General features: G+C 40.7%; 1 protein-coding gene across 3 annotated transcripts; it reads left to right on the plus strand.

Annotated features, from left to right (window-relative positions):
- The first annotated feature begins 15,761 nt into the window (after positions 1 to 15,761).
- TESPA1 (thymocyte expressed, positive selection associated 1) lies at positions 15,762 to 57,225 on the plus strand. 3 transcript variants are annotated; one of them, XM_070407709.1, is made up of 11 exons: positions 15,762 to 15,909; positions 30,325 to 30,532; positions 31,433 to 31,475; positions 42,253 to 42,302; positions 42,641 to 42,694; positions 43,439 to 43,475; positions 43,718 to 43,816; positions 45,820 to 46,028; positions 47,500 to 48,305; positions 49,410 to 49,506; positions 56,664 to 57,225. In XM_070407709.1, the coding sequence occupies exons 2-11, from the start codon at positions 30,370 to 30,372 to the stop codon at positions 56,867 to 56,869; spliced, it is 1,764 nt and encodes a 587-aa protein (XP_070263810.1). In that variant the 5' UTR covers positions 15,762 to 15,909; positions 30,325 to 30,369; the 3' UTR covers positions 56,870 to 57,225. The 3 variants fall into 3 exon arrangements, with proteins under 3 accessions (XP_070263810.1, XP_070263812.1, XP_070263813.1); XM_070407711.1 differs by lacking the exon at positions 56,664 to 57,225 and adding an exon at positions 51,370 to 51,737; XM_070407712.1 differs by lacking the exons at positions 15,762 to 15,909; positions 30,325 to 30,532; positions 31,433 to 31,475; ... (2 more) ...; positions 43,439 to 43,475; positions 43,718 to 43,816 and having other exon boundaries at positions 45,944 to 46,028; positions 47,504 to 48,305.
- The last annotated feature ends 14,864 nt before the right edge of the window (positions 57,226 to 72,089 follow it).

The raw sequence follows: 72,089 nt of genomic DNA on the forward strand, positions 1-72,089 counted from the left end.
TCAGGTTTCTTGAGATGCATTCACACCATTAGGGTACAGAGAATATAAAATCATTTTGAAAGCAATCCAACAGGGTGGTTCAGAGAACAGATTTTGAAATCCTAATGTTTTATAGACTCCTTCTATAATGTACTTTCTGAGTTTGTACTAACTCTTCTAATACTAACCTTCTCGTCTAACGTTATATGATTACACTCTAAAGCAATCTTTGCAGAAAGTGATGATACCTAAATATGTACTTATTGTCGTAGGGTGCATTATCAAAATCCATGCTGTTTGTTCCTTTCTCCTATAGAATGCATGCACTCCTCACGCTGAAAACTTGTCTTACTTTTCAATGTATTCGCTGCAGCACAAAACATAGTACATTTATTACATTTGTTGAACACAACTGGAGGAGGTTATCTCAAGAATCACACATATGGGAGGGACAACCTGACAGCTTCGCATAAATTTTTATTGAGCACCTATGACTGCCAGAGCCTAGTTGATTCAGACACTAGGGATCTAGTGGAGAATTGGAGTGACAAAGTTTTTTTTCCATTTATATGATAGTGTTTATGTTTAAATACAAACTAGAAAATTTAATTTCACAAGTATTTTCAGAAATAATCTCCTGATGTTTAAAGTCAGGATGCTCTACCTTGGTTTCAACAGTCCTTGAGTCAGTCCTCCAGCTATAACAGAAATCCTATTTCACTTTTCCAAAGAGAAGTTCTTGCTGAAAATTCTCTACTGAAAACAAATATCTTGTTTCAGGCCTCAAGGACCTTATGACTATAAAATGTTGAAAACGTTGTTCAAGTAATTGGATTAAATGTGTTATAACCTGTATATGTGCGTGGGTGCACAGAAGGACTTTGACCTGAAAGAACTCCTATTCCTATTCATTGGGGTTATAGTGATTGGAATACCTTAGATAAATTTATATTTAAAAACATATACACACACAGAACTTCAGTAAAATAAACTTATTCACCAGTATGTATCTGGCTCAAGTCCTGGCTTAATTATTGTCAGTACCTCCTTTTCATTTTCTAAAGTGTCTCAATTTGAACAATACATATATAACTACCCTACCTTTATCAGGAGCACTTGAAGAGTATCAGGAGGAGAACAGAGAGAGGCAATATTTGTTTTCAAAGGGTTTTAATAGGAGAAAGAACCAAGCAAACATAAGTAAAACAACATCAACAAAGTTCAATTCTTTTTTAAATGTACTAACTGGAAACCAGAGGACCTGGCTTTCAGGACTTATCAATAATCACCCTGTGACCTCTCTGAGCCTCATCTATGAATTAGGGGTCATAAACTAGATGATGACTATTCTCCCATATCTAATTTAACTTTCTAAAATCACATTAAGACGATGCTAAATTAAGACATTTTAATGTATGAGCTGCGTTATGAAAGGCAGCCTTCATGGAAGAGGTAATGCAACAGGTATAACAGGAAGGTGGCGTGGAACCAGGATGGACCAGGCCAGGATGAGATTAACCTTCTATATGGCTGCTCCTCTCCACACCTTGCTCTTGGATGATTCATCCTTCAGCCTGGGCGGGTATGTGAGTGGCTGGAAACAGCAGCAGAGAGATACAAAGGACCACTGACAAAGGAGCATGCCTAGTAAACCTCAGCGGTCCGCAGCATTTTCAACGTTAGAAATAAACAAATTCTGTGTTCCACTCCCCTGTTCTGAAGGCAATACCATTAACTGAAAACTTAATAAATTATATAGTTTTGCAATTTTTTCTCAGTGTTGCTTTAAGTAGCTGTAATATTCATTAGCACTTTGTAAGATATTTTCTTGTGGCAATATATTTAAACTGCTTTTAGCCTATCTATAAGCAAACTGTTGTTTGCCTGATATGATGACTCGGGTCCTAGGAATAAATTTACAAAAAACTCTTATGCATCATCTTTGCTCTAAAGGACATGAGAAAGAAAACTGGCGTGTTCTTAAGCAATTTCACACCATTTTCTGATTTAATATTTGTCTTGGGTAATTTTATGTGTCATCCTGACGAGGCTAAGGGATGCCCCAGATAGCCTGTAAAACGTTATTTTGGGCTGTAACTGTGAGGATGTTTCTGGAAGAGATTAGCATTAGCAGTAGACTGAGTGAGGAAGACAGCCCTCACCAGTGCAGCTGGGCATCATCCAGTCTGGTGGGCAACTGAATAGAGCAAACAGGTGTAGGAAAGACAAATTTTCTGTCTCTACTTGAGCTGAGATATCCATCTTCTTCTGCCCTCAGATGTCAGTGTGCCTGGGTCTTGGGTCTTTGGAATTGGACTCAGACCTTATCTCATCAGCTCGCCTTGTTTTCAGGCCTTCAGACTTGGACTGAATTACAATATTGGTTTTCCTGGTTCTACAGCTTGCAGACATCAGATGATGGAACTTTTTGACCTCCATCATGTTTTCTAATTCCTATGATAGATGATAGATAGATAGATAGATGATAGATAGATAGATAGATAGTAGGGCCATTTCAGCCACTCATGAAGAGCCATCTACAACTTTCCTTTTCCCATATCACACTTAATAACAACTCAGGCCTCATTTTCTGTGGTCAGAGGAGTAAGTCACAAGTCTAAAAGTTAGACACAGCATTTCGTGACAGCAGGATAAAGTATACACATCTTGGCGCCTGTCACCATCTGATCCAAGCACACTTCTCATGCCCACCATTCACTTCTTTGCTTCTGACTATTCTATTCTACAGCTACAGGAAATTCTTCACATGTTCCCTTTCTATACCTTCATGCCTCTTTCGATGTTTTTTCTTCCATAAGAACATCTTTCCCCAAATCACTCTTTTGGCCCATCTTATTTGATTCTCTGGAATCAAATATTAGGAAGAATTAGGTATCTGATACAAGATGAATTGTGTTCCCTCCAAATAAGATGCACTTTTAACCCCTAGTGCCTTTGAATAAGATCCTAATAGGCAATAGGGTCATTGAAGATGGAATTAGCTAAGTTAAAATAAGGTCAAACGGGAAGGGGTGGGCCCCTATCCAATATGACGGGTGTCCTTATAAGAAGACAATCATGTGAAGACAGACACACAGGGAGGATGCCATGTGAATAGAGAGGATTGGAGTGATGCATACACAGGCCAATGAATGCCAAAGATTGCCAGCAAACTACTGCAAGGTAAGAGACAAGGAAGGATTCCCCTGTTGGCTTCAGGAGAGCATGACCTGGCTGACATCTTGATTTTGGGCTTCTAGCTTCCAGAACTGTGAGACAATAAATTTCTGTTGTATTAAGCTGCCTAGTTTTCTGTAGTTTGCTACAGTTGCCCTAGGGACAAATACAGGGCTCCTCTGTGCTCTCATGTACCTTCTTTTTAATTATCTGTATATTAGTCTATTCTCCTCTAGACTGAATTCCTCAAAGGGAAGACTCTCTTAATCATTTATACAGGATTATCTATAAATAGTGTTTGATATAGAAAAGGGCCTGAAAAAATATGTGTTGAATTAACAAATGAATAAAGAGGTAGAGGAGATTGGTTACTAGATGGGAAAACATTTGAAATCCAATCATAAGTTTTTGTTTTGCTTTGTTTTTGTTTAATTTTATTTTTAGCAACTCTACTGCCAGAATGTTTCCCTTCAGTTCTTAAAAAATATTAGTTTCTTGCTTAAATGCACCTCCAAAGGAAATAGTCACTTAAGAAAAAGGCAGTTATTTGTGAGAGGGATTATTGCAAGCAAATTTGAAGAGGAACGTTGACAGAAAAAAAAAAGAGCCCTAAGTGGAGTAGCTCAGGTCTTTGAGAAGTGGAGTTGTTCTCCCTGAGCTAAAAAGACAAGAATTTGGGGCCCAAAAAATCCAAAAACAAAATACTTCCTTTTTTAAATTTTTGTTAATCCTCACCTGAAGATATCTTTTCCATTGACTTTTTTAGAGAGAGTAGAGGGGAGGGAGAAAGACAAAGAGAGAGAGAAACATCGATGTGAGGGAGACACAGGTACATGCCCTTGACCGAGAATCAAACCTACAATCCTTCAGTCCACAGGCCAATGCTCTAGCCACTAAGCCAAATACTCCTTTAATATCAAGATTCATCCTCCTGGCTACTTCTTTTGTCTTATCCCTAGTGGTTTCAGGTCATGAAATTGTTATGCCTTTCTTGCCTTTCTATCTCTGATCTCTCTTCCCAGAATTCCTGTCCTAACTCTAGTGGTTTTCTAAACAAATTTTCAAAACTTCACCCAAGGGTCACCTCTTCAATAATGCCTTTTCTGAGTCCTACCCCAAGCCTCATGTGCCAGCACTGTATCCTGAACAGATTTCTTGAAGGACCTATCCGCACAGCTCTACCAATTTAGATGTTCACAAGGCCATCATCTTCCTGAAAGCAGGACTTACACCTTTACATTCTTTAACATCCATCTCACTATGAGGTGTGTGGTAAATGCACAATAAATGTTAGTGAAATAAAGAAATTAAGGACTGGCAAAGTTTGTCTCTAGACAAATTGAAACATTTACTGTGTTTCAGCTATAAATAAGACAAACATGGGAATAGAATCTATGAAACAGTAAGGGGAGTGGCATTCTTTTTCACATGAGACAGAAGTAAAAAAATTCCACAACAATCACTGCAGGACAAGTGGCAATCAATATGTGGAGGAAAAACTTTGGAGTGAACAGACTTACAAAGGTAGCAGTAGAATCCCATTCTTAAGAAAGAGCTCAATGCCATTCTTTATTCCTTGGCCTGATGATGGTGGCCAGGCACAGCTGAGCTAGCCAGCAGGAGAATGGGTGGGATTTGGGAAGGTCCTTTGAGCAAAACTCTCTTCCCTCATTCTGGTCTAATCTAATTCAAGAGGCCCAGATTGGTTGGGGAGGACAAAACCACCAGGCAAAAACAGTCAAATATTCTTGGCAAATATTGGCCGTGCTCATTTACTCTTCATTGGCCCAGGACCCCAAAGGTGGGGGAAGAGAATTCCAGGCCAGAAAATATAATTAGTCAGCCTGCTGGTTTAGGCTCTAATTTAATCTGGGCAGCTGTGCCAGGAGCTGTATTAGCATGACACTGGGAGGCGGAGAATATAATTACTGAGCAATGAAGAAGGGGAGGAGAAGTGGGATGGTGACCCGTTTGTGCCTGTGTTGGAGGATGGGGTAGAGGGGAGGCTGATGTCAATGGAGAGGGAGGATTCCCCTGGGAGAAGAGAATAGGAAAAGGGCTTCTGTCAGTGGATGGAAGGTGACTTTAATTTGGCTTTTGAGAAATTATGTGTGTGGTGTGCAGAAGGAGTGTGTGTGTGTGTGTGTGTGTTGGTGTGTTTGGGGAGAGGGGGCTTTGTGGCTAGGGGCTAGTCCACTCTGCATGACAAAGGTGAGATTGAGAGTTGATGGATGGGCCTTGTCCTTTACTGGAGGGAAGGGTGAGGGGGTGTGAGAGCAGGTTATAGCTGAATTCTGAACAAATATTCTTAGATACTTTTTCAGTGATCCTGTCTAAAAGGGGAAAGCAGGAAAAGGTTTTTAAATGTGCACACTCATTATCTACTTTTTGTTATAGACAAAGGCATATGATTAAAAGGATAGTTTTTAGGTGATTGTATTTACACCCAAAAGCTACCAGGTACTAATTTTACTTCCAGGATGCCTACTCTGTGCTGGCTCTGTGTTAAGCAGCTTATACTTCATTGTTTTAAGTAGTCCTTATGGATATTTCAACAAGGTGTGTGGTATCATAATCCCTACTTAACAATTGAGGAAACTGAGGCTCACAGAGGTTAAATATGGTGTCCACAGCCGTATAACTATTAAGTGTTGAAAGTATGATTCAAATCTGGCCTGTCTGACTCGAAACACTATGTTACTGACCAGCAACCCCAAATAGGTATAATCCTCTCCGTTTATATATGGGGGAAACTGAGGCTCTGAATAGTGACATATTTTCATTAGCTCAAAATTTGAGTTAATATCACAACTGGAAATAGAACTTGGATCTCAAACACGCCTGCCTTTCTGCATAGAGAGCATGTAGGGGAAAGAAGAAAATTTATTTGCCGGGATAAAAACTGGATATCTTGAAAGAAACGGAAATAAAAACCAGTTTTTCTCTCACTCAACCCAATGCTCTTTTCTCTATAAGTAAGAAGCATGATAATAACAGCTAAATGTTTTGCTCACTATGTACGAGGTAACATACCCACATTCCATGACAACACTCTGAGATGGGCACCGTGACTGTAGTCTGTTATGTCAGAAGACGAAGGCACCAAGGCTACGTAGCTTGCCCCAACTCAACTAACAGGTTAACTACAGAGCAAATCTGGGCAGCCAATCTCTTGATCACTGTCTCCCTGTAAAGCACACTGCTCCTTCAGGTATCATCTCATCCTTCTCGCTGTGTCCAAGATGAATCTATGAGGTTATCCACCCCATGAAGTGACATAAAACTTCAAAGAGTCACAGAAATCGTTCTTTATTTCATGCCTAAGCCCACCCCACTCAAATTTCAGCCTGTCACTTTGGGCAATGGGAAGAAGTATAACGATATGTTGGGGATCACTTCGTTTACTCTTGGAGTCAACTTTCTCTGTGGCTTTTTAAAATTATATCTTTTCATTGATTTCAGAAAGGAAGAGAGAGGGAGAAAGAGATATAAACTCAATGGTGAGAGAGAATCATTGATCGGTTGCCTACTGCACACCCCACACTGGGGATCAAGCTGCAACCTGGGCATGTGCCCTGACCAGGAATCGAACCTTGACCTCCTGGTTCATAGGTCAACCACTAAGCCACGCTGGCTAGGCTCCCTGTGGCTTTTAACCTTCTCATCTCCTGCAAAATTATGTGTTTTCTGTCCTCTCCTAGGGGCTCTTGTCTTAGAAGACACAGAGGAGAAGCCTGGTTCTTCCTCTTCTTTTGTACTTTGAGATTTGTTACTCTTTCACCTCTCTTATTCCCAAGCAAAGACCTCCCTCTGGGACCCTGAGGGCCACTGGGAAAAGGAAAGGAGGGAAGCCAGCTTTCCGCTCCTAAAGGAGGAAGAGAGGGACACTGTGCTCACAGGGCCTCTGGAAAACCGAGTTAGCAGGAGGAGCTGGCCCTCCCGGCAGCCTAGCCCTGCTTGCTCAGCTGGTCAGCAGATGCCTACACTCAAGAGCGGCTCTTCTCTGGGGTCCCTGCCAATCTCCTGGGCCTTGGCAAAAGGAGCCAAAAGGAGCACAGATGTGTCCTGAAGCCCGCAGGCACCGTGATTTCACAGGTCCCCTATCCCTGACCTCCCCCGGCCCTATAGCCCTTATTCCTATGTCTTCTCCCTCACTCCCAAATCCTCCCCAACCTCCTCAGAAGAGCACATGTGCTATAATTAAAAAGAACTTCTGATTGAAAATCCAAAACTTGATTTTGCCATTAGTTGTGTGAGCAACATCTTCATCTATAAAATGAGACAAATAATATCTGCTCTACATTTTCAACAAAGCTGTGAGCACGAGAGGAAAATGTATATTAAGGGGCTGGTTACATCAATGACAGGGTTGCTCTCAGTGCCATCGTCACAGTGAATGGACTTATAAAGCAGCAGACATGACACAGGTTTCAGAATCAGAGTCGGACAGATGAGGGATGAAACCCTGGCCTTCTTCTGAGACTGCTGGGACTTTTCCTCCTCCTCTGCTCACTGGGAATCTACCTACCGCCTGCCTGGAAGGTTGCTGTAGATGTGAGTGAGGGGCGTACAGTGGAACACTTAAAGAGAGGTAAGTGGGCAATGAGAGCTTAATACATATGTTTCCTCTCCCAGATTCTACTGCTCCCCAAATCCAATCCAGAGCTATAGGCCCCTGGGCTCATGGCTGTGTTGGTTGCCTGCCCAAGGGAGCAAATACAACTGGGGTGTGCACTCTGAGACCAGGCTCCATTGGCCTGGAAGAAGGGTGCTTGTTTTACCCTCCAATCTACCAAGATGGTTATGTGCTAGACTCAAGGGCAACGATTTCCTGATGCAGGTTAGGACTGTAGTACCAGAGTTCCGAGCAGGAGTAGAGTGTATAGGAGTTAGAGGTAGAACCATCACACACACACACACACACACAGCTTCCAGAGCGGTATTGCTAAATGTGTCTCTGAATACATCCTGCCCTACTCGAGTTTTGATGTGTTTGATCTCCACCAGTAAGCAAATAAAATATTAAAACTAGTCGGTGAAAGTGGATAATAGGGAATAGACTATTTACATAGTTGCAAAAGATTTAATAGCACTTATTTTAAAAAGAAAATAAGTTTACAGTAAATAAGAACAAAATAAGAATGCCTCCTGTGTAACTAATTACTGGGAAACGGACACCCTGTGCGGCCTGACGTGGTGCCCTGAGAGGGATACAGCATCTCATTTACAATCCGGAAACCATCGCCTAACCCGAATTTCATCACACGGAACTGCAAACAAACCAAATGGAGGGACACTTAGAGCAGAGAAGGACCATGCACTTCAAACACGCCAACGTCGTGGAGATCATGGAAAGCTGAGGAGCGGTTCCAGATAAAGGAGGCGAGACAGACAGGAAATCCACGTGCCCGGTGTGAGGCTGCACATTGCTGGGAAAATAATGAAATTTGAATAAACTCTGCAGGTTAGATAATAATATTGCATCAATGTTACGTTTCCTGATTTTTCTAATTGTACTGTAACAGTGACGACGGTTGTCCTTAGTTTTAGGTAAAGGATAAAGAGGCATGCGATATGCAAATTATTCTCAAAGGTTCTGAAAAAAAGAGACAGTGTTATTCTAATAAAGCAAAATATTAACCATTGTAAATCAGAGTAACAGGTGTAGCAGAGTTCTCTTTACTCTTCTTACAGTTCTTCCATAAGTTTGGAATTATTTCAAAACAAGAATTTACAGAATAAAGTTCAAACCCTGAAATATGACATTCAAGGATTTCTTAGTTATAACCTCAAACTGTCTTAACAATCTTATGTTCCACTTATTCTTGGTCATAAAACTCACATTATAGCCACATTGAGCTACTTGATTTTTCCCAACTATCCAAGCATCCCCTCTATTTTCCACCGTGGTGTTTGTGCTCACTCAGATCTCCCCTGCCAGGGCAGCCTTCTTTTTACTTCTCAACCTTTTGAAATCCTCTTCAACGCTGGACAGCCTTACTAAAAAATCACCCAACGTAAGGAAGAAGCCCTCATCTACTCAGCCCCTAAATCCTGGGTTACTTCATCAATTTGGGTTAGGTCAACCTTCAGAGCTGTGGGCTAGTCCCAGACTCCACCTAACCACAAGCAGAACTCAGAGAATGGGGATAGACTGCCACCTGGTGGTCTTTAGGAATATATTCGTCTGAAGAGCATCTGTGAGCACACAGGTTTGCAGAATGAAAAAAGTCAGGACACAGACATTCTGCTCAAAGTCTCATTCAGTTTCTCTGTAGGTTATAATATTGACTTTGCTACATGTTTTGAGGACTCGTGTTAAACTGTATTATTGTTTTCACAGAATACTCACTCAGTAGAGGGTAGCTAGTATTTTAGAAACATAAACTACTATACTGGAAAGAACCTACAAAACCATTTATTTGCATTTCATCATTTTGTAGTTAAGGAACCTGATATCCAGGAGAAATGCAGGGCAAGACCTAAAGGACAGGCTTTTTGACTCCTCACTCCTTTCCCAAATGTAGGTCAGAAGAAACAAGTGCATTATAACAAAAACGATAGTATGTAATTGTAGAATCTCACCCATCCCCACCCTCATGTTTACTCCTGCTTTCTAAGGGAGGCCTGGCAAGCTGCTGGTTCCAGGTCGGTGAGGGCAGGAGAAAACGCCAGGGGAGAACCTTCCCTCAGTGAAGGAGGAGGATGGCTGTGGCAGGGGCAGGTGTCTGCAAACATGAGATGCTTCCTCCCACGAGGTAGACCAATTTGCCTTTCATAGTTTGAATGGTTACACTTCAGTTTCACTTTTTCTTGCATGTGAATCACTTCCTTTCAGCTTCTCTCTGTGTGTGCCACTTTCATTCAGTCTCTCTTCTTTCTTTTCCTCCTACTTTTTCTTTAAACCTAATAAAGAGAACTCTCCTGGCAGCCAAGACTCCTATGCAGACCAAGCACCGGGGTTGACACATTTACCATTTCCCCCTCCTGCCTCGCTCCCTCTGATCTGATCAGAAGGTGACAGTTATCCCACTTCCTCTGATTAACTGACACAACACTGACGATACCTTTTAACATCTTTCCAGAAATCCTGGTTTGTTGTTCTCCAGTCCATCACTGGGTTCTGCCCAACATGCACTCCTGTCCCTGTGTTCACTCTGCCCACCAGGGTCTCTGGTCCACTGTGGCTGGGGGATACAGCCTGACTTTGGTGGGATGGCCTCAGAGCTTCAAGGCTTCCCTTATGTAGAGATGAGAGAAGGACATGGGCTTAGAAAAAAGCCACCCCTTCCTCGCTATAACCCAAGTGCTCATGTTCTGCACTCACACTCACCCTACATTTCCCCCCTTTTACAAAGCTCCAGCAGCCTCCAAATCCTACCTGCTGTTGTGACTTTAATGCCTGCCCTTTTCAAGACTTCCGAGTGCTGGGCCAACTTTAAGTGTTTTCCAAATCCATAAGGTCACTAATTCCCTGGCACTTGCCACACAGTTTCTCTAAGGTTCAACGCACTTTCAATGCTCTTTTATCCAAAACTGTGTATTGCTTTTCTGTCATCCCCCTCTTTCTTTCCCACCACCAATTACAACATTGCCTTGAGTTTTTACTTTGTACCAGGTACCTGCTATACAGAGAAACCCTGCCTGAGGCCCTCTTTTCTTCTGGATAAGGAAACTAAGATAAAAATTATTCCATATTTCTTGTTTCTCAAGTCCCTGGGGTTGTCCTATGACTCCCAGCCTACAGAATGCCCAGATCCTTCCGCCTCCGCTGCATTTATACTCACATACTCTGGGGCCCAGGCTTTGTCCACTTCAATTTTCATATAAAACCCTGAACACTCACTGTGTGGATCACACTTGAGACCCCAAAGAAGTGTGTGGATCACACTTGAGACCCCAAAGAAGTACTGTGCTTCTAAATTAAGCAGTCTTAATCAGAACAAAGAACACAGGCTCACCAAGCAGTCAAAATATTCTGTGTTCAAATCATGTGAGAATGATGATATGAAAGCCATTATTTAATCCAGAGAAGACACAACTGAAGTGGCCACAGTGGAAGACAACTTTCCCAAAAGTAATTTTATTGAAATGACCCTTAAAAAAAAGACTAGTAGATTAGTGAAATACAAACTCTCTCCTTCTAGAAGAGTCATGATTTATATCAGCTTGTTAGAAGTTTCAAGAAGTTGTGCCTTAAAAAAATTAGGTGTGTCTTCCTGTTAGAATGCCTACTATCAACAAGACAAGTAACAGATGTCGGAGAGGTGTGGAGAAAAAGGAACCCTCATTCACTTTCCATGGGAATATAAACTGGTACAGCCACTGTGGAAAATAGTATGGAGGGTCTTCAAAAAATTAACAATAGAATTATCCTATGACCCAACAACCCTCTTCTGGGGATCTATCCAAAAACTTGAAAACATTCATTCACAAAGATCTATGCACCCCTGTGTTCATTGCAGCATTATTCAAGGTGGCCACGACATGGAAACAACCAAAGTGTCCTTTAATAGAGGACCGGATAAAGAAGATGTGGTAAATATATACAATGGAATACTACTCAGCCATAAGAAAAGATGAAATACTGCCATTTGTGACAACATGGATAGACCTTGAGAATATCATGCTAATGATATGTTAAGACAGAAATGTCAGCCAGGAAATATTAAGAACCACATTATTTCACTCATATGTGGGATATAAAACTGAAAGCAACAAATGAACAAGCAAGAAAAACAAACAAACAATAACTCACAGACAACAGTATGGTAGTTACTGGAGGGAAGGGGGAGTAAAATATGTGGTGACAGATGATTTGATTTTGGGTGGTGGGCACACAATGCAATATGCAGATCGTGTATCATAAAAAAGTACAGCTGAAACCCATATAACCTTATTAACTAATGTCATCCTAATACATTTAATTTTTTAAAAAAGAAAACTGATGTTTAAAAACAAATAATGGATAAGGAAACATTAGGAATAAAGTTAGTGAAACAAGTAAAAAAAAAATCAGGTATGTCTTTTGTTAACCATGTATTTACCAAAATTGCTTGATCACACTAAGAGTAAGCTCTCTAAAGGGTAGCCTTTTATATTGTTTTTCTGGATCTTGTTTATTTCTGGCACTTAGACAGTTCCCAGTAAAATACAATTTGAATAGAGTTATAATTTCAAATCTCTACAGGAACACCCTCTGCAGAGGCCTGTGACAGAGTGCTCTCAGCGCTGCTGAAATTACAAATAAGGAAGATACAGGAAAACTTTCCAGCAATTGAGTTGAGTGATTCACGAGAATGGGTGTGTCAGAAAAGTTAGCAAATCCCATCTCATGGAATTAATTACTTCCAGAACATAGAAGCAGAGAGAAGAACAGAGTGATTTTGGTGGACCCTTTTCTGTGTGAAGAAAGTTCAGAAAACCCTTGGTTAGTTAAACCACCACCGGGTTCTCCCCTGGGACTCTATCCACAAACACTCTCTCTCCCCACATTGGAGTCTTTGATACAGGAAGGAAACAAACTCCCTTGAACTTTCCCATCAGCAATTTAAAGGATCAGACTCAGTGAAAAATGGGTGTTTGCAAACCCCAGGGTCTGTGGAAGGAGAAAGCTGAGAACTGAAATGGAAGCAGATGATGCACGGAGCCTGGGCAGAGGGTCCAGCTGCTCAGCACAGAGCAGAAGCCGTGAGCAGCAACTTCCCTATCATGGGCAGCCTCTCTGGGCAGCTGTCCTGGCTCCGCCCCAGGTCTGACTGGGCAACCTGCCAGCTCAGCTCTCACTTCTGTAGCTTCAGAACTCATGCCCAACCCAGCTCATCTGTTTGATGGACACATACATGTTCCGAAACTATTCTATCAGTGTTATCAGGTTATGTGTCTAGATAATATTACTCAAAAGCAATTTTATTTGACTTTTCAATGGACAAGAGTTTATTCCTGATGCATTCTTTATTATATTGATAATGATTTCTTATCAAAGAGTTGTCATTTCATATTTTCATTTTCCATAATAAAGCACACATAGTTACAAGAGAGGAGAGAAAAATAGTGTGTGTGCATATTACAGATTTCTAGAAGCAAGAAAATATTAGAAGTTGCTTCTCTGTTTGTCAGAAGAGGAAACTGATACCCAGTGAAATTAAATAACTATCATATTGCGAGTGTTCAAGTCGGAAGGCTTGTTTGGTATAACGGTTTTATTTTTAACCAGGGGTGGGAGGGAGTGAACAAAGTCTTAAAACCTTCTAAAATTCTGGACCGCATTTACACAAAAAGGACAATCGGTTAAGTTTTCAGGATGCATGTGGAATATATGATCAGAGAACTTTGCAAAGTTTGTAATAAAAGGCATTTTATGTTTTCCACGGATGAAAAAGGGTAGATGAGGGAGACAGTGGGAGATAGAGAGACCCTACGCAGGAAGAAAGCAAACACAGAATAGCCTGGGCTTCCTTCTCCTCCGAGGAATCATACATCAGCCTTGACTTTCAGCAACTACTTATAAAGAAGAAAACATTTATTTTAAAAAAATAAATCAAAATGGTAGTTTTTTAATTAACAAAACAATTTTTCTAAAAATTTGCTTGTGAAATGGCTTCTTTACTGACTGAGCCCATTTTGATATACAGCGTGCTGGGGGGGAATTGAAAGTATTGTATTAAAGAGCCTTTTAACAGCCTTTTGCATTCCTCTATTCTATAGCTTTCGGCCCTTCCTTTGGGTAGATTATCCCCATTTCGCAGACAAGGACGTGGAGGCCTGAGGTGTTAATTAATGTGCCTACAACTACAGAGCCAACTTATGCCAGAGTCTGACTTCAAAGTCTACTCTATAGAAATATCTTCTGATATTCTCTTGGCTACAAAGTCTCCCATGAACCTACCTGTGCTTATAAAATGTTAGCACTTGGGCCAGACCAATTGTTTCTTATGCTGAACAGTCCCGTGCCTCCGAAGACATTCCGAATCTCTGGCCCTCGAACACAAAATAGCAGGAGCAGCTTTCTATCACTGAAAACTAAATGCCCTCCCCTATCGACAAACTCTCTCCAGGAGTGGTACCCTCCCTAACCCCAACACATTGAAAATAACTTTTAAGGGAAACACTGAATTTCAGAAAGTTAGGGTTTAAAAAATATTTAAGCATTCCATTAATTTAGTGTTTGTAATCAACTTAAAATAATAGTGATAAAGAGAACAAGAAAGGGCTAGGTTTGGTTTTTTCACTTGTTGACTTTTAGGTAATTCTCCTCCCTCCTCCCCCCCCCCCCTCCCGCCCCTCCCCCCCCCCCCAACACACACACAAAAGCATATATTTAGAACCTACTGTATAGGGGGAAATATGTCAGACATTTTCATCCCTACATGAAAGTGTGTGTGTGTGTGTGTGTGTGTGTGTGTGTGTGTGTGTGTTAGAGAATGAGACAGAGAGAATGATTTTTTTTTTTACTTATATTATCCTTGAAGGAAATAATGTTTAGAAAACTTAACTTGCCAAACAGGAATTTTATTTAGGATTCTTTCCACCGTACTAAAGCTATAGTGTGGATGTCCAATGAAATTAGCAATTGGAAATGGAATTTGGGCACATGGTAAAAAGAAATCCAAGTGTAATTATAACCAAAAAATTAGAAGGAAAAGAATGAACATGTGAAAATCAGTCACATTAAGCACATTAGAGGTGTGCCTTGTATAATAAATATTGTGATAAATAATTGCAGATAAATGATACGGGGGGGGGAACAGAGTGGGATGAGGAAAGAGAGATAGAGAAAACCTGGAATGGTGCAATATCAAACAAAGAAGAAATCCCATTAGCAGTTATTGGAGACGTGGGGAGAAAGATAGTCAGTCCTGCTGAATTAGTGAGGGTGGAAGTGACTGAGGATTGGGGGGAACGTTTTGGAGTTTAATAAGGCTTCTTTGACTTGAAAGCCAATAAACTGAAGACATCTCCAGGGTATGATGGATTTTTTTTTAAAAAAACAAATTTTAAAGGAGAAGGCAATCGTGTGTTTTTTAAGAGGAAAACTTTGAAGTCGTTTGAACATAAAAACAGAGTGCTAAGAAGTCAACACAGAAAAAAGTGGCTTGTGATGGTGTGCATTATTTGAAAACAAGCTTCTGGGGAATTCACCAAAGTGTGAAAGAGTTATGAAAACATCCATTTGGGCAAAGAGCCCTCTCAAGTGTGTGATAGGGCTGCACGCATCTTCTCTGAGATAAATGTGAGAGAATTTTCCAGAGAGAGAGAGATCTAGCGTCATTTTCAGACACCTCCCCTCCTGGGGACAGAAAGCTTTATCTGCAGCAGTGGGATTCTAGTGATGTGGTAGGAAGACTTTCCTGTGCACACATCATCAAAGGGGCTGTACCTTTCCCTTAATAGGGAAAGATCTGCTGTTTGGGGGAGCCAAGGCAGCCCTCTGACGAGAAGGGCTCACTAGTGGCGAGCTCAATACTTTGTCAGATACTTTGCTCTTCAGTCAGCCTCCTGAGCAAGAGCAAAGGATGTGGCTGGGGTAGGAGGCGGGGACTGTGCATTTGTGTGTATATGTGCCGGTGTGTTTTCTCATTTCCGCTTCCCCTTTCAAGCTTGCAACTGCCGTTTAATGAGGACAGAGAGAAAAGTGCAATATGCAATATGATACTTTCTCACTGTCCTCACTGCGATCCCCATGCCTGGGAAAGTGTTGGCCCAGCTTTCATGACTGCTTTGCCTCAAATTCAGCTCTCTACCAGCAAACAGGTGAGTGCAACTTCCACTTTATTTAAGACTATACTGATGTAGGATGATGCTGGGAGACAGGAGAAAACAGGTCAAAGAAACATCAGGCTGTGAAGAAAAGAGGAAAGTCAGGAGAAAATCTCCTGCACCCCTGACTCCAACCTTAAAAAATTCATCATTGTGCCTCTTGGAACAGGGAGACCTTTACAGTCTTTTTTTCCTTCCCATTACTGGAGAGGTGCTCTTTCTGGGGTCACAAAGCATGGGTTCCTTTGATGGCCTGAATTAATATTTAGGAATGTTTCACCTTTCTCACCTGAGAAGTTTATCTCTGTGTCTTGCTGTACTCACTTTTGCTGCAAATTCAATGTGATTCTAACTTTGAAAGATTCTCCAGGTGAAAAGTTTCTTAGCTTCATTTCAGGTCCCATTCTAGCATCCGTAACTCTGACTAAATCAATTTTGGTTTTTGTGGGTATGAACTTTCTTCAGAAATCATGGAACAAAGCTGTTGAGGAGATAAACTAAAGCAAGGTACACTGGGGTTACCCATGAAGTTACACAATTGGACAGTACCAGACCCAATTAACTGGACGGCTCAAGATAGATAACTACCGGTCAGGGTTGGCTTTCAGCTGTACGTGTCAGAGATGGGTCAATGAATATATTGACTAGTTAATGGCCTACATAATCCCGGGCGGAGAAGGGTGGATTCTGTACTTCCCCAATATCCTTGTCTTAGTGGTATCCAGGCTGAGCATGTCACCACCTACATGAGTTCTGGGGAGGGTAGAACAGTGGAAAGATCCACTACGCTGGGGTTTCCCCCATGCCCCTGCTGTGCTACTGAGCTCCCCAGTGGGTGGAAGAGAAGGGGTAGGTCCCCAAAACAGAACAAGGACAAGATAAAAGAGCCCCACAGGAGTGATAAGACCACGAGGATTCAGAAGAGATCCCCAGGGAAGGAACAGTGACTCCATCTACCACCAATGGCCTTGGGTAGAGATGCCCAGGGACATTCCAGACAGTACATGGCAGTGCCGAGGACAGGAGATCAGAGGTCAGAGGTCAGAAGCTTTCAACTTGTGTGTTCAAACTTCAGACTTAACCGTGTTAGGCTTGAGTGATTAAAAAAAAAGATCTGGTGGGATTTTCCTGTAATATGAAGTATTACTAGGAAGAGGGTAAGCTCTATTTTCCTGCAATATGAAGTATTACTAGGAAGAGTGTATTCTCTATTTCTACATATTATCAGAGATAACAAGCTAAAGATACAACATAGGGGACAGAAAGAGATCTAACAAATGATTTCTTATTCACGGGCACTCCAGGGCATTTAGAAGTTTTTTACAACGATCCTAAGAACACTTGCTCACAACTCCTTTGGCCCTCTGAATGTTAGATGGAATCCAGTGAGGAAGCATTAGGCAGTGGCCATAGAGACCCAACACAGTCATTTTTAGTTTCAGATTTATGATTCTTATTCTAATAGAAAATAGAGAGAAAGTTCGGTGCCAGCTCAGATTGTAACTCACAAGGTCCACTCTGGGCTGCAGTAAAGGAAAAAGATCAGACATTTATTTCCATTTGATAACTAACAACTCTTTGCCACTTGAAGGACAAGACCAAAGTGGGTATCCTGATACCCACTGTACTCCGTGCCCTACCCATGTCCAGGCCTAATGCAGAAAAGCTTAAACACATTTTAAGGAGAAGAGACAGTTCAGATATTGTTGGGGAAAAGAGGGAAGAATAAAAATGCATAAGGGAAGGAGCTTCATTACCAAGGAAATAGGACTGAAGAATTCAAGATATGAATTCACAGAATGCAATGATCAATAAATCTGCTCATTCCCTCTTGTCTCTAGACTAAGCTGTCTGTAAAGCAGTCCAAATGGACTGATGTTTCTTTTTTTAGTATTGGAGGGTTAATTAAATTTATTGGCATGACCTTGGCTAACAAGATTATATAGGTTTCAAGTGTACACTTTTATGATACATAATCTGTATATTATATTATGTGCCCACCACCCAACGTCAAACCATCTTCTGTCACCACATATTTGACTCCCTTTACCCTTTACTACTCCCCATTCCCTTTCCTCTGGTAACCACCATACTGTTGTCGGTGTCTATGAGTTTTTGTTTGTTTGTTTTTTTGATTGTTTATTTTTTGCTTTCAGTTTTATATTGCACATTGAGTGAAATTATATGGTTCATAATTTTTTCTGACTTATTTCCCTTAACATGCTATTCTCAAGATTCATCCATGTTGTTGCAAATGGCAGTATTTCATTTTTTCTTATGGCTGAGTATGTCTTGGTGACCAGAAATAATGCTGCATTGAACATAGGGCTGCATATATTTTTGCAAACAAATGTCTTCTAATTTTGTGAGTAGGTACCCAGAAAAGGGGTTGCTGGGTCATATGGTAACTATATTCTTAATTTTTTGAGGAGCCTCTGTATGTGTTCTATAGTGGCTGTACCAGTTTACATTCCCACCAGCAGTGTAAGAGGATTCCTTTTCCCCCACAACCTCTCCAACACTTGTTATCTTATTCTTGATGTCTTTAGAATCTATCCAGATGAATAAAATTTCATGTTTCCCAACACTGAGAGCACAAGATTACTTTCTTCCAAACGTACAACTGTAATATTTCCTGTAGCAGTTTGCAAGCCTTTTATAAAACTCACCCATCTTGTAGAAGTAGAAGTAAGAAAAATGCCAAGTAACATCTCATTTTTTCCCTGAAATGGATTGAACTGCGCTCTTAGACCATGAAAGTCCCAGAATGTTCAAATGCTATTCTCGGTAAATTTTGTTCTGATGATCTTACAAACTGCAGTGGCATGAAAGAGGATTTGAAATTAGAAAGATATTTCCTATCTATGAAGCATGTGAGAGGACATTGCAGTTGGGGTGTATAGAATGGGGGGTAGTCAATCTGGCTTGAGGTAGAGTGTGTTCCATCCACAAACCGAAATGTTGGCTGTGCTGGGATTTCTGACAGCCCTTTGCCACGGTGGTGATGTGTGTCTTGGTTGTGAATGTGGATAAGACGCAGGAAGTCTTATGGGCCCCATCATGGAAACTCCGTTTCCTTTTTCTCCCCTCCCACGCTTGTTTTCATTCTCAGTCCCAATTCATAGACACTGCTTGGGGTGTAGGAACAATACAGACAGAGGAAAAGTGAGGTCTGTCTGATACATGTCCCTGGGAGGAGGCCCCGAGTGATAAACAAAAACCTGGCACAGGGTCTTAGAAACCAAGAGTGGCAGGAGGAAGGCTATTGATATAGAGGAAGAAAGCATACACCTGGAACTCAGAACTTGTAAGTCCCATTTATAACCATTAATATTCTACACGACTTCAGATAAGCCTCTCTCTTACTCTCTCTCTCTCTCTATCTCTTTTTCTTTCTCTTTTAGTTTCCTCAACTGAAAAAATGAGTGACAAGGATTAGATGACCTTCCTTTGGACATTAAGTAAGAATGAAGGACCCGGTCATTGCATACTTTTCATCTGTGCTTAACAGCAGCATCCCTTTCTTACCATCTGGATTTTACACCCAGACTGTATCCTGCTGCCTACTCTTTCCTTATTTTCTTATGCCTTAAAATGTTCCACCCTTAGTAAATGGTTTAGGCTAAGGGAAGATTAATAATAATAATAGCTACCATTTATTAAGCACCTCCTTTATACATCAGGGACTTAATATACTGGGTTGGCAAAAGTAGGCTTACAGTTGTGAGAACGCAAAACAGAGTGTATTCTTATATTATTATTTATTAACTATTATATTATTTTCTATACAAACAGCTGCCCCACCCTGTATATTATTCAATTTTAACCCCCAGTAAACCAACATTTGATACATTATCTTTTTTACATATGAAGAAAGTTAGGTTTAGAGGGGATAAGTAATTTTACCAAGGATACATGCAGTAGGTAGACAGAACTGTGATTCCAAACAAAACTTATTCTGATTCCATGGCTCATGCTCTTTCTATGGTTTTCCTTCTCAAGGGTTGACCATCACTTCTGAGCCTTTTTTAATCCTCATCTAAACATATGTTTATTGATTTTTTTTTAGAGAGAGAGAGATAGAGAGAGAGAAAGAGGGATGGAGAGAGAGAAACATCTATGTGAGAGAGGAAACATTGATTGGTTGCCTCCCATATGTGCCCCCACCAGGGATTGAACACACGACCTAGGTATATGCCCTCACTGGAAATCAAACCTGCAACCTTTCAGTGTATGCGATGATGCTCCAACCAACTGAGCCACCTGGCCAGGGCTTTTCCTGGACCTTTTGAAAATATTCCCATAATGAGATAACTGTACACATAGCTGATACATATTTGGCAGGTTCAAATTGGTAGGCCCATACTAGTTGTCAAATATTAAAATATGTCCACACCAAATTATGACAAATGCCCATTGTTCCAGGCCCTCTGAGTGTCCATGACCAATCCCTGCTATCCCAGCCCTTCCCACAGGATTCCGAGACTGGCAGCAAAAACTCAGTGCCACATCAGCCACACAGCCCCAGGGCAGGACCTGGTGTCAACTCTGATTGATCTATGTCATCCCATCATCATTGTTAAATGCTCTGAATGCCACAAAAATGTCTCCTCTCAACTAGAACCTCGTTGGGCCCTTGCTGTTAATCTACTCCATAAGGCTGAGGAAGGCAACATTGCTTCATAATTATCTAGTTGGAGTCAAAAAGGGATATTATGCTATTATCCAAACAAAGGAATACCTCACTCACCAAGACTGTCACAAACCCAAGTATAAATTACTTTTGGTTTATGCTGCCTCTTCTATATAAAGCTGTAGAATGAAGAGTTTGTGTAACATGAAATGGAGATATTACTAAAATAGTTTGTCCTTTCCTTTATGCCAAATGCATTTACCACTGACACCTAAATAGTGATCTTAGGGTTTTAGTAATAGTAGTAGTAGTAGTAGTAGTAGTAGTAGTAGTATATTGTTAGTGGAAAGACTGTATCTCAAGTCAGACCAACCTGAATTTAATTCTCAAAACTATAAGATCCTAAATATATGACCTTGGACAAGTCACATATCTCTTCAAGCTTCAGATAAAAAATATTAGCTCAAATGTGATTGTCAGGATTAAGTGAGATCGTTTGTGGGGAGATTTTATGAATAAAGATAAAGTACTCAACACATCTTATTATGTGTTATGAGTTATTATGAGTACCCTTTGCTTGACTTACCCTTGTTAATATGTAGAGAAACTCTGGCTACATTCTTGAGAAAACAAAGACTAGAAGTATGTGATGTCCTCCGTGTAGTAATAATAATAATATCCATAATTGTTTTCTCTGCTACTGATATTACCACTTCTGGTTATGATTTTTGTTCAATATTCATTTCCAAGTTCTTAACCCACTCCCTAATATTAAACCACTAGAGGTCTTATTCTCTTGTCTGACTTAAACCCTGCCTGCTACAAATTCTGCTTTTTACTATAACATCCTCAGGACAGAGAATTCTCTCCTATTCTGCTTGGTTGTGATCATATTTCCGAACACTTGACAGATTGTGGAGAAATATTTGGGGAGTGAGACTTTCAAGAAATGTAAGGAAGAGGAAAGGACAACGGGATGGTGATGATAGCAGTGGACAATAGTAAGACTTTGGGGTGATTCAGGCAAGTAGCTAGAGAAGCAGTGTAGTCTTTTGTTGTTGTTTTCCTTTGTGGGGGGTGGTTATTGGGAATATCAGAGAAAAGATATCACAAGCTTCAGATTTCCATCCCCATAGAAAATAGATTAAATATATCATTATAACATAAACCAGCATTGAGAAGATAGTACGCAGATTCTAAAAAGAAATTTTGAGCAAGAAATGAAAACTTAGAATGGGAAATTCTAGGAAACATTTTTAAGATAGGAAAATTTGATAGTTTAAGCTTATAAATTCAGTCAGACTAGTGTGACCCCTATATTATATTAACAAAGGATTGACCTGACTATGCCCCCAGCCTTTTGCCTCTTTACTACAAGGTATACAAAATATATACATTAGGAGTTGAGACCATAGGGAAAATCAGGAATACCTGCCCAATGAAACATAAGAATAATTTTCAGCACCAGTGTGATTCTTGTTCATATGTAGGTATAGCATTTCCTGAGCTCCTTTTGTTGCAAAGACTGTGTGATGCCCTAAAATAAGATTTAGGGAACAGACCACAAGAAGAGGTGGATAACGAAGAAAAAGGTAACCACTTATCTCTTGTTTATTATAATACTAGAGGCCCAGTGCATGAAATTCGTGCATGGGTAGGGTCCCTAGTGGCTGCCTCTGCTGGCCAGGACCTCCCTTTCCCCAGCCACCTGCCACTGCTGCCACTGGCTGGGGCCACCCTATTAGGCTTTTATCATATAGGATGTGTGCTAGTTGTTAGAAATAGATAATTGAAAGCAGATGGCTTGACTAGGACTTCAAAGGGTAGACAGAATTTGTTTGGAAAGAGAGAAAGATGGATGAAGTTGTATAAGCTAAAGCAGAAAAGTTTAAGTACTGGAGGTCATTGAGCAACACCTGACTGAATCACACATGTTTGAATTCCTTCTTAGCTTCCCTCATCAGGCTCACCACTTTCCTGGGTCAGTGAAAGTTGGAAATCCAGAAACCCCATAAGTTAGTGTTAATTTTAAAGGAAAGTTGCCAAATGGAAAGTAAATTCAGGGGCTACTGGACTATTTTTTAATTCTTATTAGGGAAACTATACAAATGCACTTTCTATAGGTATCACTCCTACAAATATTTCAAATTCATCTAGAATAAATTCATAAACATTGGTATTGGTGGCAAACTTAAAAAACATCAAGTCCCACCAACTTAATTTACTTTTTAAGTATGTTTTTTTCAAGTATCTATTTCTAACAACTAGCACACATCCTATATAATGAAAGCCTAATAGGGTGGCCCCAGCCAGCGGCAGCAGTGGCAGGCGGCTGGGGAAAGGGAGGTCCTGGCCAGCAGCTTTTCAAACTGCTCTTTCTGTGCCAGGACTCAGAAAGAGCACAACTTGGGTTTCCTACAGCCTTTTGGCTCTCCCAGATGTAAGCCCTGCCGGTTTTCAAAGCCATACGCTATGGGGAGTCCTCTTCCTGGTGAGGTTCCCCATGCTAGTGCTCAGATCCCTCACTCTTTGGGGACAACCTCTGGAGTTGTGCTATCCCTTCCACTTGTCAGTCACCACATGGGTCCTGACTAGACAGTCTCTATCCCTCCTACCTGTCTCAATGTGGCTTTTTCTTTATGTCCATAGTTGTAGAAAATCTGTTCTGCTAGTCTTCAGGTCATTTTCAGAGATAGCTATTCTATTTGTAATTATAGTTTTGGTGTCAATGAGAGGAGGTGAGCTCAGGATCTTCCTACTCTGCCATCCAGAACTTGAAGCTAAGAGCCTTACTCTTGTTTGCCAATTTCGCTTGTCTGTGAAATGTTCCTTGCAATTGGTGCACTGCCCCTGCAACAAACAAGTCTCTGGATGGGGTTGCTGAATCATTCTATTTGTGCATTGGTTTTAGCTTCTAAAAAATAAATTGGTGGGTCCAGCATGCATGGCTTAGCAGTTGAGCAACCCAGGAACCAAGAGGTCACTGGTTCAATTCCTGGTCAGGGCACATGCTTGAGTGCAGCCTTAATTCCCATTGGGGGCTTGCAGGAGGCAGTGGATTGATGATGTTTCTCTCTCATTGATGTTTCTATCTCTCTATCTCTCTCCCTTCCTCTCTAAACATAAATAAAAATATATCACCTAGTTTATGCATGAAGGTGATATATTGGCCAATTTTAGGGTGTGTGCTGGAACAAGGATCTGTTGAAACTTTCTCCTCAGTCAAAAGGTGCCACTATTTCCTCTTTTTTTTATTCTCCTTCCACCTAACTGGTCTGACACTGGCCGGCAACATTTCTGATACTCTGCATTAAACTTGCTAGCACTATCCACCTCACACTGACATTTCCCTGAGGACTTATCCAGGCTGTCATCTCTCCAAAGCAGTTCCTTCCCTGCCACACGCAATGGGTAGCCTCAGTGGGCACCAGCACAACAGCAGTATATCTGCACTAGCATGTCTGGACCTCACAGCCAGCCACACAGAAGGCTTGCCCTGCACACCAGTGTGCCCATAACAGTAGTGACCAGACCTCACAGCTAGCAGGCCAGGGACCAGCCTCCCCTGCCAGTGTGTCCATAAAAGCTGTGGCCCAACCAAGATAGGAGGCCACACTAATCCATTCAAGGAGCATCTCTGGAGCACCTGGCTCTGGTGACAAGGGGGATTCTACCACTGAGTCCCTCAAGACACCTTCTAAATAAGACCACACTTTCAAAACCAGGTGATGTAGCTAACCTACCTAATACATAAAACAAACAGTCAAAGTGAGGAGAGAAAAGAATATGTTCCAAACAAAAGGGGAAAAAATACAAACCCCAGAAAAACAGAACTAAATGAAACTGAGGAAAGCTGTCTACCAGAGAAAGAGTTCAACGTAGTAGTCATAAAGATGCTCACCAAATTTTGCAGACAAGTGGATAAACTCAAGTGATAACTTCAACAAAGAGTTAAAAATTATTTTTTTAAAAAGGACCTATCAGAACTGAAGAATGTAACAACTGAAATGAAAAATATACTGGATAGAATCAACAGCAGATCAGTCAAACCAGAAGTATGGATCAACAACCAGGAATACAGGATACTGGGAATCACCCAATTGAAAGATCAAAAAGAAAGAAGAATTTAAAAGGATAAAAATAGTATATGGTACCTCTGAGACAGCATTAAATGTTCTAACATTTGAATCATACGGGTCCAAGTAGGAGAAGAGAGAGAGGAGAGAGAAATGGATTAAAAAAACTATTTGAAGAAATAATGGCCAAAAACTTTCCCAACCTGGAGATAGAATCAGGCATCCAAGTTCAGGAAGCACAGAGAATCCCAAACAAGATGAACCCAAAGTGATCCATACCAAGACACATTATAATTAAATTGTTAAAAGTTAAAGATAAAAAGAGGATCTTAAAAGCAGGAAGAGAATAACAACTAGTTACATTTTAAGGGAATGCCCATAAGACTATCAGCTGACTTTTCAACAGAAACTTTGCAAGCCAGATGGGAGTAGCATGATGTATTTAACATGACGAAAGGGAACAACTTATAATCAGGAATACCAACAAAGTTATCATTCAGAATTGAAGAAGAGATCAAGATTTTCTCAGACTAGCAAAAACTAAAGGAATTTATCATCACTAAATTGGCATTACAAGAAATGTTAAAGGGAATTCTTTAAGTGGAAAAGAAAAGGCTGAAACTAGAAATAAGAAAATATATGAAAGAAAAAAACAATCTCACAAGTAAAGGCAAACATATAGAAAAGGTAGTAGACCAACCACTTATAAATCTAATATGGAAACAATTAAAATTGCAATAAGCACCTATCTATCAATAATTACTTTAAATGTAAATGGACTAAGTGCTCCATTCAAAAAACATAGGCTAACTGAATGGATAAAAAACAAGACCCTTACATATGCTGCCTATATAAGACTCATATCAGGTTGAAAGACACACACACAAACTGAAAATAAAGGGATGGAAAAAGATATTTCATGAAAATGAAAATTTTAAAAAAGCTGAGATAGCAATACTTATATCAGACAAAACAGACTAAAATAAAGGTTATAACAAGAGACAAAGAAGGACCCACCAATTCTACTTCTGGGTGCTTATCTAAAGAAAAACAAAAACTAATTCAAAAAGATATAAGCACCCCTATGTTCACTGAAGCATTATTTACAATAGCCATAATATGGAAGCAACATAGGTGTTCATCAGTAGATGAATGGACAAAGAATAATTGTATGTATGTACATGTAGTGGAATATTATTCAGCCATGACAAAGAATGAAATCTTGCCACTGCAACAATATGAATATACCTAGAGGTTATTATACTATGTGAAATAAGTCAGAGAAAAACAAATACTGTATCATTTTATTTATATGTGGAATCTAAAAAACTAAACAAGTGAATAAACAAAATATAGATACAGAAAAACTGATAGTTGCTAGAGAGTGGGGGATGGGCAAAAACATAAAGAGGATTAAGAGGAAAAATTTATAGTTATAACATAAGTCACGGAGATGTGAAGTACAGCAGAGGGAATTCAGTCAATAATATCACAATAATTTTGTATGATGACAGGTGGATACTGGACTTTTCTTGGTGATCACATTGTAAGGTATATAGATGCCAAATCACTATGTAATACACCTGAAACAAATACAATATTGGATGTCAACTATACTTTAATTAAAAAGACCTTTACATTCCAGAATGAAAAAGAAAATCTAATTGACTTGCCAGAAGTCAATTAGTTGCACACAATGATTGAAAAGATACCCAAGTTTCCTGATTCCTAGTCAGTGCTCTTCGCACTGCACCAAACTCCACTGTATATATAGGTGTATGTTTTTGTATGACCTGTTTGGAGAAAATATCTCCGTTCCCCTCTCTCTATTACAAGGGGCCAAAAGGCCTCTAAAGGTGCCATCTTGATAGTGTGTGCAGCCCCATCTTTCATTTCTTTCTAACACTCTCACTGCTGATGTACTTGTCTGATAATCATTTGCTGCTTCCTCCAGATTCCCACAAAGAATACCCCCTTTCTTATCTCCCAGTAGTACTGCTTCCTGCTGTTACCACTAACGAGACAATTCTATTTCTCCCTGTCTCATAATATCACTGCACTTAGAGTATTTCCATATATCACCTCCATGAGCAGGTCTCTACAACCCAAGTGTGGCAGAAACTGAGGAAAATTAGCTAATTAAATTCCCTAGTCCCATGCCCAGTTTGCCACAGTTGAAAAGATTAGCATACCTTGCATATTTTATTTCAGACTTAAGACCATTGTTGCTGTTTTCAAGAGAAGAAATTATTCAATTCTCACCCAAATTGCTTAGAAAATTCTGTCATTCTCAATAGGCAGTAGAGTCCTCAAGTTGCCCAGCCTTCTTGTTGTCCTAACTATAGTATTTATTTGTAAACCTTTCTTTGGAACTCTTAAGCATTGAGGGTTCTCTTTCCAAAGGAATTTTCCTTTAGGTGTTTACATTAAGTAAACAGAGAAACAAATCAAAATAGTTAAGAAAATAACAACTTCTGTTCACAATTATAGGAACTTCAAGAGTGGAAACAAGTCATAGAATAATCCTCACATTCATCTTTTTCTCTAACTTGTAGCCCAAAACATTTTTGCATGCTTAGTAAACACATAATTATAAGCTTATTGTCCACAGTTTTGAAGCTGATCTCCCTTCATGTATCTATGATAATTCTATAAGATGCTGGGCTCCTTTGGGGAATAATCACCTACTAAAATGATTCACTCATTTAGAGAATAAGTATTTATTAAGCAACTGCTATGAGTTAGATTCTGTTTTAGACATTAGGGTCATAACAGTGAATAATCCAGACAAAAATCTCTGTCCTCATGGAGCTTATGTCCTAATCAGAGGAGTAAACAATAAATTAGCTTAACAAATAAAATGTAAGCATTTTAGTGATAACGATGAAGAAAATCAAGCAGAAAAAAAAAACTCAGTGAAAAGTGATTATTGTAGGCTCTGCAAACCAGGCCTGACTCTACAAACTGAGAAAGTTGGTTAAGAGCTGAGTTCTGCAGGTTAAGTCTGCCAAAGTTGAAGGACAGGAGTGGGGGAAGGAGTGAAGAACATGAGAAAAACCTAAGATTAATAAAAAATATATATATAAGCATTTTCAGGGGGTAGAGGGGAAATTAGCTTATATGAATGTGATGAAGTTTCAAACATGTGGGAAGAATATAGAGTAGATTCATATCACAGAGGATGTTGAAACTCAAGTTGAGGCCTCCATCTACCATCTCAATTAGTGAGATTCTGGCACTAGGCTAAGCTAGAGTGTCCTGATTGAGAAACTGAGACCAAAAAGAGGGATTGAATTTTCCAATGCCATACCATTAGCAAATGGCAGAATATAAAGTGTGGACGTCAGTATTCCTCCCTTCCTCCCTTTTCTTCCTTTCTTTTCTTTCCTTTTCTTTCTTTCTTTCTTTCTTTCTTTCTTTCTTTCTTTCTTTCTTTCTTTCTTTCTTTCTTTCACTTTTTTCTTTCTCCTTTCCTGCCCTCCTGCCTTCCTGCCTTCCTCTTAAATTCCCTTAACCATCAAAAGCTTTCTTGTAAGCTGAAGAGGTCTTGTGATTTAGGTGAAGTTCATTCACTGTGGGAATTAAAGACAATAGGTAAGTCTGGGCTCACTGACAGCAACCCATTCAACATTTTGGAGGTGCAGACTAACTAGGTAAATAAACTCTGATATGGCTTTTTCGATTCTTTCTCGTGACAGTTTCAACATCTTTTCATCACCTCACAGCAGCTCTGACCAAAGGACAAATTATCTCTGCTACCCTCTTTGTGGTTTCCCTGTGTCAAAAGCATAATTAAATCATTTAATTCCCCCTAAAAGGCACAGGCAGTGGACAAAAGGACAGGTGCCCAGAGTTAACAAAGTTTCATAATTCCAACTGTTGTTGCTCTTTGGAAAAAAAATAATCTTGGGTTAGACCCGAAGTAAAAGAATTTAGATCAGGAATTCTTTTTCTCTGGATAGGTTTTGTCTGTAACAAACAGAGGCTTTCAAAGCAATTTTATGGTCCTAGGAAAGTATTTTATGTTCTGGTTATTCTCTTCAGAAATAGCTATTTCACTGCCTAAATTGTTAAGTGCCTCACTAATAATTTTGTTTTTAAATGTCTGGAAGCTGGCAGTCTCCTTATTTTTTTCTTTTATTTTTTTCCCTTTACTCCAACAGTTAACAGTGTAGCTATGATAGTGAAGGTGTTATGACAGCTCCAGGGAATAGAGGGACAAAGCAGTAGAGGACAATGGCTCTCCTTCCACTGATTTACTATTTTGAGTGTGGCAGGTAGGAGGAGGCAGGAGGACAGAGCATAAGCCATTAATGTTCTTTCACCTTGAGTCTTTTTAAGCTCTATTTAGACAATTAAATGATTCCTCTCTTCTTTCTTCTTCTTTGAATAAATGGCTAGTGCTATCAGAATGAATCTTTTTGGAAGAATACAGAGGAGTTGGTTAGGCAGTGCTAAAAGAAATATAAATACACTAGAGGCCCGGTGCACGGATTCATGCACCAGTGGGGTCCTTCAGCCTGGCCTGCACCCTCTGGTAATCCGGGACCCCCCGGGGGATGTAGTAGTGCGAGAAGTGGCAGGCAGCCAGGGAAGAGCCCGAGCCCAGGCCAGGCATTGCACCACTCCTGCTCATCCTGGCCCTGTTGCGCCTGCTGCCACCTGGTAGCACGCTGCTGGGGAGGTTGAAGAGGCTTGCGCTGCCACCGCTGTGGTGCTCGCTAGCCGTGAGCCCAGCATCTGGCGCTTGTAGGTCAGCTGAGCAGCACTCCTGCTGTGGGAGCGCACTGACCACCAGGGGGCAGCTCCTGCATTGAGTGTCTGCTCCCTGGTGGTCAGTGCACATCATAGCGACTGGTCAAGTGGTCGACCAGTCAAATGGTCGACCAGTCGCTAAGGGCTTCATATATATAGATTGATGAACTAGGGAATTAACTTATAGCTATAGAGAAACCCAAGTTCACAAAGTCAAAAGTGATGACCCTGAAGGTGGTGACTGCTAATTGCTTGAGGCAAGCTCTCCTTGTTGTTTTTATTGAGAGATTCGCCCCCACCCCAGAGAAATCCTATGTGGACCCCCTAATATCTAAAAGAGGAAACAAAACAAAGCAAACCCAGAATGACTGCAGTTAGGGTGGCGTCCTGTTTGTGAGACCTTAGAAAAGCTGTTCAACCTTTGAGATCTGAGACTTCTTCATACACCTTTATGAGGATCAAGTAAAGTGAATTCTATACATTGAAAATCTATATTTTAATGTCAGTGGAAGATTCTGAGGCAAAATCCTTAAGGATTAAAGAAAAATGTTTTTCTGATACACAATTTCAGCTAACGTGAGAAGGTAGCAATTCTTTAAGCAGGAAGAGCTTTTTTAATGCCCCTTAAATCATATGATGTTTGAAGTTTCTAGACTTGCTGATTTGAAAGATTGCCCTGGGGTTTGGATTGTTCAGAGCATTTTCCTTTCCTTTTCTTTTCTTTTCTTTTCTTTTCTTTTCTTTTCTTTTCTTTTCTGCTTTCCTTCCCTTTTCTTTTTTCTTTTTGAAGATGGAGGAAGGGCTAGACATCTCCTTCCTCCTCCCGAATGGGCAGAGGGGTCATGTCCTTTGTGCGGATCTGGGAAGATGGGAGGTCGGGAGATACCCTGGAGTGGTGGTTTCAGGGCAGAGGATGAGGGAGTATCACTGTGCTTCAACCCTCAGGGCGGCATCACTGTGACAGGAGACCCTGAAGTCTAAACCAGGGCCATGGAGGGCTCTGTGCTGAGCCCCACATCCTGGGAGAAGAGACGAGCCTGGCTCCGTCAGAGCCGTCACTGGCAGACCCAGGTCCTGGAAGAGGAGGCTGCAGCTGCCCTGCAGGATGTCCCAGATCCGGAACCTTCCAGCCTGGATGACGTTTTCCAGGAAGGTAAGAAGCAGTCAGACATCAAACAGACTTCCACGTTGTCTTTGGTAGGAAAAACGTGACAACAGGCATAGACCTGCAGTGTGGGCAGTGGGTCCCTTGTTTAGGCTAGGCCCTCAGGGAGGCTCATTTTGACTGGCTTAAATAAGTTTAAAAGAAGAAAGGTAAAGTAATACAAAATATGAATTATGTGAAATGGAGGCAGGCATGAGATTAGGAAACAGGAAGAGGCACAGTTTTGCATCATCCTGAGAAGCTGCCTGTAGGACCTGAAGCCAGGGTTCTCTGTAAATGCTTTGGGGTGTTTATTTTGTCTGTGTAACAAAGTTACACAACCTGAATGCCTGGACTCTGGCCACAACTCTGTCACTAACAAGCTATGTGACCTTTAGCAAGTCACTCACTTCTCTAAGACTTACTTGAATAATGTAAATAGTAATAGGACCTTTCCTATATGCCTCTCAGAGCTTCTTTGAGGTTCAAAGAGACTACAGCCATTGAGGGGAGAAAAATCTTCCATAAATAACCTCATTCTTGTTTACTTAGTAGAAAACACAATTTCAATACTGTGCTCTTTTTGTTTTGTTTAAATTTTTTTAAGGGGAAGGATCCACCCCTATTCCCAAACCTTGGGGGAAAGAGAGTAGTGGGCTTGATATACTGAGCATTTTCCAGATTCCTGAGAGGAAAGAGACAGGGTGGGGGGAGGCAGAGAGAAGAAATATCCATTTTTATACATGGGTATATTCCTCTCATATATTTAAAGAAAAGTTTTTATGGGGCGAAAAAAAAAAAGAATCATGATTTGGCTTATATAAGCCAAACTTGAGAATGGGGTGAGCTGTAGGGGGGAAGTCTAATTTCCTTCCGTTCTCACAGTGATCTGATATCTGTCTTTCCTAGGGAATCCAATCACTAAGATTGAGGACTGGCTGCAGGACTGTGGGTAAGTGCTGGAGATACAGTGGGGTTGAACACAGCTGATGGGTGGATATGCTAATAGGCACTGACCCATGGAAACTCAGAAACTGGAAAATGGGTTTGAATTGGGACTAATGTTTAAAAGTTAGGTTAAGAGAAAGGGGGAGTAAAAGAGTTTGGAGTGAGTGTGGGCAACTCTAGGATGAAACTAATTTATGGTGGAGGTCTGGAAATACAGGCTGAATTTGGTCGAAAGCCAAGAATGATGGAAATCTGTAGCTTTGGGGAATGGCTGGTCTGAGTTCCAGATCCCTTCTTTACTGCTTTTCCCTTAGACAGAAAAGCCTAACACGCTGTCACAAAAGAGGTTAGAAACCTAATTGTTCTTATGACCAGAGGTTGTCATTATATTGTTTATTTCTACTGTAGAATATAGGACAAGGGGCTAAGAGTTTACTCCAGTCATTCAAAGCAGTAAAGAATTGGAGCAAGTACTTCAAGGCAAAATGTATTATCTCTTTCCTCTGGTTTGATTCCTCTCTCTCTAAAATCAATAAAAATATTTAAAAAAAACACTTTTAAATATGAGACCCCCACACCCTATCAGCCTGTACCATTTTAGGCTCAGTCTACCCAGAAACAGAAGGAAAGCTTCTGTGACCTATTTAAGCCCGATCACTTGTGTGATAATGAATTCTCAGAATTTATAACTCCTGCCTGCTCATTATTTCCTTTCCAGGAATGGTTCAAGTTTTATGTAGACTTTACTCTAAACTCATCTGTTAACATATACAAAAACCCATCCTTGCTTATTTGGTAGGAAATAGATAGCACTGAATAATCCAATGTTGTTTATTTTAACTATGACCCAGAAGTTAATGCCAAGAAGGATTTATTTTGTGTTTTTGTTGTTTACAAAACATATCATCCTTATAGTCCTAATCTGGTTCACAACTCAATGACTTCCAAGTCAATTAAAGGTAATAAAAATATAGAGAAGCAAAGTGAATGTAGGGATGAGGACATTTGCAAGTTTTGGTGTGTCCTAAGATTAAAAATGCTTCACTAGTCCCTAGCTAGTTTGGCTCAGTGGATAGAGCTTCATACTGTGGACTAATGGGTCCCAGGTTCGATTCTGGTCAAGGGCACACGCCCAAGTTGCAGGCTCGATCCCCAGTGTGGGGTGTGCAGGAGGTAGCCAATCAATGATTCTATCTCATCATTGATGTTTCTATCTCTCTCTCCCCTCTCCCTTCCTCTCTGAAATCAATAAAAATATATTTTTTTAAAATGCTTCACCAGATTTGTAAGAGAACCAGTTGTCTCATTTAACATCTCATTAACTACTATTATTTTATCAATTCACGTCAACAATTATTAACTGTGCCTTTGCTAACTGTCTGATTGTCTAAATAATCGGTTCTCAACCTGTGGGTCGCGACCCCTGTAGGGGTCGAACGACCCTTTCACAGGGGTCGCCTAAGAACATCGGAAAACACATATATAATTACATATTGTTTTTGTGATTAATCACTATGCTTTAATTATGTTCAATTTGTAACAATGAAAATACATCCTGCATATCAGATATTTACATTACGATTCATAACAGTAGCAAAATTACAGTTATGAAGTAGCAACGAAAATAATTTATGATTGGGGGTCACCACAACATGAGGAACTGTATTAAAGGGTCTCGGCATTAGGAAGGTTGAGAACCACTAGTCTAAATGATCTAGGGATGCCAAATAGTTTAAAATGTGCTCCTTGGCTTCAAACACACTATATTTTACTTGAAAAGAATAAATTCACAGAAATATAAGATTGTAAACTTCAGAAATCACCTTTCCCCACCTGTATTCTACAAAGATAAACTCTGATATGATACAAAACATATGCTGCCGAACCGGTTTGGCTCAGTGGATAGAGCGTCGGCCTGCGGACTCAAGGGTCCCGGGTTTGATTTCGGTCAAGGGCATGTACCTTGGTTGCGGGCGCATTCTCACTGGGGGGTGTGCAAGAGGCAGCTGATGGATGTTTCTCTCTCATCGATGTTTCTAGCTCTCTATCCCTCTCCCTCCTTCTCTGTAAAAAATAAATAAAATATATTTTTTTTAAAAAAAATATGCTAAAAATGTAGCCTGATAATGGAAAAACTCCAAGATTGGAGCCTAATTTTGTTTGCTAATTGTCTGTGTAAACAACTGTAAGCAAACAACTGAAATTCTTTCTATCTCAGTTTCCTCATCTATAAAGTGGAGAACTAGAATAATAATTTCAAAAGTTTCAATAGTTTCGCCGAAACCGGTTTGGCTCAGTGGATAGAGTGTCGGCCTGCGGACTGAAGGGTCCCAGGTTCAATTCCGGTCAAGGGCATGTACCTGGGTTGCGGGCACATCCCCCGTAGGAGATGTGCAGGAGGCAGCTGATCGATGTTTCTCTCTCATCGATGTTTCTAACTCTCTATCTCTCTCTCTCCCTTCCTCTCTGTAAAAAAAAAAAAAAAAAGTTTCAATAGTTTCAAAAGTTTTCAAAGTTTTAAATGACATGATGTATATACAAGAGCTGTATGCTCTGTAGTAATATGTGAATGGTAAGGTTTCTAAAGTAGGAGCTTTATGCTATTTTAAAATTTCACAAAATAAGTCTGTCTATCATCTGTCATCTATCTATCTATCTATCTATCTATCTATCTATCCATCTCTTTATCAGAAAAGTATGTCCAGAAGTGATTAGCTCTAGGATAGTGGTTACCGCAAGGAAGGAAGAAAGTAAGAAGGAATGGAGAGTAAAATGAGACTTTAATTATATCTTTAACATTTTATTTGTTTTTTATTAACAGAGATATGAAGCCAATATGACAAAATGTTTACATGTGTGAAAATAGGGTGGCAAGTGCAAGGGTATCTGTCACATTTTTTTTAACTTTTCTGTGTGTTGAGAAAAATTCAATATTTAAACTTCAAAAAGGCCACAAGGAAGTCTATTATTAGCATGCTTACATTTTCTTTGGAAAGGGAATTATTAGGTTCATAAAATATTTTCAATATTCTCTATTTTCTAATCCTCCCAAGTAAGTATGTAATACTTTTCATTATATGGGAAAATCAGAAAAATGAAAGGATGATGATTGATGCTATAATAGACCATGAAGAAGATGGGAGGAAATGTATTCTAAATATGACGTGAGTTGCCACCATCCTGGTCGTTAGGCTGCCAAGGCCACAGAGGAAAGAAGATGGATAAGAAACCCCCATTCACTAGTTATCTGTATACTCTGGGAGGCACTTTTCAAAGTTTATTTCCATCTTCTTTTCAATGCCAAACACCCACTGGTAGCAAGAAGGCTTTGTTTTATGATAGGCTTCCCAAGAAAGTCCACCATCTTCCTTGGTAATTTAGTGTCAGTGTCTCTCGGGGTAATCGAATCTAGTAGCAGACCCTTCTGCTGCAGGTTTAGATTGTATACGTCTTTACAAACTATGCCTCTCTCTTTTTTTTCTCTTCTTAGGGTCTCAGGGGATTTTCTAGAGCATAAATGTGTTACTTGTAATCATCAGAGGTAGGATCCGGAGCCCCAAAATCATGTATGGACTTCAGTTTAAAATCTCTGCAAACTTAATCTATGGAAATTGCTGGGAGTAGCTAAAAATAGCCACATGCTTCTTCTCATAATCCAAACCACCTCCTTAACTCTTTCTTTATTAATTAGGTATATAGGAGAACAGTACTTCGGCTCTTGTACTTCAGACTTGAAATGATGCTAAGGGACCTTTCAATACAAAGGTGGAGAGAGAGGTGCAGTTTTGGATCTAGTCCCCAGTCATTGGTATTATGTCTTAAGCAATAATCCATGAAAGGCCTGGGATTTAGGTAATGAATACGATGTTTTAAATTAGCATGCTCAGTGAGAAGGCACCAATAAATCCAGGCCCACATCCATATGGCTGTGGTAGATCCCACATACACATAGAAAAAGCTACTGTCTGGGCCGAGCCAGCTCAGCCAAGGTTTCAAAAGCCTGAGTGAGGGTGGCGAAGGATGGAGAAATGACAGATAAAGAGAATAAGCTGGGTGTAGGTGGATCTTCCTGTGCCTGGCTGAGGCCACAGAGAGAGATACGCAGAGGCAAGCTGAGCCTTTGTTTTATAGCCAGAGGTAAACAAGGTAGTGGTCACCATAGTTACAATGTTCTTGTGAGTTTCACTTGTTTTGGCAGCACTTGTTGCACCTCCCACAGCCCATTAGCTACCCAGATAAGATCTAGGGAGCATCATAAGGTCAAGCCTAATTATGCTAAGAGGACTATGCTCTCTAAGCTGGGACTTATTTGTGGCTTTGCCAACAGGTCAGTCCCAGGCTTAACCCTATAGCTGCACCCTACATCTGTCAGATCCAGAGACAGAGAAGCATTGAACAGACCATCAAACCTCAAAAGGAAGACAGGGGAAGGTGGGGGAGGGGATAGAGATCAATCAAGGGGCTTATATGCATGCATATAAGCATAACCAATAGACACAGACACAAGGGGGGTGACTGCATGTGCTGAGAGGGCGGCAATGGGGGGAAAAGGAGACATATGTAATACCTTAATTAATAAAGAATATAATCAAAGAATAAAAAAAGAAAAGAAAAGCCTACTGTCATCCTGGGCTAGTTCTCATATAAAGAATATGGACATGTCTGCCAGGATATAACTAGAAAAGAGAAATATAGGGTGAACATCCAATGAACACTTGTATCTAATGAATAGTAGCAAGTGTTCCTTTGGACAGACTAGAAATTTTATCAGTGGTATTTTTAATGTAAATTTTATTGAAATGTAGCATACATATGGGTAGCATTTCTTTTTCTAATGTAAATTGTAATACAATTCAATGGCTATACATTTCAGTTATGCTAGATAAGTAAATCTAGATATCCACTATACAGCAAAGTGCTTATAGTTAACAATATGGTATTGCACTTCAAAATTTATTAAGAAGGTAGATCTCATGTTGTGTTCTGACTTCAAAAAAGCACAAAGGAAAAGAAGGAAGCTGAGAGTTTGGGATATGTCTGCTACCTTGATTGATGATGGTATCACAAGTGGTTGCATATGTCCAAACTTATCTCATTGTATACATTAAATATGTGCAGTTCTTTATATATTAATTATACCTCAATAACGCTTTTAAAATAATGATATACATTATATTGAAGTATAAACTATTTACTGAAAAATAAGCAAGTATCAAATAGATAGCTCAAGGAACTTTCTCAAAGGGAATACACCTATAAAACCTGCAGTGGGACATTACCAGCACTCCAGAAGCTCCTTTCTGTCCCCTTCCATTCATACCCTGCTTCCAAGTTAACTAGTAGCTTGACTTATGGCATCATAGATAAATTTTGCAGTCTTTTAAATTTATATACATGGAATCATATAATATGTACTGTTTTATGTGTGTTCCTTTGTTCAGCATTATGTTTGTGATGTTCATCCATGTTTTGCAAGCAGCAATAGGTCACACTTTTTATTGTTGCATAGCATTAAATTGTTTCTTTATCCTACAATTTAGCTATTTTATAATAATTAGATATTTGTGTCTTTCATTTGTGGGTTATTATGAAAATCATTTCTTCTGGTGAACATATTCAGGTATTTCCATTGAATATATGCCCAAAAGTGCAACAGTCGTGTGCTTTTATTGTAGTTATAATAATAGTTGTCTTTAATAGCTGCATTACTGTGTAGCTACAGCACAAACATTCAATACAATAGTAAATCTCCGTATTCTGGTACTTGACTATCTTGGTTATCTTCATGTATATGTTTCTCCCTCTCTCTTTTTCTCCTTATTATCACAGCAATCCTTTTAGCCTTTCTTGCAATTCTGGTTCGGTGGTGATAAACCCCTTTAGCCTCTTTTTGTCTGAGAAGCTCTTTATTTCTCCATCTATTTTGAATGACAGCCTTGTTGGATATCATTACCGTGGTTTCAGACCCTTGCTTTCCATTACCTTGAATACTTCCAGCCATTTCAGTCTGGCCTGTAGAGTTAGTTTCTGATGAGAAATCATCTGACAGCCCTATTAGAGCGCCTTTGTAGGTAACAAAGTGCTTTTCTCTTACTGCCTTTAAGATTCTCTCTTTGTCTTTAACTTTTTTCGTTTTAATTATGATGTGTCAGGGGGTGGGCCTGCTTGTTCTTCTTGCTTGGGACTCTCTGTGCTTCCTGAACTTGTGTGACTTTTTTACTTCACCAGGTTAGGGGAGTTTTCTGTCATTATTTCTTCAAACGGGTCCTCTAATCCTCGCTTACTTTCTTCACATTCTGGCACTCCTCTGATGCAAATATTATTATGTTTCATATTGTCCCACAGCTCCCGTAAGCTGTCCTCCTGTTTTTTCATTGTTTTCTCTTTTTGGTTCTCTGATTGAATGATATTTTCTACCCTGTTTTCTAATTCACTGATCCAATCCTCTGTTTCCCCTAATCTGTGTATTCCATCCAATGTGTTCTTTATTAGTGCTATGTCATTCTTTATTCCTGACTGGTCATTTTTTCATAGTTTCTATGTCTTTTCTCATGCTGTTGAGCATCCTTATAATAATTATCTGAACTCTATATCTGATAAATTTCTTATCTCCATTTCATTTAGCTCTTCTTCTGAAGAACTCTCTTGTTCTTTCACTTGGAGTTTATTTGTTTTTCTGTCTCCCCATTTGGCTGCCTGTTTGTTTGGGTTTGTGTCTGTGTATTAGGCAGATCTACTATGACTCTGAGACTTTAGTGTAGGACAATATTAGACGCTGTTTGTGACTTGCAGGACTGGGCCTGTTTGGGTTCTTCCCAGAGGCCAGACACTGTTTGTGACTGGCCTCTAATGCAGGACAATGTCAGACACTGTTTGTGACTGGCCCTGTGTGCTATTTGGAGCTATCAGCAATTCACAGCTTGTGGCTCCCTCTGCTAGGGCTGAGTACCTTGGAATGGACCAAGATGTGCACCAATGTCTGCCTTTCCTAGCCCCAGATCCAGAAGAGGTCAGGCAAAGACTCAAAGCCTCCAGACTGCCTCTTCCTGCAGTCTGATTGTTTTTTTCATAGTTTTAATGTGCCTCAGGCTATAGGACCCAGCCAGGCATAGACTCCACAGGTTGGGGTGAGAGGTTTTCCAACAGGATAGGTAAATTGCTCCAAAAGCTTCCTGGCTGGTAAAGGTCTGTCTGAGAAATATGTCCTCTGCAGTGTGGTGGAATGACTCAGCACAGAAAGCCGGGGTGGCTGCCTTCTGAGCTCTAATCCCAGAGCCCCCAGCCCTAGATTCTCCTCAAACAGCTCTAGTCCACTCTGCCCTCCCTCTGCCAGAGCCCAAGATGAGTGGCTGCACATGAAATTTTGTGCATTGGCCCTTTAATAGGGTGCCTGATTTCCAGCTGTCTCTGGCTGGCAGATAGCAACCCCTCTCCTTTTCACAACTAGATGTTATGTGGGTACCTTTCTCAGTTCTGGTGCACTGGGCTGGGGAACCCAGTTTGGGGTTTAGACCCCAGAGTTCTCCGTGAGAATACCCCACAGCTGAGCTATCCCTCTGGAACTTCAGCTGCTGTCTGTGGGAGCTTGGCCAGCCCTCTTGTGCCTCCACACTTCCTATTAGTCAGTATGTGGTCTCCACTTCCTGTCCTTGGTTATCTGGGTTCTCTCCAGCTAGTCTTCAGTTGATTATTCAGAATGGTTTTTCTGTATTTTAGTTATAATTCCAGTTTGGTCCTGGATATTCCAGTGACCCAAAGAAATCTCAGGCTATTGGAGCATCACTTCATGAAATGTTTAATAATAGCAATAATTCCAATTTGGTCCTGGGAAAGTGTCAGTGTAGTTTCCACTTACTCTGCCACGATTCTGGGGCCTCCTATACTACTTATCATAGTGTTTTAGTAGTAATTGTAAATATTTACTTATACTAACATTTGTAATATTACATTTACAACATATTTTTAATATTATATTAAAATGTATGTATGTAGCCCTAGCCAGTGTGACTTAATGGTCAGAGTGTTGGCCCATGGACTGAAGGGTCATGGGCTTGATTCCTCTCAAGGAATGTACCTCAGTTGCAGGCTGGATCCCCAACCCTGGTTGGAGAGCATGTGTGAGGCAACCAATCAATGTGTCTCTCTCACATCGATGTTTTTCTCTCTGTGTCTGTGCTCCTCCCTTCTACTCTCTCTAAAAAAAATCAATGGAAAAAATATCTTCGGATGAGGATTAACAACAATAAATATATAATATATATATAATAATGTTATATGTGTAATAAAATAATGGTTTATGTATAATATTACATATTAGAAAGAAAAGTATATATTTTTAGTTCAAGTTATAGTATTAGAGGTACCTATTCTCAATTAGCTTGGGTACATCATTGCACATTTTATATCATACCTTGATGAACTGTTTTTTTCATAAGGACATATAAAAATACAGAATTTGGAAAACAGGGTTGATTTTTTTCATTATTAAAAGAAAAGTACCAGTAAAAGATGTCTAAAAATATACATAATGATCTACACTAATAAAAGAGAAACATGCAAATTGGTGTCACTCCGCTACCCTTCCCATTGGCTAATCAGGGCGATATGCAAATTAACTGCCAGCCAAGATGGCGGCCGGCAGCCAGGCAGCTTGAAGCGAACATGAGGTTTGCTTGCTTCAGTGACGGAGGACTCCAATGTTCCCCGCCTGCCACTGCCGGCCTCTGAGCTTGCAGTTTGAAACATTGTTACACATATAGAAGCTAAACAAAACCCCAGAAACCTGCTTTCAGCCAGCTGGGATCTCAGAGCTGGAGTTGAAACAGTGTTTCGATTATAGAACCCAAACAAACCAGATACTTGCTTTCAGCAGCCGAGGCCTAAGAGCTGGAGCCAAGCCTCAGAGCTAAAGCTGGCCCAGAATTAAAAAAAGAAAAAAAAGAGAAAAAGGAGCAGTTGGGAGCTTCAGTCACCCGCCAGCCTGAAAACAGCCCTCAGCCCCTCACCCAGACTGGCCAGGCACCCCAGTGGGGACCCCCACCCTGATCCAAGACACCCTTCAGGGCAAACCAGCTGGCCCCCACCTGTGCACCAGGCCTCTATCCTATATAGTAAAAGGGTAATATGCCTCCCAGCACCGGGATCAACGGAGCTGCGAGGCCTCCCGGCACCGGGATCAGTGTGACAGGGGGCAGCGACCAAACCCCCTGATCACCCTGCAGCTCTGTGTGTGACAGGGGGTGGGGCCCCAACCCCCTGATCGGCCCTGCTCTGTGTGTGACAGGGTGCGGCGCCCCAACCGCCCCCCCCCCCCCACGGGCCCTGCTCTGTGTGTAATGGGGTAGAGCCATAACCTCCCCGTCGGCCCTGCCCTGAGTGTGACAGTGGCGGTGCCCCAACCCCCTGATCGGCCCTACCCTGAGCATGACTGAGGGTGGCATCACAACCTCCCGATCTGCCCTGCTCTGTGCATGACAGGGGGCGGCGCCCCAACTCCCCAATCAACCCTGCTCTGAGCCCAACCAGGGGCTGCACCTAGGGATTGGGCCTGCCCTCTGCCACCCGGGAGCAGGCCTAAGCCAGCAGGTTGTTATCTCCAGAGGAGTCCCAGACTGCAAGAGGGCACAGGCCCGGCTGAGGGACTCCCCCTCCCCCCCCCCCCCCCCCCCCCCCCCCGCCCCAAGTGCACAAATTTTTGTCCACCGGGCCTCTAGTTTATTTTATAAAATGTTAAACACAACTAATCTACAGATGTTCAGTGAGTAAACCCATTGCTATTATTAAGCACTTCATGAAGTGATGCTCCAATAGCTTTAGATTTCTTTGGCTTGCTGAAGACTGATCAAGGCGAGGCCTCACTTAAGACCACTCCAATGGAATGGACGCACTCCAGTCCATTTCCCTGATAACTCACTTTAGCAGGCCTTCTCTGCTCCAGCCTCCGTATGAGATTACATTCAAAGCATCATGTGCAACTTTCATTTTAAAACTCCCAGGAAAGCAAACTCTATAAAACTCACAACACATCAGTGCTTGAAGTGGGCTTAGAAAATAATAATATCTAGGCATCCAATCCTCTGTGTAGTGTTTGAAAACATAACAGTAGCAAGGAGCCAGGATTAGAATCCAGGTACTCTGGTCCCAGTTCAAAATTTTTCCACAGGCTACTTCACTCACCTGTTTTAGACAGAGAATTTCTTCCTTGTTTATAAAATTGAGTTGTTTCTCACTAACATTTATGCTGATCTCCATCTGTTTTTCTTCTGCAGATGGTAAATGTTTGATAAGCTCATATCTCAAAATGTAAAAATATAATCTCTAACCAAGAGGCAGTTTCTGCTGCTTCCTGAAAGACATGATATTCTGCAAGAATATGACTCATAGAGAAGAAAGGGCAGTGTGGGTAGATAAGAGGACCTCCTAAAAGTTTCTTTAAAATCTCTATATTTGCTTTTGTGATGTAGAAATTATGCACCCAAATCCCTGCTTCTGTAAATGTATTTCTCCAATTTTGTTTCTATATCCCTTACCTAGGAACTTACCTGGAGAATTGTTGCTAAGCTAAGGTTAGACAATGTGGTCAGTACAATGGCAGCACTGCAGTCCCAGCGTCTCATGATCACCTCCATGAATTTGTCGAATAACCACTCTGTCTTGTTTTCTTCAACATAAAATCAGTTTAAATACTGCTGACTCTCATCATAAAATTATGTGAACCTGTGGCACATATTTGAAGGTAAAATGTAGTGATTTTAACCTATAAAATTATTTTTGGTTTTTAGCTACACGGAAGAAGGGTTTTTTGAGGAAGCCGGACAGTCAATCTACAATGGTGAGTATAGACTCTGTTCTTTCTTCTATTGTTCTTCTACCTGGATAGCGATATGGCTGTATGTGTTTATGTGTCTGAGTGCACACCTCCATGTACTTATTATTTGGCAGAGAATTGTGTACATGACTATGTGATGTAGGGGACAGGTTAATTACAGATGAAGTCTATGTGATTCTTTCTGGGTAAAAATATGAATGTAATTTTTGAGGTACTATGTGTATATACAGCTTGGGGTAGTTTTGCAAACATGTCAATGTCTGGTGTGACTGGGGGATGGCGGGTAGCTGTGAGGATCTCTAAGCCTGATTTTCTGTGACCTTGGCCTTATTCTTTGACAGGGTGCCTCAGCCAGAGAACCAGCTTTGAAGATGACTTGACCCTTGGAGCAGAGGGTAAGTAGCACAGCTCTCTGAGGTTGAGATTGAATAAGAGAGTATACATTGGATTGATTAAGGATAGGATGGAAGGGAATAACTGCAGAACGAAGCAGCCCATTCCTGGCATCTTAACCATGGGGAAAGAGCAATCTCAATAGCATCTAATGTGAAACTAAGAAAGCATCACATGCCCCAAAATACTTCTGCACCAACCTATTAGTATGTCTACTGGTCCATCATTGGAGCTTTCCTTTGGACCCTGGAAAGATAACATATAAAATCATGATAATATTGGCTGCCCAGACATCTTTGAAATGGTTCTCTGTGTAGGAAACCCAATGCAGCCTCAGTACTGGGTGTGAGAGAGACTGCATTGCAGGAAGATAAGGGCTTGAATAAAAGACAGAGGTATAGCAACCTACTACTGTCTCCGGGGATCTGAAGAGACTCATATGGTGTGATAGAAAGTCTAGCCTGGAGAGCTGAATGACTCTATGCTTCTCAGAACAGAGGAACTCTCATCTAGAAACCATTCATGGTTCAGAAGTTCAGAGGCTCAGGGCCAATTTTTCTCTGCTATAGAAGTCCACCTTCCAGGCCTGTGTTTGATTGTCTTTAGATAAATCCGTAAAGAATGGAATTCATGGGGTAGTGGCAGAGATGAACAGAAGGGGACTAAATTTTAAGTCCAGAGGAGCAGATTCAGTGATTTTTATTTTCCCTTCTAACTTTCTCTTTACCTTTCTATTCCTTGCCCAGCCACACTGATGGCCACTAATGGCAACTTCTTCTCCAGGTAAGTATAAGGTCAGCCGGAGCTACTGAATTGGGGTAAGTGTCATAGTCAAAAAAAAAAATTTAAAAACAAAGAGCTAAAAATTTAAAATGGAGTGAAATTTCCCGATCAGGAATGAAGTCATAGACTGAATTTTCACAGTACATGGTTCAGAGGTACCCAGCAGGGAGTGACTATGCCTCTTGCAGCCAGGGTGCAAACTGCTTACAAGATTTGTATGACATCATCGCTGATCCCTGCAGGAATTTCCTGGAGACAGCCCGGCCCTGCCAGCTCCTAGACCTTGGCTGCAGTATGGCTTCCAGCAGCATGACTGGTGGGACCAACAAGACTAGTTCAAGGTAGGTACTGGCAGGGGTAGAAGGATGGGGAAGATGAGAAGCAGAAAAGAATAGAACTGAGAACTATTGCCCATTTTTTCTGGCATATCTTTCTGGAGCTTTTATGCAATCAAATACTTGAGAAGTATGACCATATTTGCTTCAAGAATAGTGAGGAACACAGAGGAATCTACTGTTCAGAGTTTGATGCTATGTGTGAAATAACAGGTGTCTTTCCACTGAGCTTTATACTGCAGGAGGTGTAATGGTACCATAATTGTTCCTGGACTTAGTATTACTAAGTGTTCAATAAACAATCAATAAATGTATTGATTAACTGACTGAGTTATTGATTGAATAAAGCAGTAAATATTGATTCATTCAGGCAGATTTCTATCCCCTAATGCAAGCCAGGCAATGACTGTATGGCATTTTAAAAGATGAAAAAGACAAAGAGCTTGCCCCCAGGAATTCAACAATCCAATAGAATGAACAAAATAACATGCAAATACCTTTAGAACAAGATGGAAAGTGATGAAAACTAGTGTGGTATAATTAAAAGTGGGAATTTCAAGTCAAAGTTTTTGTTTTGTTTTGTTTTTTAAAATTGATTTCAGAGAGAGGGAGGGAGAGGAAGAGAAAGATAGAAACATCAATGATGAGAGAGAATCATGGGTCAGCTTCCTCCTGCACGCCCCCTACTGGGGATTGAGCCTAAAGCATGTGCTCTGACTAGTAATCAAACCATGACCTCCTGGTTCATGGGTGATGCTCAACCACTGAGCCATACTGGCCAGGCTCCAGTCAAAATGTGAATTTGAGACCTGGTTCTGAGACTTATTAGTCATATAACTATCTTTAGTGACTTGTCCTTACAGAGCCCTAGCCCTGGCCCACACTCCAGTTCAATTAAATCAGCATCTCTTGAGATAAGACTCAGACATCTTCATGTTTTAAAGCCCCCTGAAAGTGATTCTAATATGCAGCCCTGGTTAAGAACCAACACTCAGACTTAGGCCCACAATTCAGATAAGGAAACGTGGGACCATGGATCAGCACTTAGGTAACAAACATAATAGTAGAGCCAGGGATCCCAGTTATCCAGCTGTTAATTAAACAAAGCTACCTGTTTGTATCAAAAAGCCCAACATCTTTTCTGAAGAGAGTGAAAGTGTTTATTCAAAGTCTCAAATAATCCACAGCCCTCCTACCCCATTGTTGTTTGGGATGCGTAGTTATTGAGCTCTCTGTCACCCCGCCTGGTGGAACACAGATTTGAATGCAGATACATGTTGGTGTCATGAAGAGAGAATATTTGATCTTCTGTAATGCAGGGCTTCTGTACTAAAACTGGAGCTACAAATGGGTCTACCTCTCAAAATCAGGTTTTGAACATACCTCGCAGTGGGTCCTCAAATAAGCTTATATTGTTCAATGCTGTTTTGTTACAACATTGATGAGATGACATAGGAACTTAACAGTTATTTATAACAATTAGCCTATGGTAAATTTGATTTCACTATATGTTGTTTTGCTTAAAGTCACAAAACCTATCAATGACATTCAATGAGGACATATTGTATTGAAAATTTTTTGCCCTCAGAGTGAGGATAAAATAGGTTTTATGTTCCCTACACACATATTCTCTAATTGTCCCCCACAACCGCTAAGGGCAAACTGGGTGGCAAGTTGCAAAGCACTTGGCAAAAGCCAGCTATGTCATAGTACGTATGCGCAAGTGGGAACTGACTGGTTAATAACACAACCACAGATTTCTTTGTATCTGCACTTACTTTGATTGTTCAAATCCTCTCATAGTAAATTTTCATTCACCTGTAATCAGTTATTCAAAGTCCTATGATAGAATTTCATTCAATTTTTAAATCAGAGCTGTATTGCAATTCCCATGTTTCAGACAGAAAATTTACGTTCAGAGAAATAAAAGTTTTTCTCAAAGTCAAAGATACTTGGATTACCCTGTCCCTCAAAATCGCCCCTACTTACCCAAATTCCCTTTTTTCCAGCATCTCTGAGATTCTGGATAAGGTGCAAGAAGACGCAGAAGATGTCCTCTTCAATCTGGGCTTTGGTCAGGAAGACCACAAAGACACTTCTCGGATCCCTGCCCGATTTTTCACCAACCCCTCCCAGGCCAGAGGCATTGATTTCCAGCTCTTCTTGAAGGCCCAGGTGCAGAGGATTGAGATGGAGGACCCATGCCTCATGCTGGCCAGTGAGTGTTCCCACAGATCCATGCTCTGCTTTTTCCTGAACCTCCAGACAATGATCAATGGATCCAAATCCTACTTTCTCTTGATTAGCTTCCTGTGATCCTTTGTCTCTTGTGTCTATTTTCCTTTATATTGTCTTCAGTGAAGATGGATAACATTGACATATTCTCATAGGTTTATCCTCCAGAGAAAGAATGGCTCCGGGATATTTATTTTAAACAAGCACACATATGATTCTTATGTAATCCTTAGACCACATCTAGGGAAACAATAATTAAGTTATACTGATTTCATAGTAAGGAAAGATATGAGAGGGCTCTTCTACCATGATGAGGTATAAAACATTCTATTTAATTCTATATGTTAGAATATATTTCAAATTATATTCTGCTATACTGAAAACAAGATGGTGTTTCTGACAGTGTTGTTTCAGATTCTTTGTATCAGATTCAACTTAGAGGTTTAGTAAAACTAGACTCCTGAGCGACTGAAACAAGAATTTTGAGTGGGAGTATTTTCACACCTTAGAGGATTCTTCGTCACACTCTGTTGAGGATAGTTTATTGAATTTGTTGTATGTACCAGGTACATAATTATGTGTTAAATTCTGGAATAGCAATAGCTAGACAAGAGGAGCATGACTCTTGCCTCCAAGAAGGTTACAATTTAATGACTTTATGGTTTATAACAGTGCTTTTCAAACATGGATGTGCACATGAATTACCAAAGGATATTGTTAAAATGTATGGGATACAGTCAGATTCTGTATTTATGACAAGTTACCAAGCAATGCTGATGCTTCTGGACTACTGGCCACACTTTGAGAAGCAAAGATCTAATAGAAATGATAGAGTTCATCTAAATTTCTCTACTCCAGGTCATTGCCTAGTCATTGCTATCCCTCAAATTTGTTGCCTTCTATAACCCTGTTTTATTACTAAAAAAATAATAATGTTGATTTTGTAACATTATTTTTTGTTTCTTATCATGTTTTTCATCTAAAGCAAACATAGCGCTAGAGGTCATTGTTTAGAAAATACTGACAACAGAAAGATATGCTAACTCAAGATATAGAAATGTTTCTCAGACCATATAGAATTAATTTTTGGACTAAAGTAAAATAGCTACTTGGTGTGGGAAGTCAAGAAATCAGGAAAGTGGAAGGACACTTAACTTTGGATGGTGAACACATAATACAATATACAGATGATGTATTATAAAATTGTATACTTAAAACCTTTGCAATTTTATTAACCAATGTCACCCCAATAAATTCAATAAAAATTAAAGAAAATTCAAGAAAGCCAAGAAAGGGGCATCTGAGTGTCAAAAATCTAAATAGGAGAAATGCTAGTGGGGAAATTGATACCTTCTTTCTGGATTTTAGGTTTGGGAAGGCTATTGAAGGGAGAAATTTGAGAAATAATTTGCTGATAGCCTCCCAGACTCACTGTTTTCAACCCTTGTACCCAGGCAGATTTAAGCAAGTGCAAACACTGGCTGTCACTGCTGATGCCTTCTTCTGTCTCTACTCCTATGTGTCTAAGACACCTGTCCAAAAGTTCACTCCACCGCACATGTTCTGGAATTGCAACCCAACTGATGTGCCATCCATCAAGATTCTGTCCCCAGAACCTGAACCTCACTCACCCAGAGATCGCCTCCGGAAAGCCATCTCCAAAATGTGCCTATATACATGCCCCCGCGTTCAATTATCACCACCCCACAATACCTCCAAAAGGAACAGTTTGGACCAAGTGGTGTGGGAAGTGATGGACAGAGTGAGAGGAGAGAAGCTCATTCTTCAGCAAGACCCTGAGTTTGGACCAGGCTCACAGGAAGGTCCTGTGCCCCCCATCAGGGGTACAATGCTGCCTACTTCTTGTTCATGTGTCCTCTGCCCTAAAGAGGAAACACAGCCGGGGATGTCCACAGTGTGCGAACCACTGCAAACTCTGCATTCTAACCCCAAGGTACCCTATTGCACACATTCTCTGCCCAGAGAAAATCTACAGTGGAGGACAGATCCTGCACAGGTAAAGAGAGAGTTGTGGGGTCTACAGGCCACCAATAAGGAAGTCCACTTGGTCAAGGATGAGACTTTCTGGAAAAGGAAGAGCAGAGCAAGGAAGAGCCTGTTTCAGAAGAATCCCACTGTCAGGAAGGTTAACTCATTGGATCTATCCATCGTCCAACAGAAATGGAAGCAGAGCCAAGAGAGGCCAGAACTGCGCCGATCTCTAACCCATCAGCAGCAGGACACTTTTGACTTGGAGGAGGTGAGTAGATTGGAGATGGGGAAGAGCCTAGCAGAGAAAGGCTCTGAATTCTTGACCCTGGGTAAAGGAAATCCAGGCTCCCTGTCCTTATCAGATATACCAATTCTTGAATTACACTCTGAGACCTTTGGGAATGAGTTAACATAGAAAGAGGAAAAGAAATAGGCCCAGTTTCTTAAGAGCATTCAGGTTTCCAGAACTGCTTTTCTCATTCCTCATCTTATCTGAGCTTCCTGAAGTTTCTCATCAAGCACCCTTGTGGGATCCACACAAGAGCAGAGGTCAGTCATACACTAAGCTAAACACTATTAAATAAAATATTTTATCTTCTACCTTTACAAATATGTAACCATAAAGACCTGGAAGTCCAGGTTCAAATCTAAAATTCTCAGACTCTTAGGACTTCTATACGAGAACATGACAGTATGGGCAGAGCCACTCTCCAGCCCCTGGCCTGTCCTCTTCTCCTCCCATGCCAACATCTGTTCTGAACCATCAGGGATTTCATACACAAGTGTGTGAACATCCCAGCCTGCAAATCCAAATGCCTCATACCCCTTATCCCCACAAATAGCCATCCATTGGCCATCACTCAGGCCCAGGAGTGCATACACTAATAAGGCGATGGCTCATGAGAGGACAGATACCAAGTACAACCAGTGCAGTTCACTGAAGCAGGCTTGGGCCATTTGAGCAGTATATTTGAGATTCCGGATAACTGGTGTATGGTCTAGAAGGGGTAGTTTAGGATCCAGGTGAGCACGTCCCCTAGGTCTGCCAATTCTTTACTCCATGGACTCTCAAAAACTCAGGACTCATCTTGTCTAGGTCTATAGTTCTGCCACCAAATACAAGGGTTTCTTGGCAAAGCTCTCAAGTCTTTGCCACAACAAGAAGTTGTGACGATTCAAAATATCATTTGCATGTATGTCACCTCTCACTGAATGTAGAGCGCAACCTCAGCTCCTGCCTTCCTCACTACCAGGCTTTTGCCAAAGGAGAAGAGACCAAGTTTCTCAAGCCTCCTTCCCCTATAGCTGCCTGACATCCTGCACCTTTCCCCACCAGTGGCTCTGACTAGTTCTGCTGGGATCTTGGTTACAGGTGCAAAGCAACAGTGAGGAGGACGAGGAGACATACTGGGCCAGCAGACGAACACCCCCTCACCTCTACCATCCTTTTGTTGGCAAAGACTCAAGAAGTAAGTCAGTGTCTCTCTCTCTCTCTGTCTCTCTCTGTCTCTCTGTCTCTCTCTCTCTCTCTCTCATTCTCCATCCTGGCTGCATATCATAATTACGTGGGAATATTTTTTTAATACTCACAATGAAGAGTCCCACATCCTGAAATCCTGATTTAATTGGGATGGCATGGAAACCAGTTCCTGATATTTTGTTTTTAAGCTCCTAGGGCAATTCTATTATGGGTAGATAAATACTTCTCTAGATCCGTGATTCTCAGACATTAGCATTAGAATCATCCAGAGGATTTGTTAAAATACTAATGGCTGGGCCCCAATTCCCAGAGTTTCTGATTAAATAGGTCTAGACAGGACCTGAAAATATGCATTTCTAACAAGTTCCCAGGTAAGGCTGATGCTGCTGTTCTGGGGGAAATCCTACATAACCTTAATATTAAAAATGTAGGCTGCAGGCCAGCAGCATTAACATCACTTGGAATTTTGTTGGAAATTTGGAATCCCAGTCCCTACCTGATGAATCACCATTATATCAAGGTCTGGAGTGATTCTTTTGCACATCGGAGTTTGCAAAGCATTGTAGGAGTTTTGTAACAGGTGAGGAACGATCATGGAGATTTACATGCCAGCACCTACATTTTTAGCTACTTCTTAATCAGCCCACATCATAGGACTTAGGGAAGACTCCTCAGCATATCTCACAGCTTTGTTCACTTAGGCTCTGAGCTTCTTTCTGCAACAAGGGTCTGATGTCGAATCTCACATACGTGGTTATTGCCACTAAAATGTCTTTCCTTGTGATGTGAGTTTTGAATATTAACTCTTTCAGAGGCATCCCCTATACATTTGAACATTTGGGCAAAAGATTTATTGTTTAAACTAGGTGAAACTTAATCTTCTATAGTTTTTACCACCTATATCTCAGGACCACAGAGAAGATGGCATCGGGGATAATGACTATTCCAAGATAGTAGGAATTGAAACCTTTCTTGAATTAAGTAAATGAATAAGGATTCATCTAGCTTAGAGTTCCCTTCATTGTGCATATCTTAGAACTATTTACTGCACTTCCTAGCATTTTTGTTAAAACTCCAAAATTTCAGTGTTATTAGTCCATAATCACAAGGATCTCTACAATTCTCTTTTAATTCTAATAATCTGTGGCTTGGAGCCCTAATGGCTCTTCTTTCTCTCTTACCCATTACCTTCATCTCCAGGAATAGAGATTAGTGACTCACAAAAGAGGTAAATATCAGGAGGCAGCAATATGTTATATACAATTGAAAAAATTTAAGACATGGAGTCAAATGACATACCTCATATTAGTTCTTGCAGAAATCACTTTAGTTTTGTCCTACTGAAATAGGAGAATCACACACACACACACACACACACACACACACACACACACACACACACTGTAATCCCCCCTTATCCATGAGGGATATGTTCCAAGACCCCCAGTGGATGCCTGAAACCATAGATAGAACTGAATGCTATATGTACTATGTTTTTCTGATAATATATACCTATGATAAAGTTTAATTTATAAATTCAGCACAGTAAGAGATTAATAACAACTACTAATAAAATGGAACAATTGCAACAATATACTGTAATAAAGTTGTGGGAATGTGGCATTATTAAGTAAAATAAGAATGGCTTGTGATACCCTGACAGCTAATGTGATAACTGAGTGATTGATGGGCAGGGAACGTTTAAAGTGTGGAAACCTTGAACAAAGGGATGTTTCATGTCTCAAGTGGGATGGAGCAGACAGTAAGAGACTTCATCACACTATTCAGAATAGCGTACAATTTAAAATTTCTGAATTTTTTATTTCTGGAATTTTTCATTTAATATTTTCAGGCCATTGTTTACCATGGGTAACTGAAACCACAGATAGCAGGGGACAACTGTACAGAGCTTGACTCAAGTGCCACGTATCCAGCAGATGTCAGCCTTGCACAAGAAAATACCAAGATGTCCCGCAAAGCAGGCCACATGCAGGATCTATATAGTTATGCCAGGGAGGAAGTATTTCTAGAAGTTACACATTTCACATAAGTTACTAGATTCCATTATCTGCCATGGTGATGCGATTTCATTACAGCAAAAGAGATTGCAGTTAGAAATGCTGTATTTCACCGAAACCGGTTTGGCTCAGTGGATAGAGCGTCAGCCTGCGGACTGAAAGGTCCTAAGTTCGATTCCGGTCAAGGGCATGTACCTGGGTTGCGGGCACATCCCCAGTAGGAGATGTGCAGGAGGCAGCTGATTGATGTTTCTCTCATCGATGTTTCTAACTCTCTATCTCTCTCCCTTCCTCTCTGTAAAAAGTCAATAAAATATATTTTTTTAAAAAGAAATGCTGTATTTCACTTATTCTAAGGCATACCTTTTCCACATTTTAATCTCTCAAGTGGAATGGGTCTTAATAATTGCCACTATCAGCCTATTTAATTGTCTACTGTTTTTGCCTCCTTAATGAAATATAAAATAATTATAAATCTTACAAATGATGGCTTATCAGAGTGAATAAAACAGTGTAACTTTAGACATTAAATGCACTTAGTCTCTCAGAAAAACGAGGAAGTGATTTTGCAGATTTTCCTTTTATGCCTCTCTAGAAGAACGAGAAATCCCTTCACTGACGCAGTCTTTGACTGAGACAGGGACCACAGTGGCTCTCAAATCTTTCCAATGCTCTGTGAGTTTTCTTAATCGTCTTTTCTCAAAGCTATGAAGTATCTCCCTCAAGCATCCTTAAGAGATCATAGGAAAGGGATGATAACCATGAAAACAACTCAGTACTGCCAACATTAAAGACTGTGTGAGAAATATGGAAGGGAGAAATTCACTTACCACCATCAAAGGCAGAGATAGGTGGCACAGTCCTGGATCTACTAAAAAACAACCCCACTCTGCCTCTCCCAGGGTCTGTAATTATTTCCAAGAGATGAATTATCACTCAGGATCTCTGTATTCAGTCCCAGAAGTTAATCTACTACTGATTATCAGGCATGGGAGGGTGTGAACATGGGTAGGAAGTGGCAGCAGCACCCAACCAGCCACTGTGTCCAGTTTGTAGTTCTCATTGCACAAAGACACTCACTTAAAGAGGCAAATACCAGTTCAAATCCGGCTCTATAGAGCTTACCGCCCCAAATCTCAAGGTTTCTTCATTTATAAGATAGAATTCCTTTTTTTCCTTCTGTAATTAATACAAGGGCACCTTTTCTGTTAAAAAAAGGATCTGGTCCCCAGCTATTAGCTTTCTTCCCTCCCACTCTATCATTTAGTCTTTACCAGAGAAGTCTTACTCTTCCTCGAAGTTCCTGGAAAAGGATGGCCCTCATCATTCCCCATCATTTGCACCATGCTCAAAATTTTCCAATTCATAGCCCTTTTATTGGTGCCCTATTGCTGAAATTTAAACCATGTGACCTTTACCACATTTATAAAAGGCAGGGCCAAGGAGGTTTTTTAAATTTTCATTGTTTGTTTCTTTTACCAGATTTGAGGTAGCACAGGCCAACAGATATTCTATCTGTGAAGTGATCATGTATGGAGATGGGAGTTTTCATGTTATGGTCAACTCTTCTAGTGGCAGTGAGAGAAGAGACAGGAAGGGTTTGGGGGGGAGGGCTGGTACAGAGCATAGGATAAAGAATAACTAGTGTTACATAATCCTATAGGGGGTTATTCTAAGTGCTATCTGTGTGTACTTGGGGGAACCTATGTGGGCCCGGTAACTACAGACTTGCTCTTTGGTGTAAAGCTTCTCCATATGATAATATTAACAATTATATATATATATATAATGACACTGGACAGTTAATTTTTATGCCAAAATAAATTCTGAAGAGGAACTACTAGATATGAAGTACAAGGAGAGATGTGAACAGGGAGAAGGGAGGGAGAGAGGACATTGTGAGAATGTGACAATTATTTTTCTAGCTCAATTATAATTCTTACCAAGATTGTTTTGTGCCCATTGGGGAAATATAATCAAAGATAAAATCTTCTCCCACCCCAGAAAACCTCTCCAAAAGGTATAAGAGAAAGAAAACAGTTTTTATTTTTAAATATACATTAAACCAGAACATGATGTGCATCACAGGCAATACACGAACGAGGTTGTAAAGACAGAAAGAAATCTGACCTGTCAAATAACCAAACAAATACAACCCATTACACACATGTCAAAATAAACAATGACTAGTGCTCTTATCAGAGGACTCAACAGCACCATCTGTTATACATAGTTCATGTGGCATTTACCTGGTAACCGGGGTAGCCAACTGTGTTAGCTAATTGCCTTTATCCAAAGGAATAATAAAAGTTCTCCTATCTTTATGATAGAAGATAGTTTTGTGAGTTGAAACCAAGCCTCTAAGTTAGACTCCTAACCTCCCATGAAGATTGGAAGTTTACTTTGATTTAACTTCATCAGATGACATGGAGACATAGAATAATGAACTTCCCAGAGGATGACATTTCCAGGTGAATCTGGACAGATGAGTAAAGGTAGTGGGGAGAAGTAGAAGAAGAAGCAGGACATTGGTATCCTAGTTAGAGAGATAACATGTTCAAAGGCAGACAGGAATGGAAAATCATATCTTTGGAAACTATACCTTGTGCCTAGTGGGAGAAATAGATTATATGAGAGAAGATAAAAATTAAGACTAGGAAATCATCTATGGTCCTTGATGATTACATTTCAAAGCAATGGCTTCCTTTGGGAAAGATATTTCTGGTTTGTAAAGGTGGCAAGAGATGTAGTTAGCCTTTTTAAAAGTTTTACAGACATTTCAAAGAGACAGAGTTTACAAATTTTCTAAAGAAATACACTTTAAGAACAAATGTGGGAGGGGAAGAAGCCTCTTTCACAACAGGGAAAATTAAGCTTATTTTTTATATGTATTTGCCATTTCACCTTGGTGAGTCTTCTATTCTCCTCCTTGGCCTTCCCTTTATCTGTACGGCCCATTCTCCTTTAGAGCTGTGGAAGGCAGAAGGATGCTGCCTCTGCATTGCATAATGCTCATTTTCTGAGTCATTCATTTCCAATGTTTCAATGGTTTACAAAGGCTACATCCAGGGCTGTGGAGCCATGCCACTTCAGGTCAGTGTTCACATAGACTACAATGTAAGCACTGCTCTTGGAGGTGTGCAGAGCAGAGGCCCCAGCTCCATCCATACTATCTTACCCAGCCCTTCAGATAGAAACTACCTTCTAGTGAGTATACAGCACTTTCAGAGATATTATCTCATGTGAGTTAGAATTACATAGACTGTTTGAGAAGAAAATGACTTAGCGAGATCATGTAACTACAGTAGTTAGTTAATATCAGAATCAGTTCTAGAATTCAGGTCTCCTGACTCCCAAATCAACGCTCTTTTCATGAAGTCACACTGCCCTGAGTAAACAGGAGTTTGGATTGTGGTTGTGGGTGAGAACAAGCCTCACTTCCTGTGCTTGGATCTGTCCTGTCCCTTTGAGCTTTGTCACCACTGGTTTTGCTTGTGTTCTTATAAATTCACTGGCAAGAAGAGTATTATATAGATTAAGCAGGAACACTCACAAGATACTTGTAGCTCATAGTTTCATGAAAGACATGGCAGGAAAATCAAAAATTACTTTGATTTAACTTCATCAGATGACATAGGGACATAGAAAAATGAACTTCCCAGAGGATGACATTTCCAGGTGAATCTGGACAGATGAGTAGGGGTAGTGGGAAGAAGTAGAAGAAGAGGCAGGCCATTGATATCCTAGTTAGAGGGATAACATGTTCAAAGGCAGACAGGAATGGAAAATCATATCTTCAGAAACTGTATCTTGTGCCTAGTGGGAGAAATGGATTACATGGGCTAAGTTAAAAATTAAGACTAGGAAAGATTACTAGAAAACAAATTATGAGACAAAGTCTTCTATGTTATTTTAAATATTTGTATTCAGTCTAGGGAACCACTTAAAAGTTTTACAAAGGAATTATATGATTAGATTTCTATTTTAGAAAGATCTAGCAGAGATATGAGATATGGGCAGAAATAGGGAGCCAGTGGAGAAAGGGAAATCATTCAAGAGGGGAGAAGAAGAGTGGGATTTTTAATATATACGGTGGCTAAACCTAGGAGATGGGAGGTGAGGAAAAGAAAGAAACAGAGAAATTTCCAGGTTTTTTCCTTGAGTGACTGCCATAAAATATCCATTAGGAATGACAATGCAACTAAATAATGATTAGGAACCTTGATAAGACTTTTTATTTATGTGACAGGGCTTGAAAATATTAATGAAAGTGAATAGGAAATTATGTAAATATGGTAGGTAAAGGGGTCAAGGGACTCTAACAAGTGGGGTTTTTTTTGCTTTTGGTCTTTGGTTTTGTTTTGTTTTGTTTTAGGATGGGGAAGGTTTAAACATGTATATTTGCAGAAGGGGAAGAATCAATAGGGTGGGAGAGACTAGGGTTCAGGAGGGAAGGGGGAATAATGACCTGAGGTCACTGGAGAATTAGATTGAGTTGAGAGCCAAAGTACTTTGGGGTGGGGAATCGGTTAGTCATGAACTAGAGGTGCAGATCTTTGTCTGAGATTAGAGGAAAGGAAAAAGGACAGGTGTGAATACAGTTACATTGGTCATTTGGGGATGAAGCCCAGAAAGTTCTGCCTATTGGCTTCTCTCTTTTGCCTGTAAAGTCATCACTGAAAGTGTGACGCAGGGAATTTCAGGAAGATGGTAAAGATTTGATTTGTCGCTATGGAGAAAGGATGAGAAATATTTATGAATATAAACATCTATTAACAATTGAATAGGTGAATTATGTTGAGGCTCAGCTCAAGGTGCAGAAAGTGGGTTGGCAACGGTTTTGTAATTTTCTACAGCAATACTCAGCAATATATATATAAAAGAATAAGAATAAAATATAGGCATACTTTTATAAGTATAAACAGAGGTGAACATTCCAGATATCTCACTTCATGGTGAGAAGGGCAGAAAGCCAGTCACATGACGGCTGCTGCTGATAATAATTTTAAATATTACTTACAGTAGGGAGAAGCATTTCCACAGGTGGGATATGAAAGCTTCTATTAGCACCAATACCCAACATTATCTTAAAAATGCATGATGTGTTTCCTTTTCATTTGCATTGCAGGCTTTCTCCACCACCACAGTGCATGCTCTGACAGCAGTGGCTTCGTAGAAGAGCCTAATTCCCATCTCTTCTTGCAGAAGGTGGTACTGCCTCCAACCTCCAGCTCCTGCTCCCAGACCTTACAAAGTCCTGAACTCAGTGGGAGAAAGGCAGCATGGTACACAGGGAAGGAGACCAGACTGAGAGACTTGGAATCTACGTCCTGATGCTGTCATAAACTGCACGCACAGAGAAAGACCTTAGGCATGTCTTCATTACTCTGCGTGTAGATGTCTCTACTATGTAGGTATTAGAATACATGATATGGACAGTGGTAAACGAGACAAAGACTTAATTTTTTCCCAAGTTTTGACACTGCATAGGACAGTTAGAGGATTTAAGGATGATGAAGTTTGAGAGACAATAGTTGCTACTGGGATGCTCTCAAAGGGCTCAAGCTAAGTGAGGAAGGAAAAATCCCACTTCCATGCTCAGAAACCTTGGTGCAACCCACAAGGGAAGTCCCTCTGAGCCTCTAGTCATTCTTATGTGCCCTCCATTAAATTCCAGAATGTCTTCCACATCACCGGAGTCCTGTTTTTCTTCTTGAGGCCTCATCTGAGGAGATCCACCTATAGCCTCCCCCTTAAAATCAGCTTCTCCCTCTACCCCAAACTTCGTATCTTCATAGGAAGAGATGAGTGGAATTCAGAGTCTCTCTTGTTGGCCACTGGAAAAAAAAACAAAAGAAGTACAGTATTTTCTGCTGGCAGAAAACGATACAAATAAAATATTTTAAAATCTTGCCATGTTTTTGGAGAACTAACAGTCATGGTTTCTGTTGCATGAAAAACGTTGACAAAACATTTTCAACAAACAGGGCTTGAGCACCTACAGTGCTCTACAGTAAGGCAGTATGTGGTGCAGACATCTTAGATACATTGCTCCCCCAGAACCTGTTAGTAGAGTGGGAGAGGTCACACACACACACACACACACACACACACACACACACATTTTCAGTCATGTTTGACTTGGTTGCATAATAAGTTGCAAAACAACAAAGAGCAGAAGATAGGAATTTGAGGGAAATCATATCCATCCATGATGAGTGTTAAAGAAAAACAATCACACTAAATACAGCGAGCTGACAGAGGTTGATTTTATTCTGATACTATTGCCAGCATAAATGAAATATGGATACCTAGCTAGGTGGAAACAACGGGCTGTGCATTTTGAAGAGCTCGGGTGGGGGAACCTTAGCCATCTGTGTTTGGTGATCGGCCTAACCCAAAGGAAAGGTAAACTTAGGGTATCTTCATGACAGGAGGTAGTTTTACAACTTGGAGCCAGGGCCTCCCCGCCCCTATCACTGAAGCTAGGCTCCTACCCTTCCACAGAAACTGAGACATAGGACACTAACTTCCTGATGTTTACATCGCAGAGACTGGATTCTCAGGTCCTTTCCTGGGTTGTTAAACCGGAATGAGGCAGGGAGAAATTTACATCTCAAAGGGACAGAGAAAGAATTGACAGTAAAATTCTCTAAAGCCAGGGACTAGCGTCAGGAAAAGCCCGTCCACGCTTTAGTCAGGCTGAGGGACAGGCTGAGGGACAGGCTGAGGGACGCTTAAGGCCGTCTTGGTCATGAGAGTGAACAACAGGACCTGTGATTTTGTGATTTGTCACCTAAAGAGCCTAAGAGACTAACAGCACATTCGACCCCATCGCCTGGAGGAAATGGGCTGGGGCTGCGGAACGAGGCAATCCCTACGTTCAGCTTCGCCGGAAGCTAAAGTTAGATACAGAAATGAACTGAAGCCTCCTAAGGAGTGGTCTGGCGGGAGTGGGGACCGCATTCTGGAGATAGGGGCAGCATTCTGGAGGTGGGGGCAGCATTCTGGAGGTGGGGGCAGCATTCTGGAGGTGGGGGCAGCATTCTGGAGGTGGAGGCAGCATTCTGGAGGTGGGGGCAGCATTCTGGAGGTGGGGGACAGCATTCTGGAGGTGGAGGCAGCATTCTGGAGGTGGGGGCAGCATTCTGGAGGTGGGGGCAGCATTCTGGAGGTGGAGGCAGCATTCTGGAGGTAGGGCATGGCCCGATAACCTCCTTGGCTCCCTTCCTCGGTGCTCACACCGCTGGAGTAACTGATGGGTCCGCTGCCAGCGAGGAAGGAAAAGAAACGCATTCTGCCTCCATGTCGGCTCCGGGCAGATTCTGACGGACTCCGACAGTGAGTCAGACTCCTTTGCGGAAGGTTCTATTATTAGCCCGGGAACAAAGCTTCCGGCTCAGCTTTCTGCCGCACGTGCCTGACTCCACCTCCTCCCGAGGAGAGCCAGGCTCCTCTGCCAGCTCCCGGGCCACACACTGCCCCTGTCTCGACTGGGGTGTATGAGACAGAGCTCCCAGATAATAGACCCCAGGCCAGGCTACTGCACCCACCTCGCTGGCACCGGGGAGGGTGTGGAGGGGGAGGGTGTGTTGGGAAGGGTGTGTTGGGGGAGGGTGAGGAAGGGGAGGGGAGGGCAGAGCGTGCCGCATTTAGGATAATTGGATTGGACATGTGTCAGGGCAGTGCTCAAGGGAAGCGCGCCCCTGTAGTCCTCATGAAGCTCCAAGATTCGGCTCCGCTTTTCTTTACAAGACATGCTGCTCATAAGGAAACCGAGTTCCCTGTGAGCCCAGCAGGGAAGGGTGCCTACTTCCATTCCCACTGGGAAACCCAAGCCTCACACTCCCAGAATATCACGGCCTGAAAGGACTAGTCCCTGGGCTGATTGGAAGGCCCGAGGAAGGAATGAACCTGACCAAAATCACAGGCGGCAGCCAGAGGAGAGGCGGCTCTGGACCTGAGTGGAGGAATAAGTCCGTTCTCCGGTGGAAGCTTTACTACACAATCCTCTTTCCCCAACACCCTTTCAGTGCCGATTCCTCTCTGCCTCCACTCCTACCTACATCGCCCCCATTGCCAGCCTGGATTGTTTGGTGTGGACGAAAGGGACCATCTGACTAGCTCAGGGAAAGCCTTCATGGCAGCCTTGCAAACTCAGAGACCTAAAGAAACCACAAAGGATGGTCTGAAATTAAAACCTTTTTAAACTAAAAAACCGGTTATGATGGGTAGTCATGTCCTAGGCCAGTATCTTCCCTGACAAAGGTCAGTCTTTACCTTAACTGAGCCTATTGTCTTTTTGCATCTACAATAACATATGGTTGGAACATCAAAGGAATTTTTCTTTATCGTGACCCCCTCAAAGCACAGGCACCGCTCTGCAGAGACCACAAATCTCCTCACTGTTCTTGAGTTAATCGTTGACTGTTAACTATCCTCACCCACTTAAGTAAAAGATGTGTCTATCATTTTACTTTTTATCCAATCCCAAAGGTTTCCCCGCTTTGCTTTCTCCCACCTCCCTGATCTATCGCCAGTGGATTTCACGTAACCCACTTAGTCTCCTCTTTGGATTGTAATGTATAAAACAAGATGCAAAGCTGCCACTCTCTGGAGCATCATCCCAATCCGTTGAGAGTCTGCTTCCCAGCAATTGTCGACAGTTTGGCTAAAATAAACTCACACACAAAAAAAATTTCACAGGTTGAGTGTTCCTTATGTTAACATGGAGAAGTCCTGTGGAAGGAAGGGAAGTCAATTTGGGAGATAAGACACACATAGGAAACAGGCTGGAGCTCACACTTGTGGCCTCACAGGGCAAAGTGACAGGTGTCCATGCACAAATCGGAGTTCTTCAGTGAGTTCTAAGCGGCCGAGCAAAGGCAGAATCATTACAGGGAGCTGGTTCAGAGGAAAGCAATGTGGGTGAAGAAGGCTGGAGGTGGCTTTTTTTAAAATATATTTTTATTGTTTCCAGAGAGGAAGGGAGAGGGAGAGAGAGACAAAAACATCAATATGAGAGAATCATCGATTAACTGCCTCCCACACGCCCCCCCACTGGGGATAGATAGAGCCTGCAACCCAGGCATATGCCCCCGACCAGAATCAAACCTGCAACCCTTCAGTCCGCATGTTGACACTCTATCCACTGAGCCAAGCTGGCTACGGCTGGTGATGGCTTTTATGAACTAAAGAAAGGCCTCTGGAAACTGTTCGGTGGAAGAGGGGAGTTGGATGACTTTTGGAATAGGAAGGGAGGATCACAGGTACTTTCTGGAGAGGGCATAGGCTTCCAGAGTTGGGTGGGAGTTAGCCCTTCCCAAGTACCTGGTTCTAATTAGATTCACAGCTCAAGAGTGCAGTGAGGATTGAACCCTAAACCTTGGGGCCCTAAACTCATGTGTGATTCAGGCAAGGTGTTTTACCTCCCTAAATTCTCAACTATAAAGTAAAGATATAAAAATACCTGTTCTGCCTAGTATATTGGGCTGGATCAAATAAAATAATGTCATGAAAATACTTTTAACACAGTAATATTTATTCTAGGAAAAATTCAAACAGACAGAAAGCCCTAAATGACAGCATCACCTTGTGAGGAGGTAGGACTAGAATCCCACTCACTAATGTGTTACCTTAGGCAAGTTACTCAATTTTTCTGTGCCTCAGATTCTTTTTAAAAAATAATCTTTATTGTTGAAAATATTACTTACATCCCTTTTTTCCCCATTGTCCTCTTTCACCCCCTACCCCCCTCTGTGCCTCTGATTCTTAATCAATAAAGTAGGAGTAATGTCCTAGTAAACACTGCACCAAACTTAAGCAGCAAGAAAAACTTTATTCATGGCTATTCCAGTAGGGGAGAGAGGCCAGAACTAAGTTTGAACTCATCTCTGCTGAAGCAAGGGTGACAGAGTTTTTAAGAGCTGGAGTTAGCCAATGGAAAAGTACTGGAGGACCTTAGGAGAGATTATAGGCCACACCTGATAATTGGCTTCATCCAAAGGAAAAATCTCTCTCATATCTTCATTACAGGAAATAGTTTTGCAATTTGGAGCTAGGCATGTTCAGATATTAGGCTCCTAGCCTCCCATAGAAGTTTGGAGATAAGAATGCTAATCATTGAGGATTATACTTCAAAGAGATGGTTCCCTGTACCGGAGGAAGACACCCTGGCAAGACACGAAGACACGGGGGGGGGGGCCTATGGGGAAGATTTACATCTCAAAGGTGCAGAGGAAGAATTTACAATGGCAAGTTTTCTCAAGTAAATGCTCTATAAAAATGGAGGTCAAACATCTAGAGTCAGAAAAAAAAAGTCTAACTAAAATTGAAGGGGATAGTGAGGTCATTTTGTTTAATAACAATAATAATAATATTCACTTCATGAGCTTAATGTGAGCATTAAATGAGCTCTTCTATGTACCGAGCAGAGAAGAATGCCGGCACTTATTAATCACGAGAGAAGGGCTTACAATTATTAACGATATCTAAGACTTCTCCCATTTCTGAGGTTCATTAATTCTTCTTTAATGCAGGAAAACAATATTCTCTCATGAAATAACTGTGTCACATATCTAAGCATCTGTTTGTATTTAGGTGGTTTTCCAAGTGAACTTTTGTGGGAAACTGATATAGGGTTAAGCCTCGGACTGACCTGCTGGCAAAGTCACAAACAAGTCCTAGCTTAGAGGGCACAGTCCTCTTAGCATAATTAGGCTTGACCTTATAACACTCCCTAGATCTTATCTGGGAAGCTAATGGGCTGAGGAAGTGCAAGAACAGTGTAAACAAGTGAAACTCACAAGAACTGTGAAACTATGGTAACCACTACCTTGTTTACCTCTCACTATAAAAAGCTTGGTGAGGCCTGAACACAGTGGAAGTCCTTCCTCTTGAGTTGGACTTGCTCGCCTGGTCCCCCAATATTCCCAAATTATCTCGTGTCTTTTCTTTTTCATTTGTTGTGTGGCTCCTCTTCTAGACCCGAACCCTGAACCACGCAGGACGTGGAGGGAAACACTTACGAAAACTTTCAATCTCCAGCCACCATCCTACCCTTGCTCCGCATAAATTCTGGTGATTGTTCTAATACATGCACAGCTACTAAGATCTCAGAAAATATAAACTGACTGTATAGTTTTTATAAACCAAACCAAATTAAATATGTGGATCTTCTAGGAGTGAATAAGGCTGATGTTGGGTGCTTGTTAAGATCTAATTCAAAATGACTGTATTATACCTGTTGATTAACATGACCAGAACGCCTATACCCCTCTTTGTTGGTATGAAGATGGGAATTAATAGTATGGATGTGGCCAGGGAACACACCCCTGCTTGTTCTATCTTTTCTCAGTACTAACTCTATGGGAACATGTTTCTATATAGGGCTATGACAGGAGAGCTGAGCTTGGATGGCAAAAGACTCCAGACAATTTCAGTGAAACTTCTGTGACAAACTTCTATCCTAAGAACATTTCTGAACACTTCCAAGCTCTTTCTATGAAGCCAGCATCCCAAAACCAGATAAAAATAGGACAAAGAAAGAGAATTTTAGCCAATATCTCTGATGAACAGAGATGCTAAAATTTTCAACAAAATCCTAGCAAATCGGATCCAGCATTACATTAGAAAGATCATACACCATGACCAAGTGGGATTTTTTTCCAGAGCTGCAAGGCTGGTACAATATTCACAAATCAATAAACATGATACATCACATAAGCAAACAGAGATAAAAATCACATCAATTGAGCAGAAAAAGCAGTTGACAAAATCCAACATCCTTTCTTGTTAAAAACCCTCAGCAAAGTGGGAATAGGGGGATCATACTTCAACATAATAAAAAGCTTATATGACAAACCTACAGCCAACATCATACTCAATGGGCAAAAACTAAAATTATTTCCCCAAGAAAAGGAACACTCTCATCATTCCAATTCAACATAGTACTGGAAGTGCTAGCCATAGCGATCAGACAAGAAGAAGAAATAAAAGGCATCCAAATTGAAAAAAAAAGACTTAAAACTGTCATTATTCACAGATGACATGATATTGTACATAGAAAACCCTAAGGACTCCATCAAAAAACTATTAGACATTAAATCTAAATGAATTTGGCAATGTAGCATGATACAAAATTAACACCCAGAAATCTATGGCTTTTTCATACAGCAATAATGAACTTACAGAAAGAGAATTTTTAAAAAAAATCCCATTTACCATTGCAACAAAAAAATTTAAGATACCTAGGAATAAACTTAACTAAGGAGGTAAAAGACCTGTACTTGGAAAACTACAGGACATTGAAAAAAAGAGATAGAGGAAGACATAAACAAATGGAAGAATACACTGTATTCATGGATTGGTAGAATCAACATCATTAAAATGTCCATAATACCCAAAGCAATCTATAGATTCATTGCAATCCCCATTAAAATACCAACTGCATATTTCACAGACCTAGAACAAACTCTCCAAAAATGGAATTTAGAAAGACCCCAAATAGCTGCAGCAATTTTGACAAAGAAGAACAAAGTAGGAGAGATCTCACTACCAGATAAAAAGCTATATTACAAAGCCACTGTCCTCAAAATTGCCTGGTACTGGCACAAGAACAGACATATAGACCAATGGAACAGAACAGAGAACCCAGAAATTGACCCAAGCCAGTATGCTCAATTAATATTTGACAAAGGAGGCAAGAGCATAAAATGGAGTAAGACAGTCTCTTCAATAAATGGTGTTGGGAAAATTGGATAGATACATGCAAAAAAAAAAAAAATGAAACTAGACCACCAACTTACACCATACACAAAAATAAATTCAAAATGGATAAAGGACTTAAATGTAAAATGGGAAACCATGAAAATATTAGAGGAATCCACAGGCAGCAAAATTGCAGACATATGTTATAGCAATATCTTTACCAATACAGCTCCTAGAACAATGGAAATTAAGAAGAAGATAAACAAATGGGACTACATCAAAATAAAAAACCTGTGCACAGCAAAAGAAACCATCAACAAAACAACAAGAGAGCCCACTGTATGGGAGAACATATTTGCCTGTGTTATCTCTGATAAGGGTTTAATCTCCAACATTTACAGGGAACTCATACAACTTAACAAAAGGAAGATACACAATCCAATAAAAAATGGACAAAGGACCTCAATAGACACTTTCAAAGAGGACCTACAGAAGGCCAAGAGATATATGAAAACGTGCTCAAAGTCACAATTCATCCAAGAGATGTAAATCAAAACGACAATGAGGTAAGAATGGCTATCATCAACACATCAACAAAGGACAAGTGGTGGCAAGGATATGAAGAAAAAGGAACCCTCCTGCACTGCTGGTGGGAATGCAGAATGGTGCAGCCACTGTGGGAAACAGTATGGAGTTTCCTCAAAAAATAAAAAATGGAACTCCCATTTGACCCAGTGATCCCACTTCTAGGAATATATCCCAAGAAATCAGAAACACCAATTAGAAAAGATATATGCACCCCTATGTTCATAGTAGCACAATTTACGATAGCTAAGATTTGGAAACAGCCTAAGTGCCCATCAGCAGATGAGTGGATTAAAAAACTTTGGCACACCTACACAATAGAATACTATGCTGCTGTAAAAAGGAAGGAACTCCTACCATTTACAACAGCATGGATGGAGCTGGAGAGCATTATGCTAAGTGAAATAAGTCAGTCAGAGAAAGATAAATATCACATGATCTCACTCATTTGTGGAATATAATGAACAACATAAACCGATGAACAAAAACAGATCCAGAGACAGCAAAACATTGATCAGATGCTCAAACCTCAGAAGGAAGGTAGGGGAGGGTGGGGGTGAGGAGGCAAGATCAACCAAGAGACTTGTATGCATGCATATAAGCATAACCAATGGACGCAGACAACAGAGAGTGAGGGTGAGGGCAGGATTGGGGGGTAAGGGGGACGATGGGGGGATAACCACACATTTGTAATACCTTAATCAATAAAAAATTAATTAATTAATTTTTAAAAAGAAAGGAAAATGGTGAGAGTGGCTGATTATTTTTCCATTTTCAGACAGTAAATTTAATTACAGTGGGCTTTACTCTTTTCTGAACAAACAACTGAAGGCCATGAACTAGATATGATGGTTATAATTGCATGAAATGCCTTACTTCTTTTATGGTTTATAAATACTATATTTCTTCAGTCAACTTCACTATAGCTGGGTGAGACCCAGAAACAGTGGTTCTCAACCTTACTAATGCTGTGACCCTTTAATACAGTTCCTCATGTTGTGGTGACCCCCAACATAAAATTATTTTCATTGCTACTTCATAACTGTAATTTTGCTACTGTTATGAATCGTAATGTAAATATCTGATATGCTATATATGTTTTCCGATGGTCGTGACCCACAGGTTGAGAACCGCTTTTAGAGTCTAAAAGCAAGCAAAGGAGGAGAGCACAGTGAATTTGTCATGGTTTCACCCTGCTGTCCAGGTGTCTAATGGCATAAGATACTGATGCAGAACATTGAATCGCATCAGTAAAATAGAATTCAGTGACATGTTTTATAGAAATAACGTTGTACCTAGGATTAAGTTTGGGGAAATCTAAAAAATCTTTCTTTAAAAAAATTTTTATTTACAGATATCCTCCATTCCCTCCCCCTTTGTTCCGCTCCACCCAGATATTAGCTATTGTAAATATCACTGCTATGAGCATGGGGGTGCATGTATTCTTTCTGATTAGTGTTTCAGGCATCTTGGGATATATTCCCAGAAATGGGATCATGGGTCAAATGACATTTCCATTTTTTATATATATTTATTTTTGTTGATTTGAGAGAGGAAGGAAGAAGGAGAGAGAGAAAGAAACATCAATGATGAGAGAGAATCATTGATCAGCTGCCTCCTGCACACCCCCTACTGGGGATCGAGCCCGCAACCCAAGCATGTCCCTTGGCCAGAATCGAACCTGGGACCCCTCAGTCTGCAGGCTGACGCTCTATCCACTGAGCCAACCCAGCTAAGGCGACATTTTCATTTTTCATTTTTTGAGGAAACTCCATACTGTTTTTTACAGTAGCTGCATCAGTTTGCATTCCCACCAGCAGTGTACTAGAATTCCCTTTTCTCTGCATCCTTGCCAGGACTTGTTGTTTGCTGATTTATTGATAGTAATCATTCTGTCAGGTGTGAGGTTTTATTTCATTATAGTTTTAATTTGCATCTCTCTGATGACTAGTGAAGTTTCCCATTTTTTCATATGTCTATTTGCCATCTAAATGTCTATTCAGATCCTTTGCTCATTTTTAATTGGATTGTTTGTCTTCCTGGTGTTGAGTTGTATGATTTTTTAATATATTTTGAAATACTTCTTCTTCAACAATTGAAAATGGTTATCAGTCTATAGTAATAATTTCAATTAGCTCTTTACTTACATTTTTAACAACTTTTTAACTTGGACTCAAAGCAATATCTTCTTAAATTATTATTGTAAAGCCTGCTGGTTTATAGTTTGATTAGAGAGAATACAGTGTGTTTTTCCAGTATTTCACAAAGTGTTCCTCTATAATTTTCCTATTTTAGTCATGTCCTTTGTCTTCTTTATTATGGCTTGATTGGTGCTAGAAAAAAAGAAAAGCTGGTGTTTGTATGAATGAAGATGTGTCTGATAAATACTTGAAGCAGGGCATATAAGTTCTTTCATGAAATTTTGAGGTGAAAAAGTTGACATTCTGCTTATAATTCACCCTTATATGATGTGAAGAATTTTCAAATCAGATTTTTTCCATGAAAGACTCATGATCTAGCCGCAATTAAATAAAAATTAAGCATGATTCTTAAAGACTATTTTGTTTAATGTCATATATGTTGGCACATCAAACAATTCTACAAATAGAAATATTGATTAGTCTTCCTTTTTATTATTGGTTAAAATATATTTTATAAAAATTTTGGCTTAAGAGAATATGATGTTCTTTCGAAGTTCTTCTAATCAATGCCAAATGAATGTACTCTCTTCACATTTGCATTAATTGACAATAAATTTATTTAACTATTTAAAAGTAGTTAAGAATTATTTTTATACAGAAAATTAATGAATTTTATAATCATTGTTAACCCACACTGTGTCAGAGGTAGGTTAAATGACTTGCTAGAAGGACTTAAAAAAGATGTTACTATACTCATGATTACAGTTCATTATAGCAATATTATACAGATTAAAATCAGAGAAGAGAAAAAGTTACAGTCCAGGAGAAACCAGCCATGAGCTTCAAGTCATCCTCTCTCAGTGGAATCGTGTGGACAGCGCTTAATTTTGCAGCAAAGATGTGTGACAACATGCATGGACTATTGCCAACCAGGGAAGCTAACCTGAGCCTCCGTGTACAGGGTTTTTATTGGAGGTCAGTCATGTAGGCATGGTACACGCATGCAACAGACATTAGTTATTAATCTCCAGCAACCCCACAGATTGAACTGATGCTGTTTTTATTGGGGGTCAGTCGTGTAAGCATGGAGCACTGGGTGACTGACCTGAGACACGTAGTCTCTAGCTCCTGTGAAATCGAACTGATGCACTGTGGCCTAGGCCTCAAGTGAGTAGAAACAGGCATTCACCATAAATCACATTGTTAGGAAAAACTATTTGACTAGGGCCCAAGTTCCCAGGTATTCAAAGACAGGTTCCCAACATATTCCAAGGTCTTGAATGTTATCTCCCAAGGGTCAATCAAAGGCCAGTCCTTTCTTTAGACTGTGCAGGGCTTGAACACACCAAGTCTGCTAAGTTAACCTTTCATTGCACACTTATAAAATGTATTCTTTCAACAGGATGTTTCCGTGAAAGTCAGCCATGCCTCTGACATGACACAGCTTGTTTGCTACTGAGGCTGTTATTAGCTGTGAAGGAACCTATGAGACAATCCAGTCATTGGTCATGGGACCTGTAACTTCCCTTCTGGGCTGCAATCACCTCCTATGTTAACTGAGGGCATAAAACTAAAGGGGTTTTTGCCTAACTGCACCCCACAGACCCCTAAGCACCCTGCAGGAGAGCAAGCCAGGACTGGGGAATGTGAGCAGAGCTCTGGGTCCCCACCCACCAGGGCTTGCAGAGGAGCTCAGCTTTCAATTTCTTCACATACCACATTTCAGAGTAAGATTTAATTCAAAACAGAAGATATTAAGGGGGTTTATTTCCATGTATATTTTTAATGTTTATGACATTTAAATGCTTCAAATATTATTTTTTAACACTGCACTTTTCAATGTGGTGTGATAATTCCATTTGAATAATGTTTTCTATATAGAGCATTTTTAATAAACATAGAATATTAGGCACATCTATAATTAAAATGTCCAGCATCATACTGTCGTTATCACATCTATTGTTATATGGTATCATAACTGGGCAAATAACTGCAATTCATTTAAAATACTTTCCCTTTATGTGACATTTATGTGGCATTTAAGTTACTATGTGCTGCCATATAACACTGAATAAAACTATTTTGCCTATTTATAAATGCAATGTATGCCTGTTTATAAATGCAATGTATGCCTGATGTTGAAGAAAAGAAAAGCTTGCTTATGACAAATATCATACACTAGAGAAAATGTGCATCATTGGGGATGGATCAATCCAGTTTCAGAGAAATGGGCCTGCTGTGTAATTGCCAGTCAAGTTGCAAAGCAACCCCCAACCCAAATCCCAAACAATATATCCGGTGCTTTTACTCAAAGAAGATGGTCTCTGAAGAGAAAAGAAAACACTTGCTAGTCAACTGAACACTATACCGTATTTAAATCCTTACTTTCACCTCCTAAATTTTTTCCTTTCCAAATTGGTTCCTTTGGATGTTGGTGGTGATGGTGGTGGTAGTTGGTTGATTGATCATTTTTTAACCTGCATTTAAAAAATAAATAAATAAATCTTTCTAATATTTATGTATATTTGTGGAGAAATGTACATTGGTCAGGACTAGATGCAAAAATACATTTTTTCTCTAGACTAAGCATGACTGTACAGGGCTCCACCATTACCAATAACTCAGTTGTCTTCTATCTTGTTACACTTCCATCCTTATCATCTGGGTTCTACATTGCCTCCTGAAGATCTCTCTCCCTCTTCCAGCTGACATGCCTTCATTTGGCCAGGAAGGAAGGAGAAGGGGGAAAATAAGGACACTCCCTCTTTCCCCTCTAAGGACACTGAGCAGCAGATGCACAACCACTTCCAAGTATATACTCTTGGCCAGAACTTAGTCTTGTGGCCATAATAGCAGCAATGGCAGCTGGCAAATGATCTTTAGGTCCAGCAGCCAAGTGTCCAGCTAACATTGAAGATTCCATGTCTGAGGAAGAAGGGAAGAATGAGTATTAGGGAATAGCATGCAGTCTCTACCACCAACTGCCCTTTAGGCCACCCAACTATTTGTGTACACCCTTTCTCTCCCTAAAGAGCACACATGCACCCTATTCAAAAAAGACAACAGTCAAGTCCCAACCAGGCACAGCCTCCAGATCAAAGTCCAGGATTTCTGGGTGGTGAACTTTTTCTTAATTAGGACTAGATATGGCTCACTGTGATCTGGTGACCTGTAAGCTACAGGACCTCATCTGCCCCAAACATACCCAGGAGGCAATGAAGGAGTAAAAATGAGATTAACTGCAATTAAGTTTATGATTTGGTAAATGGGAGGAGTCACTAGTCCAACAATTAACTAAACCCATTGTTTTTTGGTAGTAAGTAAGCCCTTATTTTGATCACCTGACTTCCCCTGGTTCTGCTCTTGCAGAATAGCTCCCTGGTCCGCTGCCCTATTCAGTCTGTTCTTCCTTGCTCATCATCTTCCACAGCAAAAACCAAGCTGCACCTTAGAAAGTACATTCATGTTCTGTTTAACGAAGGGGATACTTTCTGAGAACTACTTTGTTAGATGAGTTTGTCCTTGTGTGAACATCACAGAATGCACGCCTAGGCTATATGGTACAGCCTATTGCTTCTAGGCTACAAGCATGGTACTGTATAAAACAACACAAGCTTAAATCAAACACAAGAGAAATGACACAATCCAGAGATGCAGTAAACACAAGATGTATGAGGCTGCTGCCAGCATAAGATAGCATACTGTTTTATAGCAAAAATATTGTATTCGTAGAAAGAGTACACTCTAAAATAATAAAAAAGTATAGTGTCGTAAATACATAAACCAGTAACATAGTCATTTATTATCATTATCAAGTATTATGTACTTTACACAAGGGTATGTGTTATACTTTTATATGACTGGCAGTGCAGCAAGTTTGTTTATACCAGCATCACCAGAAGCATGCGTGTCCCCTACACGTTATGATGGCTATGACATCACTAGGTGATAGGATTATCAGCCTCGTTATAACCTTACTAGAGGCCCAATGCATGAAATTCGTGCATGTTGGGGAGGGGGGGGCCCTCAGACCACCCTGCACCCTCTCCAATCCGGGACCCCTCGGGGGATGTCCGACTGCTGGTTTAGGCCCAATCCGGCAGTCCAACATCTCTCTCGCAATCCAGGATTGCTGGCTCCTAACCGCTCACTTGCCTGCCTGCCTGATCGCCCCTAACTGCTCCTCTGCCAGCCTGATTGCCCCTAACTACCCTCCCTTGCTGGCCTGATCACCCCTAACTGCCTCTGCTTTGGCCCCCGCCACCTTGGCTTTGTCTGGAAGAACTCTGGAAGGATGTCTGGAAGATGTCTGGTCTAATTAGCATATTACCCTTTTATTAGTATAGATGGGGATCACTGTTGTATGTGCTCATAATTGTATTGACTTCTTGGGAGCTACACAACTTCCCACTGTTTGTGAGCTTTATGGATGGAACAATAATGGACTTTTACGAAGTTGTGTGTTTTTTTTAATCAATATAATTACTTCAAAGACTTAGTAGAGATCTGATCTGTTTGTATGAGGTAGATTCCAGATATCTCACATGCCAATATTCCACAACCAAGCATGTCTACACATAGTTTTAAAATCGGAACACTCTGGTCTGTACTCACTGGCCTCTCTGTCTGTGCCTTTTTCGAAAAAAATAAAAAGCAGTAGCATAAAGGCAGCATCCTTTATCTGATCTATGCTGCTGCACAGGGCTCCAAATGTCTGGCAGAGAACCCATAACAGAGGTGCTAATAATGCCTCGGGGCCATGGTCTTATTTCCTGCTTAGGCCACCTTTTCACATCCCCTGCATATAACTGCTTCATTTGGGGATACCATAGTGATTATCTTTTCCAAACTTCAAGACTCCTAATTCCAGACTTCAGTCAATTTAAATTAAAAGCCTCAGGCAGAGAGCATCTCCCAGAGAGTTGCACCTCTTCCTGTCTCAGCTTGCTAAATGGTGAGCTCTAGCCCGAATTCATCTCCCTCCTAGGGCTTTGATGAAAGTGGCAAGCAGCAGCCAACCCACACTAATACTGCACTTTCCCCGTCATTTTCACTAATCCCACATTAGTTGGCAGGCAGTTAGCTTCCCAACTGGGGCAGTTTTTCTTTTCAAATGTGTT

The sequence above is a fragment of the Myotis yumanensis genome, unplaced genomic scaffold (genome assembly GCF_028538775.1).
Source record: "Myotis yumanensis isolate MYYU_CA2020_CCGP unplaced genomic scaffold, mMyoYum1.0.hap1 SCAF_3, whole genome shotgun sequence".
Taxonomy (NCBI): Eukaryota; Metazoa; Chordata; class Mammalia; order Chiroptera; family Vespertilionidae; genus Myotis; species Myotis yumanensis.

Coding starts and splice junctions, on each gene's coding strand:
- TESPA1 (XM_070407709.1), top strand. CDS start 30,370: ATGGAGGGCTCTGTGCTGAGCCCCACATCCTGGGAGAAGAGACGAGCC. Junction 42,695..43,438: donor CTTGACCCTTGGAGCAGAGG/GTAAGTAGCACA, acceptor TTCCTTGCCCAG/CCACACTGATGGCCACTAAT. Junction 49,507..56,663: donor TGTTGGCAAAGACTCAAGAA/GTAAGTCAGTGT, acceptor TTTGCATTGCAG/GCTTTCTCCACCACCACAGT.